Genomic DNA, 72,089 nt, shown 5'->3' with positions numbered 1-72,089 from the left:
TTTCCCTGTGATCGCAATATCATTAATAATATAATACGAGCATTTTGAGGTTTTAATTCGTACCAAAGAAAATTATATACAGATTTAGTAATATCTTCACTCTGAAAAGAAGGTATATAAGTATTAGTAAACTATTATGTTGTATATAGTAGTTTATTTTGCTTTATTTCTTATATTTCCATTTCTTACCTTAGAAGTAAGATATTCGCCAGTATAACATAATATAAATGCTTCACAATTAACAGCAATGTAATACGGAAAGCATTTCATTATTATCACAGTCGCTTGATCCAGATGTGAAGACTATTATCAATGAAAGTCATTTGTTTTATATACACTCAGTTCAATTCTCTATCAATGTTACAGTTAATCATAAGTCAAATTCACTTACGACCACCAAAATGAAACTTATGAAACAGATTACTAACATATTCGATACAAATTGACATAAAGATATGTAAGTGAAGATTTTCTCAATATTCTTTGAGAATTGTATGATTCGTTGATGTCTTCCAACGATGTCATCTATTATATATTTCTGCAATTTTTCTTTTTCGCAATTATGAGAAATTTCCGTCAATTTGTAACAAAGTAAGTCAATCTGACTACCAACGTGTAATATCTGAAACGTAAAAAAATCTTCAGCTGGTTATTGAAAAATACCGCATAAATATTAATAATATGACACCTGAAATATTTGAAGCATCTAATATTTTTAGTATAATAATGTTGTACACAGCTAAAATTCAGACGGAAATGTCACGCAAACATGATCAGCAGATAAAATATGAAAAAAATGGTGCTGACTTTAATGAACGTCATCAACATATAAACGCTTGTATGTAATAACTATTGACATTCAATACACAAGTTGACCTACGCAACTTGTAAAGAGCACTTTGTATGAAAAAATGTATTTTAGAATAATTGTACAGTTTGGAAAGTCATATTATGTGGTGCATCTACCTTTTTATACGTGAAGATGTTTCGGAAATTTTAAGGTCAACTTCATTATTTCAAATGATATGTTATATTTTTAATGCCAATGTATCGGAGGACGTTGAATTGTGATGTCACGTTTCGCGCTCCACCCGAATCGTAACGTGAGGCAGTAAAGGAACACGTCATAACTCACGAATAGCACGAACCACAACTTCAGGCAAATGGAATTCAAAACAGAAAACTCAAGAGAAATAAATGATACGACTCGTACAAATACTTATTGAAATCTGACTTAAGAATATCGAAATCAAAACATGGAACGATGAGACATCCGCTGACACGCGTCGACGGGAGGGCTTGCGCACGCCCTCCCCGCCACAATACGCCACATCAGCAGAAACAACTAACTGTCACGCGCCAAAGAATCAAACATCGGCATCAGCAAAAGGTAACATCAGGTCAAGGAAAGTACGACTCATTATTATCGGACATAAAAATTCTAAGAGGAATGCAATAGCAAAGTCTTCAGAAAGGAAAAGGTTCAAAACAGTTCCATGAAAACGACATCAGCGAAGAAAGGAAATCCTAACACTTCTTGGAAGGACATCAGCAAAAATGAAGATTGCAGCGTCTGCAGAAGTAATAACATGTCGAAACTCCGCATATTCATGGAATAACCCGTCACGCGACAATTATTCCATGATATCTTTTTGTATAAATAAGCGTAGCCAAGGAGTTGTCAAGGAGTTCAAGTTATGAGTTCAAGTTGTCGAGCAGTTAGCAGTTGAGTTCTTTTGAGTTGAGAGTTTTCAATTATCAGTCAGTCAGTTTAGTTCTTTGTATTCTTTGTGTTCTTTGTGTTCTTTGTATCAAGAAGTAAAACCTTGTTAATTGTTAATGAATTGTAGTCTCCAACCAATAATATTAATTCATTATAATATTCCAAGAGTGTGTTCGACTATACACATAAACAAGGTGAGGATCTAAATACTGTAATATTCTTATTCAATTTCGGATCTGCACCATATGTACTACTCGAATAAGATATCAATTCAACAATCAAGAAGACATTGAAAAAGACTTTAATCCTTCCTGTGCTAATACTTCTGCACACAGCGAGTAAACCGAAACGTGGAGTCTACTTACCAGTTGCATCGATACGCTAGTCAACGCTACTCATACGGTTATGAATTAGAATATCAAGGACACAACAGTTTGGAAATTGAAGATAGTGTCGTGCTTTAGAAAGGTGTGACAAGTTTTGAATCCATTCAGTTGTCGCGAAAGTAATTAGAGCACAACCATCTGGAATATTTGGAAAAGCGCCGCGCTTCAGAAAGGCTCGGTTATGGGGTTGATTAGAATAGTATCCGACCACCATTAGACGCCCGACAACAACAGCGAGAAATAATTTTCGATGAATTTGCCAATATATAGAATGTTCTACTTAATTTTAATCTTCAACTGATCAAGATAATGTAAGATAATGTATATAAACTGTATACATTACCATGTGGAACCTAGTGATAACTGCATAGTGTCTTAGTTGTTGAGTTATACGCAACAATATGTTTGGTAGTACATGTAAATAATACTAAGTAGTAATGTGGTCGAATTTACTTAGATAGGTACACGCTACGCTTAAAAAATCGAATAAAATAAACATTAAATCATGTTGGCATTATTAGTCGATTGATTTTCTTTAATTTATATTAAAAACGATTAGCATCAATGAGTTAATCTTGTATTGGGCTATGTACAAATGCGGTCAAATATGCCAAAGAGACGTATAACGCAAAGTAAGTTCGATTAAATTTTTCATGAATATCGTGGATACTAAGGCTGAGCGGCGATGACATATATAGCGAGAAGTTATTCAGAATGTTGATCTTGACAAGATAATTCAAGGTCATCAAAATCGCCGAGGTGTTCTCTGAAGTAAGTGATCATTCATTAATAAAGTATTAATTGTTTGCCGAGTATGCCACACTACAATTACTTTTACTATTAACGCTCCATTGACATTGGTGGTCTAACTTCTTTAAGTCAGTGAGGATTTTGTAGTATCCAATTGTGCATGTTTCTCAAATTAATATCCTCGTAATTACTAAATATTGCTTCCTCGATAAGTAACATTTATGTAAAAAAAAATCATTATTGTGTTATTGATCCAGAAAACACTAGACGGATTCGTTCCGTGCAGCTCCTAATGAGGAACTAGGTGATATATTTCATTGTGAAGGACTCGAAGTACGCGTCTTTTACTGATGCTCATGAAATCTGATATTTTCTGTTACCGTTGCTCGACCCGCGATAGTATTTTCATCAAATGTGACAGTCTTGGATACGTTACGTTGGTACCATTAAAACTTTTAGTATCTCGAAGCGATTGACAAAGTTCCTGGAATGTCCATCGAGATGGCTGATTTCGTTGAGGATACGTTTCAACATAGATGGCTCGAGCTGCTGTTGCATTTTCGCCGCACGGACCATAAACTAACAGCATGTCTTTTTTCGCTATTAATAAATTTCATTGTTGCTTTTATCTTACTGATATTTGTATATAGATATCGATGATAGCTTGAGTGCTAAATCACGGGTATAATAGGCGATTGCAATGTTGTAGGCAGTATTGGTGAACACGTAATTTTCACGTAAACATCGCTGCCTTACGAAAATCTTTGCTGATACTGAGTCACCACTTTGAGGTTACACGAAGCACAGATTCGTACAGCATCACAGCGTTTCTCCACGCCTTTGGATCGGTGAAGATTTGCAAAAATAAGAATTTTATTTTACATTTCTAACTTACTTTCGGATGTAGAATAACCTCCTCCTGATTGTTTACTCATATTAAATCAATAATTCATCAAATTTAAGTATACTTGACAAATTTTCATTTCGTCAAAAACGAAGCGTCAATCAAGAAACATTTATTGTATGTAGTATCGTGGACGAAAGGCCTAAGAAATATCGGGCGAACTACAGACAATGTCGCGAGAGCCGAGGCACTGTCGGCTCCATCAATGCATTACCGGGTCCTTCAGGTAAATAGGTAAATAGCCGAAAAGACCTTCGTGACCCTGGCTACGAGCGTCTGTAAAACACGTGTGCGGTGGGCCCAGCAATAGACAATAGAGCGCTACAACGGCCCAAGAGGCAGTCGAAAAGCAGAGTGCGAGTCGAGCGGAGACAGAGGTTGCGAGTGGCGTTGCCGAGAGAGTGTGGATTGCGCTGTTTTCTGTGCGTTTGGCGTGAATAGTTCAAGTTGAACAACAATCGTCTTTTTCTGTCTGATTAACATCTCTATTGTCCACTCTTTGTAAACACATTATATCACGATATTACATGTATATTTCCAATTTGTGTCTTTCACGTAGAATTATCTCCTTTTCGCTAGTACCACCAATTCAATTACATTCTGTATAATGGAGGATCTGAGTTACTTACGTGCGACAATAGATGCCATTATCCATTCATCCGATTGCAAAATATAAGCACATTACAAATAGAGTGAGTTCGGAAGTTAATAGTACTTTAACATTGTTTCCAAGAGAACGGTTGCGTTGAGACCCATGGTTGCCTTCAGATTTTTTATCCTCACGATGACTAGAGCACGACACAATAAAAGAATTTCGCCCTGAATTGAAGGCGAAAGTCAACGTGCAGCTACTTCCTTTGCAGTTCTTACCGATGCAGTTCTTACACCGACTCGTAGGTGTAGAATAAGGCTATGATGCTCGGGAGAAATCATTTTTGAGCGCCCGATACATTTTGTAGAAATGAAGCGAAATTACTGCTTAAATATTATTTTCACTATTATTTATTATTATACTATAATAAAATTATTCTTAACTATTATTTTTATTCAGAATTTAAATATTTTAAATATTATTTAAATATTTTAAATATTTTTTAAATATTTTAAATATTTTTTAAATCTACAAACCACCACGGCGTATAAAAAAAAATATAAGTTCGGCTTCTTATCGTTCCTAGATAAACACCTTTCGTTGTTCACCACCAAGTAAAAGAATAAGAAAATGTTAAAGGTTCAAGGAAATAAATTATATATAAAAAACACATTTAAACTGTAGCATGGACTGGTTCATCCAACGTTTTGCTTTGGTTATCGAAATACTCTTATCTTTTAAAAAGCAGTGGAGTATGGTTCTTTCTGCTCTGTACATCTTTCACCTAGGGAGATGTCGCATTTCAGAGACATTTAGGTCAACTTCTGAATGTTAGAAACTAATAAACATAACCTAGAACTATGCATTTTTTTTATTCCATGTATTTAGTTTCGTCTTAATTTGACTTGTAGAATTACTTATTAAATTTTCTACCAATCATTGCCGCGTACGTGTTGCATCAATAAAATTTAATACAGAGGAGGAGAAATGTACCGTTTATACAGATAGTGCTGGAAGTGAGAATACCTTCCAGAGTTAGTACAGTTCAGAAGTGGATATGTTGATGAGGTGGCCTACAGTCGTTGATGATGATCAAATCGTAACTGTTAGGGAAGTGATACATTTACACTGTACATGAGAGTGTGTGTGTAAGGGTTAGAGGGCGTTAAGCTCTTAGTGGAGACAAAATACTGTTGCCAGATGTTAGAAGAATCTAAGATAGTCGGTTGGCGACAAGCGTGCGTGCAAGACGTTCTTCAGAGAGTAATGTAGATGTATAACTGTTGTGTGGGAAATATAGTCAATTATTTGTATTCCCGAATCCTCGAATTTCCTTAACAGTAACACTAATTGAAAGAACTGTAGCGGCACATGAGCCAACGGAATATTTGAATCGGGAGAGACTCATATTATTGTGCCTTGGAATACCAACGTTGTTTGGGTTTGCAAAGTCTAAAGGTAAACGAACTCCGGACAAAATTTTATTGTCGTCATTTGTAATCGCCAACCGGAGTTACATATGAAATCTAACTTTGAACTTTTTATAATAACATCTGTCGATATAATAGTTGAATAGTTAACGAGTGCAAGAGTTGAATTGTTATCGATATATGAGTTTCGAGCGAGCGACGATTACGACCGGCATACACTATTTCTGTACTTGCACTTACATTGATTTTAATGTAATTGACTATTACAATTTTACCACTCGTTTCTTTATAAAACAAACCAACACGTTTAAAATAGCGTCCCAAATTGGTGACCCCAACGTAATATAAAAGTGAAAAGAGGTGAATGTGTTACATTCAAAATGGCGAGTGCCAATCAGGACGTAATCGCGACGGACGCAACGGACAACGTACGCTTGGTGAGCACACCGCTCTGGGTACCGCTGTTCTGGAGTCACGGGGTGATACTGTGGTTCCAGGTATTGAAATCACAGTTCGAGGCTGCCCGCATTACCAGCGACGAAGTTAAATTTCATATCACTGTTACGAGTCTTACTGAGCAGCAGTTCCAGCTGGTCCGGGACGTATTGCTCGACCAGCCGATGACGGGGCACTACGACCGATTAAAGTACAAGACTCGCCGACTTAGATGCAAGAGTGCGCAAGTTGTTGGAGTGCGAAGAAATGGGCGACAGTACTCCGTCGTAATTTTATCGGGACCTAAAGAAACTCGCCACCCTCTCAACACCAGATGACTTCGTCCTTACTACCGGTTCATATCCAGCACGTCTTGGCCACCACGAAAGAAAAGTTGAAAATTTAATTCAGATGGCCGATCTGATACATGAAATTCGCCCTGAGACGGGACGAATTGCCGCCGTCGAAGCAGAAACAACAGATGGCGAATGGCATAACAGCAACTCGGACCCGATACACAAGCTGCTATGTCGGTTAGTAGAGCGAATAGACGCGTGAAGCCTCGATAGCCGTCGCCGTCCACGATCACGCTTGAGACGCCGACGTTCACGTTCTCGAGAAAGGACACAACCGACCGGCCTATGTTATTACCATGCGATCTTTGGAGACCGAGCACGAAAGTGCCGAGCTCCTTGAAAGCATGGAAACGGGATCAGACATCCATAAACGCGGCGTGCGACAACAGCTCAGGATCAGGATTTGCGTGTACCCGCGCAATAAGTCACACGGACCTGTGAACAAAGACACGTGCAAACTGTTCGCGGCAAACGGGACACGCATCACGACTTACGGCACCATCCTAGTGACCCTCGGCATGTTGCTTCGACGAGCATTCAAATAGTTTCACGGTAGCGGACGTTAACACGCCTATCATTGGTGTGGCTTTCTGAGCCACTATGGGTTACTGATTGACCCTCGAAATCGACAGCTCATCGACAAGACCACCAACCTATCTTTGACAGGATACACGGTCACAACTGAAGCCGTGTCGATCAAGACAATCCTCGATGAATCGACGTATCACCGACTTCTCGCCGAATTTCCGGACCTAACCTGTCCACCCTTTTTTGGACGAGAAAAAACTCGACACGGTGTGGTAGACCACATCAAAACCACGCCCGGCCCCCTCGTCTTCAGCAAACCTCGACGCCTCGCACCCGACCGACTCAAGTGAAGATGGAGTTTGATGATGGAGCAAGGAGTGATACGGCTATCAAAGAGTTCATGGGCATCACCGCTGCGTGTCGTATCGAAGAAAGACGGCGGCCTACATCCTTGCGGCGACTACCGTGCGTTGAACGGTACTCACACGTCGCATATCAAAAACTTTGCGCAACATTTGCACGGTAAGCGTATCATTTCTAACATCGACCTCCTCCGCGCTTACCATCAAATGCCAATCGCGCTCGAAGACGTTAAAAGAAACTGCGATTACTACAGCCTTCGGACTTTTCGAGGCAGTGAATACGATGTTTGGACTTTGAAATGCCGCGCAAACGCGTCAACGATTCGTTGACGAAATCACGAGAGGCCTAGATTTCGTCTACGCGTACATCGACGATTTTCTAATAGATTCGGAAGACGACAAACAACATTGCGAACACTTGCGAACGCTATTTAACCGCCTAAACGACTACGGTGTCGTAATAAACCACGCGAAATGCAAATTCGGCGCGCACGAAATCATATTCCTGGAATATACGGTAAACGCCGACGGAATAAAGCCGCCAGCCGAGCGTGTGGAAGCGGCTGTAAACCGTACTCGCAAGACTACCGATAATGTCTAACGAGTATCGACCGTTTCTCGCGTAAGCCCGAAACAATGCCCATAGCCGATATGGAAGCATCAACCGTTGCTTCAGCCCTACATGGATAACTTCTTTGGCGTACCCTTGAAAATAGCATCCGACCAAGAACATCAATTCGAATCGAAACTATTCGAAGAATTATGCCTGTTGCTCAGCATCAAGCATTTGCGCACAACGGCCTATCATCCTGCGACCATTGGTATAGTAGACAGTTTACATCGGCAATTAAAAGAAACGTCAAATTCGATGACACGAGCAACTGAGTCGAAAATTTGACGATAATTTTATTGAGAATTCGAACAGCCATTAAGGAGGACCTGAATGCAAGGGCTACCGAAATGGCTTGCGGTACTGAAATACGGTTGCCAGCGGAATTATTTGTACCAACGGTTCAGCAAGCAAACTCGGAATACGCGAATCGGTTAAAAGAGCGAATACTAAAAAGCCCAAAACCGATCGCACGACATGGTACGAAAAAAAGTTTTTACTTTTCCGCGAACTCTCGTCTTCACCCTATGTGCTCTTGCGTAACGACGCCGTCCGAAGTCCCGCCCAACCACCTTACGACGGGCCATGCAAGGTGATACAACGCGGAGATAAGAATTTTATCAGAATTTTAATATAATTATAATTATAATTATAAGAATAAGAATTTTATCTTTATTTTATTAAAAACGTGACAGTCTCTATAGATCAAATAAAACCCGCCTTGTCGTACCCGACGACAACTAGCGACAAAACGCCGAAAGCCGCGACGTGTTAATGCCGCGCAAAATTCAAATCGAGCGAAACGATGGGCAGACAAGTACAAGTTACGAAAACGCGAGAAATATGTACGTATCGCACGCGCGCAGAAGAATTCGCTTTCCTGATCGGTTACAGGCAGGTTTCGAGTAAAGCTGTACAGCTTGTTTTGCTTGGAAAATCTACCTACGACAACCTTTGTAAACCAAACAAAACAAAAAAAAGAAAACGTTATCACTGGTAAGAGGGTTGTAGTGGCACATAAATCAAGGAAAGATTTGAATTGGGAGAGACTCGTATTATTGTGCCTTGGAATAGCAACGTTGTTTTGGTTTGCAAAGTCTAAAGGTAGACGAACTCCGGACGAAATATTATTACCGTTATTTGTAATCGTCAAGCGGAGTTATATATGAACTCTAACTTTGAATTTTTTATAATAACACCTGTCGATATAAATAGACGAACGTGCTCTCTAGAACAGTCAAATACTTGAATAGTTAGCGAGTAGAAGAGTTGAATTGTTACCAATATATGAATTTTGAACGAGTGACGATTACGACCGGCATACAGTATTTCTGTACTTGCACTCACATTGATTTTAATATAATTGACTATTACAATTTTATTACTCGTTTCTTTATAAAACAAACCAACACGTTTAAAATAGCACCTCAGGAGTTTAGGTCACACAAGACATGTTACATACGTTGTTGAATATATATATGTACAAAAAATCAATGTATCTAAATCTTCGTATTTGTTACGACCGTTCGCGGAGAGACGCGGTCGCGAGGAAAACGCGTCAGCGAGAGGCGTAAATTCTCGCTACGATTCGGTGAATCGACGCCGCGAAGTAGTCGTTCCCCTGTTTCGGTTAGGATAACAGAGGTGGTTGATATGAATATGACACAGTAGTAAGTTATATTTCACCGTTTCTTCCACAACTTATAACGAGGATAGTTACACTGGTGCGTATGTACGAGATGAGTGAGTGACTGAGTGATCTGCGGGTGTGTATACCCGCTCGAAGGATGTTGACCGTTCGAAGGATGCAAAAACAGTACTCTTGGAAGACGATGCTGTCTCGGAGGAGAGCTAAGGATGAGTGTGTCGAGCGCACGGGACCATCGGATTTGTTGGTGCCGATGTTATTTAGGAAAGTGAGGGAATAGGCTTCGTTTTAATTGGTTAAACGAAGGGTCTTAACCGCCCTCCAGAGAAAGTGGTTAGTGGGAGGAAAGTTGCAGCGTACGTGACAAAAACTGACTTTCCCTTGTTAAGCCGTGGTAGACAATAGTCTCTAGAAATTCCTCCGAACCAGATGTTTGTTTCGTTTGAAGGACCTTTTCTAGGAAATCTATGTGATTTATGGAAAGTCCTTGAAATCATGGAAGATACGCTGCGAGTATCCTAAGACATCTGGTTGCCATATTGCCCGCGGTGTGTGGCCTCGGCTAGGTAGAGTGTTACGCGACGTAACAGTATTGTATCTGAATGTCACCTAGAAAGACGCTATGAACTTTCGTTCCAGCACAATGATATGGTAATCATATATTATATTAATTGATATTTCAAATGTTACACATTTGAATTACGAAATTGAATAGAATAGCAATAATAGTATCTGCATCGTTTACCTCTTTGTTATAAATGCATTTGAGTAAGTATTAAACATTTTACAACGTCAATTTATGAAAACATAATAGGAAAGAATTACTTACTAATGCTGCAATTAGTGCTATCGACGTGGCTGCTCCATAAACTATGACTGATTCGAAAATAAACTGTATAGCTAGAATAACCTCATAACGTGGAGAGATTGTTGCTGTGAATGGAAATTCCATTCTGATTAAAAACTTCCTTTGTTTTGAGTCTGATGAAAGTTGCTCTTCGTCAAATAATGTTAAAGCAAGTCCTGCATATACGAAGAAAGTAATCGCGAAATAACCAATTAAAAAATTCGAAATGCGGAATGATAATACAGCCTTATCCGACATTATTCGTTTATTTCGAGCGGTAGAGTTATCAATATTCCAGTCTTCAAACATGGTCGTCAGGATTTCATAAAACGTTCTGTTACAAAATAATATTTTCTTTAAATCAAGTATAAGAAATATATATCGAAAATTGAATTTCGTTAAACGTTTTTCAATTATCAGTGCCACTGTAATTTTGACGTAACGATAGTTGTTTCATCTAAATAAATATACGGTTATATTGGATGCGTATTGGATCGACTAGCTCATCGTTCATATACAGTCCATCTATTGAAAGCCTCAACACTTCACTGACTGATAGCCGATTAATCGGTTCTTTGTCGTCGACGCTTACCGACCGATAGCCTATTAATCGGCTTTTTGTTGCCGACAATCTACTTATTATTTGAGCAGTAATTTGTTATTTAGTACTAAGGTTCCTTGCTCAGTTGTGTCAGTTGCATTGCTTTGTAAGCTCCTACAGTTTTATACCTATTTGAAAAACTTACCGTTCGCGATGAATGAAAAGAATGGTATTGGAGAGTCTAAACTGAAACAGAGACGGCGCCAGAGAGAATCTGCGTCTGAACTGCTGGTCGAAAGTGCGTATGCTGTTGAACCGCTAGCGGTCAGTAAAGTGTTAAAATAAATGGAAGTGGTTATATCGAACATCACCCAAACTCGTCGGTATACGTACGATGCATCGTCCAAATCACTTTGATTTTTTCGTCCAACTTCTTGCGACTAGGAATACGATTAATTCGTCGTCTGGACACTGCACGTCCTATGTCGTCTTTACACGCAAAGCATAAAATCGATTCGATCCTTTCGTCCAATTTTTTGCGACTGAAGATATATAACTCACATCTTTCAAGCGAACTTCTTCAAACTAATGAACTATTTGAAGTTGTTCACGATGTAAGAAAAATGGAAGATTAATGTACGAAGTGAAAGATTTGAATAATTCTAGAAATAGACGTTTGTATAGATATTTGTGTGTTGCACAAATAATTGATGCTCACAATTAGAAATTTTCATGATGAATGTGACAAACATGTGTACTCACGCATGCAAGTACGAATCTGAAATTTGCAGTATACAATAAAGTCTCCATAAAACTTGAAAATTTGGGACCGCTATGAAATATTTATATACACTTGCACACATACATGCACACACACACATTTTCAAATTATATTTTGCCGACACCGACGGACGTAGAAACAGACAGCAGAGAAAGAAGAGATAGAGTGATCGACAGTTGCGATAGTCATAATAGACTAAAAGCCTACATCTCAGGCGAAGCAACGCTAATGCAGCCAACAGACTTTTTATTTTTGGCTTTTGTAAATCAAAAATTCATTAACATATTAACGCAGTGTTTCTCGTTAAAATGAAATGGGATGTTATGCGGTTCAGGTTTATCTAGTAAGAAATAGTAAACATTTGTTAAATCCGTGTCATATTAGATCTGATCGTCCGCATACGCATCCAGTATAACCGTAACCTAATGAATAAATTTTGTTTATTTACTTATAAAAAGTAAATAGGTTATACAATATATTTATATCCTACCGCTTATGAAGCCAAATAATGGTAAATTTGAGGAAAAAGAGTGAATTTGATAAAGTAATGCTCAATCCATCTAATAATTCAATTAAACTCGATTTAATATGTGTAATACAATACCAATATTGAAATACTAGAAACGTTAACATTACTGTCGTCCAAATGATAATTTTTAATATTGGACAAGAAGAGTCTGGCCAAATACCGAACAAGCGAAGACTATATTCCAAAGGACGATTGATCATACTTTTCGAAGTCATCTTCATCAACTTTTGGTCTACATTAAAACAGAATGTAATACCAGTCTAATAATTACTATAGCTGTAATCGCACTGATTTATTAATATGCGATAATAAAGCCCGGAATTTGGCACTAAATATCATATCAATTAATATTATACGTAAAACTTGAAAAGTCAAAAAATTTCGTTATCTCGAAAACTCGTTGTAGGAGACCTCGTATTATTATTTATTTATTTAACATTTTTCTCAACTTAATTAAAATCTTTTCTAAAATCTTTTCGAGTAATACCACTGCAGTGACAATTCAAATAAAATGAATAGTGCACGTTGAAGTAATTTCTCTAACATAGTTGCAAGTTGCACAGGTTGAATGTCCACTATATACTAAACTTTTCTCAGTGTTCTTATCGATTAGCTGAAATTACCTAGCATTATTACACTAATAATCCTAAGGTATCAATAATAAAAGTGAAATGACTTATTTTCCATAACTGCAACTTTAAGAAAAGAAAGAAGTCCACTCATTTATAATTGAAGCGATAAGAGCATGTAATTTTGCTTGCGTTCGCATTATCACGAATTTTATAGCGATACTCCTAACTGCTGAAGGAAAGACTATAATAATATTCTGTACATACGATGACTCATACATGACGACTTCAAATGACCAGTAAATTAATAAGTGAATTGTTTGTTGCATGAAAAAATGTTTCAAAGGTTGCACAATTTCCAGAAAGACATACAGAGCTGTGATCGGTGCGTTGTTACTTTACCATCTTATCGAGCTTTTAAATGTAATGTCTAACATTTCTTTTCGGATTCATATAAAGCATTAAATTGTATGTGAAAATTACAGAAATAAATCAATTAAAGTGATATGCACTACTAGGCGATGCAGAATCTTCGGTGGCTTCCTGAAACGGAGATTTGACCGACGTCTTGTGATAGGTCGTACGCTGTTACGAACACGCGATTTTAAAAATAAGAGATCGTCACTGAAAATTTCCTGGCGAAGAATCTAACCAAAAGGAAATCACGAGAATCGAGAATCTAGTCGTTTACTCGACTCGGAATGATTTACGATAAAGAAAAGAATGGCGACGATGGATTTCGTGCGATGCAAAACACTACAAATCTTTATTCGATTTGAACCGAGGTAGGTGCCGCACAATAAATTAATATATAAGGAATGAAACAATTCTAAATAAATAATACAGTAATAAATAAAGAATGAGAAGTTCTTTGCGCGATATAATAAGCAATACGATACAGTAGTAGAGGACTTGTGTAGAGCATGTTTGATCGTGAGATTTATTAGACGAGATGTTGAAACCGTCGAGTGTATTTAAAAATAATTAAATAAATTAGTATACAGACAATATTCGCTGAGACGCTTGTACAGTGTATAAATCGCAAAATAAGATCGCTGATGAATGCACGATAGATACTCGTAAATGCTGATCGACATTGCTGAGGCGACACTGTTTTACCCGGAGTTTATTATTACATTACGTGTATCCTAACGATCTTGATACTCCGAGGCAAAACAACAACATGATTTGAATTGTCCTCTAACTCATATGCCGCTACATTAACAATACTTTGCTTATAAATTGTAAATTGTAATTATAAACATATAAATTGTGTAAAGTTTTACAAGTGTTAAATAATGGAATCCCAAAGAAGACTATTTTCGTTACAACAGCAATCGTTCCGTGCCATAGCGTGCTCAAACGCGTGGCGTTGTTGGCAAAAAGTACGGTTTCTCTCTTCTGCTCTCCCACTTACACGAACAGTAGCGCGTACGTAACGAGATATTTCCCCTTAAAATCACACCATTCCGAGAAAGCTTGGTAATGTTATTAAATTTAATCTTGCCCGCCGACTAACGTTTAGTTAACGTTAAATTTAGAAACCTTTACACGCAATTAAACATTAATTAAACATACTAAAATCTAGTACGAGTTTCTAACATCTTGGAATTCGAATACTTCGTACGTCATAATCGATCACTAGATCATTCTCTTTTATATAACACTTGCCGTGACCGTGGAGCATATCGACGGAGCACCATCATGCTGATAGGATATTTGTGAACGTATGACAAACGGTACATGTTTTAATAGATCTGTGAACAATTCTCTAGTGGAGTAGGGTTCAATGATTTGGTGATAACATTCAGACTCCACCAATACGATATTGATTGCCAATTTCACGAAGCTAATAAGGATTATCTATTTCTCAGCATTGCATATCTTCTAAAAGATTGTAGTATTTTAGACCGTATTTCGTATAATACTTTTTTACATAAAATATGATGCTTTACCTGAATTAGGAAAGAAATGTTAAACATTCCATTTAAAAACTGAAAAAAAATCACATCTCGATAAAAAAACAAAATAACAACAACTGATTACAGCACTGTAAATTCCCTCGAAAACCGTACAATTTTTGCTTGAAACAGTGTTTCGTATACCAAATAATTTACGAGTTAAGTGAAGTCGTCATATGGCGGGTTTCGCCGTATACAAGCTACATTAGATTTTAACTTTGCTTAACATTTGAAATACAAAATTAGGATTCACCGATGTGTGACACGAATTTTCGATCGGTAAAGCGGTATATTTTCTTCAGCAGAGTATGTCTGAGTATGTTGCGAGGTATGTTAAGGTATGTTTCAGTTACCTTCAGTACGTTTTATCACAAGAAAAGTTGGACGGCGATACTACGATAAAATTACGTAGTGACACTTTCTACAGAAGAAAAAGACAAGTGGCTGGGGTTTAAGAACCTTGTTTTCATGGAGTGCGCGCCGTTCGTTGTCTATACTGACTATTTACTAATAACTTACACCTAGCAAAATGTTATTCTAGAGGGACAAGAACTTACATTAGCACAGTATCAGTGACCGTTTAAAGTAGGTTCTTACGTCCGCTGCACGTGCAACCTGTCATTGTGCGCCTATTGCGTTTCCCGAGACGAGGTGGGAAGTAGTTCGCCAAAGAGTTGTACGAGCTAGATTCGAAGATAGGAAAGTTATTCGATAGGATGGTTCCGATAAATCGCTTTATCAGAGAGCAGTGGACAGGCTTCCATCTCGCTACCTGTTGCCATGTGTGCGAAAAGTTGAAACGATGTAAAGTTTCACAATCATTATCACGTTACAGACACGTGATGTGGATAGATCGGCGATAGGTGCTGATGTATAGATGATGAGACTGCTGCTGGTGTATAAGATATTGTCTTCGTCCGAGTTGGTTTCTTCTCAGTTAGGAGTCGTGGAGAAAAAATCGGCCTACGATTGCCGGGATTTGAACCTGTTCTTGAGCATTCTGTCTTTGTTGTCGCTAGGAGAGACGTCAACGGGAGTCGTAAATTCCCGTTACGATTATAACAATCGACACCACGACTTGATCGATCCCCTGATTTCCGGTGAGATAATAGGGGTGATTGAGTTTGTATAACACTGTGATTCACAGAATTATAAATTATATATTTCCAACACTTAGATTACACTGATGAGCATAGATAGATAGATAATCACTTATCGCACGAAGATAAGATAGATATGTACGTTAGAGCAGGGCTCTTGTGATTGGATTCAATGTATTAGTGGACGTAGCACTATAAGATATTTAGGAGAGGAAATGTAGGCTCGACAATACCGAGACCGACTCTCGCGTTATGTTTAGACTGCACGATGGGCATTAGCGGTAGACTTAGTAGTTGACTTTTCCAACGATGTAGAAGAAGTGAAGTTGAGTGACGATGCTGTGTCGGAGGAAAGCTAAGGATGGGTGTGTCTAGCGCACGGGACCATCGGATTTGTTGGTGACGATTTTAGTTAGGAGAGTGAGGGAATTGGCTTCGTTGTTAATTGGTTAAACGAAGGGTCTTAACCGCCCTCGAGAGAAAGTGGTTAGTGGGAGGAAAGTTGCAGCATACGTGAGAAAAACTAACTTTCCCTTGTCAAGCCGTGGTAGACAAGAGTCTTTAAAAATTCTTCGGAAACAGACGTTTGGTTGGTTTGAAGGACCTCTACTAGGAAATTCCTGAGATTTATGGAAGATACTTAAGGCTATTGAGGGTACGCCGTACGGAAGAGCGGACATCTGGTGTCCGTCTGGCCCGCGGTGTGTGATCTGGGCCAGGCAGAGGGTCGCCCGGCATAACACCCTCTTCGGCGTGACGGCACTCTCGATGGGTGCTGCCCTCTCACCCTTTCTCTCTCGGCGATGTACTCCTGTTTCACCCTCAGCATTGCTTCTACGATCGCCACGGGGGCCAAACTCTCGCCGATGGCGAGTCGTGGGACACGGCGCGGTTCTTCCCACGCGGGGCAGACCTCCAGCGTGTGTTGTGCCGAGTCTTCTCCTTTCCCGCAATGATGGCAAGTGCTAGTTACCTCCTACCGAATTCTTACCAGGAACTCCCCGAACGCCCCGTGCCCGGTGAGCACCTGCGTCATCCTGTACGTCAGTGGAAGCCTGCCACAATCACTCCAGGCCTCCCAGTTCGGTAGGACGATTCCAACGACCCGCTGAGGCCGCACCGCATCCTCGGCGGCGAATTGACTGCGCCACCGTTCCCAAGTCTCGAGTCTTGCCTCTCCCCGGACGTCGCGGACCGACTGGTCGGCAGAGTACAGGCCCTGCAGTTGATGTTACACCTGTCGGGGCGCTAGGTCCTTGAGCTCGAACGGAGGAGACGCCGCCAGGACAGTCGCCGACGCATATGATATCATCCGGTATCGCCTTAGAGTCCTGATGGCGGTCGTTCTATGAAGCTTCCTCAACAAGAGTAGACTGCGTCGACTTTTCATCAGATCCTCTGCCCACACTGGAGCCCCGTACAGGACCTGAGGGCGGATGACTCCTTCATACAATTGGCGCACTCTGACTTCTGCCCCACCGATATTCGGCAGCAGTCCACATAGGGCGTTGGCTGTCGTCGTCACTTTGGGAACCAGGAGCTTGAAGTGCGGCCCGAACGTCCATTGATTGTCGATGGTGAGGCCTAAGTATTTCATCTGCGGTCCTACCTCAACCTCCTCTCCGCTTATGACCAGACACGGGTTGGGCGGAGAAGTCCCTCTACGTCGGTAGTCATAAAACCGTATGGCGTCCGATTTTTCTGGGGACACCTTCAGGCCCAGCCTTCCTATCACGCAAGCGGCGTCAAGCTCTCCGTGACGCAGCGTCTCGTGCCACCCGCGTCCTCCGGCCACGACCAATGTGTCGCCTGCGTAACACACCAATCCTGAGTCTGGGCGCATGGGGCAACCAAGCACCGTGTCATATGCAATGATCCACAGAATCGGGCCTGAAACCGAACCCTGTGGAACCTCGCGTTCAACGGGGGTTCCCAGCACCATTCTCCATGCTTGTCGGTGTAGCCGACCCATTTGTCGTTCAGGTAGGCCCGTATGACACGAATGATGTAGGGAGGCATCTCGAAACATTCAAGGGCATCTAATATCCTGTCCCAGGGTATGGTGTTGAATGCATTGACTATGTCTAAAGAGACAGCCAGCGCTACCCCACCCTGGGAAACTATGGCCCGTGACATCTCTCCCTGGTTCACCGCATTCATCGTCGAGCGGCCTCGCCGGAAGCCGTACTGGCTTTCGTGCCAATCGGGCACTTGCCTTGACCTGTGCGCCTCCCGAGGGGCGGCAATGCCACTTTCGAAGAGCTTGCCCGCTTTATCCAGTAGACATACCGGGCGATCTGCGGACGGCGAGTCTGTCGGTCGTCCCTCCTTCCGAAGCAGGACCAGCCTCGCCATGCGCCATATCTGAGGATATACTCCCTCCCTCAGACAGCTTGTAAATAGGTGACGTAGTCTGGGAGCCATGATCGTCATCGTCTCCGTCCATATCCGCCCCGGGACTCCTTCCGATCCCGGGTCCACGTTGCGAGAGGCCATGTTATTCGTCGCATCCAGCATTTCGTCCTTCGCAACCCCTAGTTCCTCTTTCCACTCCACTGCCCAAGTCCGGGTAGTGCGCACCTGCCCCAGGTTGTCCTACTGTGGCGGGAAGAGTGTGCAAATGGCCTCTCCCAGCAATGCCGGATCCATATCTGCCGTCAGTGGTGCGGCCCTTGGACGCAGCCTCTTCAATATCATCCTGTACGGCCCTTCTCACGGGTCGGATTCGACTGACTGGACGAGGTCCATCCAGGCTGGGGTTTTAGCGCTCTTGATCTTCCGCTTAAGGTATGTAGCCACTCTCTGTATGTCTCGTAGCGGATTGAGATCTCTTCTTCGTCATGTAGCCGCAGACGACGGGCGCTCTGGAACCGCTTGCGGCCTCGAATGCACCTCGCCCGTAGCTCATTGCGATCTCTGGGGTCTACCAGTACACATTCCCGTTCTGTCGAGCCCCAGGCACGGAGCGCGGCATTGATTCATCAGATGCCGCTTTCATATCTTGGTGAAGGTTCTCCGCCTCCTCGTCCACGCTTGTCTCCTCTGTACGGACGTCCCAGTTCCAGGCCGCGGCAATGGCTGCTGCCTGGAGCATCTCGTTGTCTCTATCCTTGAGGCACCATATCCGGTGGCAGGTGGGAGCGTTCCATTCCCCTGATACCGCGGGCCTCTCTCGCGGGCATTGTCTCCGGGACGACCTCCACGAATATATATAGATGGTCTGAGAGAGTCTCAATCCCTTCAGCTACTCTCCAGTCTGAGACCCGCCTAAGGCATTGGGGGTATCACATGTGATATCGACGATGGAACACCCTCTCCACGCCACACATGTGCTGGTCGAGCCTCTGTTAAATAAGAGGAGTCCGAGGTCCGCAGCCCAGTCTGACAGCACCGGGCCAGGAGCATCTGTCCTTGTGTTCCCCTATTGCGTGGAGTGAGCATTAAAATCTCCCAGGACGAGGACCTGACTTCGATTCTTAATTTGTCTACCTTACTTTCTTCCATACTATGTACGAGAACGTGTTAAAATCTAACCTTAAGACCCTCTTCATGTTCTTCGTTTGTAATTTTTCTAAAACTACCGATTCCTTCCATTCCTATATACCTACTGCGTGATGCTTTTCACCAATTGCCGAAAACTGTCATTCTTCTTTCCAGGTTACTTTTAAACCTCCTCTCCCCTATTCCCCATGTCTGTTTCATGGCTATCACGCCCTTCTCTGCCATCTCACTCAAATGCTTTTTTGAGTTTCTGTTTCTTGCAGAATGTATTCTAAATACTATAAATCTTTTACTTTGACCTTTATTCTCACTCCATCACCCTAATTTCCTTTGCCTCTTTTCTTCTGGCTTTTTTTCTTGATTATTAATACTTCCGACTTTCTCGCGTTTAACATTAAATCTTTTTCTTTATCGAAAATCGCTACAAGGTTGGTAAAAAACGCACACAGCTTCTCCCCTCTTTCCTTAATTTCTCTGTTTATCACGTAATTCAGGGTAAAAATTATTGCGATGTGTGTCATTTTGTGTGCTACACTAGATTAGCCGCGTAGTAGTGACACACATATATGAGTATGAGTGTGTGGGGGAGGACGCGCGTGCGCAGCGTCTCGTAAAACAGAAGAATGCAACTGTTCCGTACTTATGGTGGAAGAAACGGTAGTTAAACAAAAGGAGTGCTGAGACGCGTGCAATGCGTATCTATGAATATCTTGTAAATCACATATTAAATGTCATATACTGCATATATACCTCATTCTCCATGTTATCTATTCCTATCACCATTCCTTTATTTTTTTAATTTCTTTATTTGGATTCTTACTTCCTATTCATTTATGGCATCTCCTTACTGCCAGTTCCCTCTCATTCTTGCATTCCTTTCTTTCTGCCTCCTTTGTTCTTCTCCCTCTAGTAGCACCATAAAATATTTTCTCCATCCCTGCAAGGTGTTTCTGTCTGTTATTTCCATCGTAACATTCTCTTTCGCTGTTGGTACTGACGTACGTCCATACTTTATTTGTGTTCTTTATTTCTTCTATTTCTTCTTCTATCCTTTTTTACTGCTTGTTCTTCATTTCTTCGCATATCTTATTCTCACCTCTTCTGATTGAAAGGCTCTGTCTGTTGTACCGGACTTGGTCGCTAACAAAATGACAGTTCTCTGAATGATAATCTCGGAGGCGCGAGAGTCCAAGATTCCTTATTTGCGTTCAGTAAGGTAAATCTGTGTAATGCTCTAACAAAGAGGAATTTCCTCTCTGGCGGTAGGATCTCTATCGTTTCATAGACGAGAAAAAAGTAGTTCGCTCTTTTCCGTAGGCGCAAAAAAGTGCCGAGAAATGTGGTTGTGACTCATACCTTAGCCTTCGACATTCATTCAGCCGCAACCAACCCGGTGTCACTGGGTTACAAAACAGTAAATGGATGGCCCTGTATCATGAACGTGTGTAGAGGACTTGTGTAAAGGATGTTGGTTGGTGAGGTTTATTGGCGAGATTGCTCGTTGTTGAAACCGTCGAATATATTTAAAAATAATAAATTAATATACAGGCTATATTCGCTGAGACCCTCGTAACTTAGACTCGTTAATTAGATCGCTGATAATTCGTTGATAACTGAGTGATAACTGATCGACAACTGACTGTAACTCTTTTCGGTTGCGTCCGTTTATTTATACTGGTCGGGGGAGAGTCAGAAAATTCGAATTCGTCTTCGTTCGACGGTTGCACGTAGCGGCGACATTGTTTTGTCCAGAGTTTATTTATTCTTACATTACGTGTATCCTAACGATCTTGATACTCCGAGGCAAAACAACAGCATGATTTGAATTGTCCTCTAACTCATGTGCCGCTACAAACGTCCTGCAGAGCTATCTTACTTGTGAAACGTTCGAACTACAACGCGAGTTACACCGGTGATCAATTAATTTAGTGATTTCTTGTGTCTCCTACGTGACACCAGAGTTGCAGCTGCTTGATCCTCTTGATGGCATGCTCTCTCGATAAATGCAGTCGGTGGGTAAGTACAAATCCAGAACAGTGCTTTCCCTCTTTCTTTGCTTCTATTTTCTTTTGTCACTACTTCTCCAAACCTACTGTAGTATCGTGGAAATTAAAATATAAATTTTATAATAAAGCTATTAATTGGACAGAAAACGATGTTTGTTTAACTGAAATTAAATGCGATACTCGTATCTATCTCAAATAACTTTACAGTCATTTGGCAACTCTCGTCACAACGAATCTAACACACTCTCTCTCTCTCTCTCTCTCATTAGCAACTCTAACAACTCTACAACACTGAAAACTCGATCAACTCTAACGACTCTACTCTTAGACGACCATACCTTTCTTTCTTTCCACTGCTCTTCACTTTGAATTTTCGTGCTAGTTCTTCTATATCTCTGCACCCCCATCAGTAAGTGATCTGATTCTATACTAGTTCCTTTCTGATACTCTTAATATAGTGTTTTGTCATTGGCCCTATTATTACGTAATCGGTTATTGAACTGTCTTTCTCGCTGATGGAATTGTAATCTACTTCATTTCCTTCCATATTCTCGTCTAGAATTTCTCATCCGTTTTCTTCCACTATTTCCAACAGCTTTATTCCTTCTGTGTCCTTTACTGTATCTTTTGATTTTGTCCTTTCCTCTTTGTCTTCTCCATCGCTTCAGAAGAAACCTACTTTTCAAAATTTCCTCGCTGGTAGTACTGATAAAAACAAGTAAACGGATTTTAATAAATATAGGTTCAAAAGACCATTAGTTTCAGAGTAACTTGCATAGTATTTAAAAGGAGTTATGTAATAATTAAAAGGATAGTATGTAAAAGATTTGTAATTGAATCTCACCGAATTACATCGTTACATTTTGTTGTAAAATAAAGTAAAAAGTAACTGAGATCGAGCGTGCTCTCGGTTATATGAACGTGTATTCTGTGAAGATCATTGATATATTTTGTTCTTACATAATTTTTCCAAAATTTTTGCTGTTTAAGACATACATATATACATGGTACAATATTAAGTTACAACTTTTACAAAATATTTAATTCTCAATAACAATAAAAATCGTATTGAAAAGACCACTTTTAATAAGAAAAGTAGTAAGTAATATAATTAATATCTATGAAAATAATTAGCTTCTATTTAAAATCCTTAGCCTTGCGAGTTTCCTTATATATTTAATGATCCCTAAATGAGTTGTATTCGATTCTCGCTGTATTTGAAACCATTGTATAGTTGTATTTAAGCATCCAATGCATCCATGTCGGTGGAAGTTTGTTCATTACTGTTGTTAGTACTAAATTCCGCTTCCTCTACTTCATTCCCTTCTTCTTCTTCCTCTTTTAATTCGTCAGTAGGTGTGTTATGTCCTGTAACTTTCCGTATAATTTCTTCATCGTTTAAAATTTGGTGACTTTGCTCATTTCTATCATTTTTAGTCCATTCTGCGAATGGAAGATTCTCTATTTCGTAATCTGCATAGGAAGAGATACATCGATAAAAATCAATTTGATGAATATCTGAAATTTCTTCCTTATCATTATTCCTTCCGATCACTTCTTCTATTTCCTCGGAATGAAGTTTCCTGCATGCTGTATGAAGATCTTCCATTATCAATAAATGCATGCATCGTTGACGCCGGCGCCGATAATCAGGGTTTTCTCTGGAAGGTGTCGCCCGAATGTACGGTGTGCTTTGTGCGCCGGCGCAGCACCAGATTACACTGTTCAACACGATCGCAATTTTTCAACTTTGTCCTCAATTTATAGCAAAATTACAAAAGCTACACGATTCCTGACGGGTTTAAAGAATTCCGCGGACTTAAAATAACACATTGATATCCAATAGTTTGGCAATATCAATTTGCATATATCTGTAACTGTCAAGTAAAGCTGACGGGACCAGCTTTGGTCCTAATTTCGGAGTACTCTTTTCCATTTTTCTCAAAAAGCAGAGGTCTGACACGAATTCTGACCATCAGACGCAATTCTGTGAACATTTTTCCATAAGAAACGTTCATAGCACAAATCAAAAAATTTTTCAATTCCGTACAGGAAAAAAGAATAGTCATGCGTGTTTGTCGGAGATCGACGGCGCATGCGCGAAGGAACATGCACGACGAAAATAGTGTTAGTGTATTTTCGACCAATCGCGGGGAGACGCAATTGCGAGGAAACACGTCAAGGGGAGTCGTAAATTTCCGTTACGATTATAATAATCGACACCGCGAGTTGATCGATCCCCTCATTTCCGTTGAAATAATAAGGGTGGTTGAGGTGGTATAACACTGCGATTCACAGGGTTATAAAATTTATATTTCCAACAACTTTGTAAAGAAGATAGTTATTTAAGGATAGAAACCCAGTGATGACATGTTGACTATTCTAACGATGAAGAATAAGTGAAGTTCGTTCTTATGTGATTACGGAGGAAAGCTCGGAGTGGGTGTGTCTTTTGATCTAAGGACGTGGATTCGTTGTTCACACTTTCCGTTAGAACAGTAAGGGTAACTATCCGCGATGCCCATTGGTTATAGCCAATATTAATAAGTGAAGATCGCAGGAGGAAGCCTCCTTTCGACGTGCAGGGGCGACCTTGTGCATGGGAAAAACCGACTTTTCCGTTAGACACCCATCCGCTTTCTCCGTAATTTGTAGGAACGTACAATAAACCTAAGGACTGTTTAAGGACCATCCATAAACCGATAAAATTTATAGGAATAAACTAATTTAAGTTTAAGTTTATGGTGGATCCTTGAGATTATTGAGGGTAAGGGCCGGCACACATCTGGCCTCTAGTGTCACAGTGGCCTGGTTTTTAATGTGAATTGAATTTACAATGCACAGGAGGTATACAAGGTAATAACTGATCCATATCCTTATATTTTTCATGTGTAATAGGTCTGGCATCGTTATACAAAGACGTCAGAGCGATTCTTTCAAATTCTGTATTCTCTATCGATGTTTTATATAAAATAGTATACGGTACACTTTTGCCGAACCTCATCCAACATATTTTCTGTCACTTTACCTTTTCCCCGTTAGTATTTTTTCTTACCCGTTTTCGAGTTGCATTTTGTAGATTTTTGTAGATTTTTTGTTGAAACGAAATTCTCTCGTTTCATTTCGTGTAAAATAAATTTGTTGCTTTGTTTACATTGTTTTATAATATCATAATAATTCTGTGGTTTGTATAAGAAATCCTTTTTTCGTAATGCCCCGCCACCCATGTTTATGGAAATTGGACTTGCACCACTTTCATAATCAGTCGTTAAACAATTTCTTTTATTGGCCAATTTTAAATTGAACAAAGCATTGGCATTTTTTAAGATATTAAATATTAGCTAGTTATAAATAAAGAGTTTAGACTAAATTAATTACAAATTATGTGATATCTCATTTTTTTACCAAAATGAATTTACACCTCTTTCAAAATAAACGCTTCATACTACTAAATTCAAGTAAAATATCCTACATCGTGATAAAATACATTTCCTTTATTTAATCATCACTTTATTTGTAGATATACTCGTTGATATAGATGCTGGGTCAAAATATATCTTCGAATACGGACATAAACATCGTTTCATAGACATTTAAGGGTCAAACAAATTTTATGTTCAATAGTTTTACAAAATTGTTGTTAGTAATTAATTAATTATAATCATTTCCTTCGCTTGTATACTATATGTCGGAGAAGCGTCAATGATGGGGTTGGGAGCGTTCGATGATTCTGAAACATAGCCATTGTTGCGGTATAGTAACAGCACGGTTTATTAACACAAGTATGGGTAACACAGGTTTGACGATCAAACACGGCGATTAAGCACTTGCGGCACTAGTGACAATGATCCCAGGTTCGATAACGAATTCGCGGTCAACGGGATGATAGATGAACGTTCTCACGAAATCTAAGTCTGAATAGTTGCTGATTGTAAAGACGTTACTCTTTAGTCGATGAGGTCGCCAGAAAGAATGCCTTTCCCGTTCCGATGATGCCACAGAGGAAAACTATCACGGGGTGTGTCTAAGGACGTGAGATCATCGGATTCGTCGAGAAAATCCTTCGTTCGGAAAGTAAGGGAAATTGGCGTCGCTGCTAATTGGTCAATCTCCATATCGGTGATTAGAAAAAGATGCTAGTTGCCCTCGAGAGAAAATTGCTAGTGGGAGACGTTCGTTGGCAAAATAGGTCTCCGCTATCTTCTCGTAGTTGGGACAAAGACTGTTTGTTTGAAGGACTTAAGATTTATAACGGGCCCTCAGGCTAACTGAACATGTACTGCGAAGACGCATCGACATCTGGCAATCATACATCTGGCATAGGATCTACGTGTGGCGAGCCACAGGACAGAAACCGTTGTTTACTGTCGCGTGCCGCTACAAATATTTCTTTTAAGGAGAGATATAGAATTACTCCGTATCTTCGTTCGACAAAGCGTTCATCCCTTGACCGCAGCTACGTTAGGCGACGGGCTGTCGCCTCGAGCCAAAGCTCACTATCACTAATCTCGAACAATTACAATCGAATTGAACAACTACAATCGTTTAATCACAGCTGTCGTAGACTCTAGATTACAATGCTGCGGGATTATCCAAAATTCCAGAGGCTTCGGTGTTCTCTCGTCTCCGACATATATATATGTATGTACAATATTTAACATATCAAGTCTCTAAATACAATAACTTCAGTAACAAAAAGTTTGGTATTGCAAAGATCACGCAAAAAACAAATTATGAAATTAAATACTGTAGAATATAATGCAATATAATATATATAAAAATGATAGTATAAAAATGTTGCATTCCTAAAGCCAAAAGTAAGATGAAGATGCAGAACAAAAAAATTGCGCTTTGTTTTTTACAACAGCGCGAAGTTTTCCAAGAAAAATTATCAATTATAGATTGTACCCATTTACTCATTAAAATCTATAACTACATAGCGGAAATATACCTCCTTTTGTTTCCATAAATAATTAATAAATAAGAGCACATATAAACAATGTTTATAACAAACTTTGTACATTATTTTAAAAACTTTTCCACTTATTATTTGATAATTCAGTGGCGAATATTCGGATTGAAAGTGTTAAGATCCTGAAACATGGAACATGAAAAATCAATAAAGAAACGAATAAAAATAGGATGAACAAAGGGTTGAATAAAACGAATACTCTCGAGAAATTCTATGCCAGTAGTGAGATTATTGCGACTGGAGCAACGGGTTTCGTGGGAATAGGTCTTCTGGAAAAACTGATGCGCGTGTGTCCGTGCATCGCTGCCATCTTTATACCAATTCGCCCCAAAACTAACGAGACGATAGAACAACGATTTAAGAAGCTCACAGATGATCCCGTTCGTAAATATTATTCTTGTTTCTTTCAATAATTAAGCCTGTCAGGGGCCAAATTGATTAACTTCCTTCTCTGTGATTCAGCTGGTATTTTCTTGTCTTTATTTAAGTCTTTCGCTAGCAGATAGAAATCTGTCGTTAGAGGAAGTAAACATAGTGTTTCACGTCGCGGCCACCGTCAAATTCGACGAGCCATTATACATGGCTGTTAACGTGAATACGACAATTCGTACCTTTACTGCTCGTGTCATCGAACTTTGGAACGAAATAAAGCATCGAATTAGCTTTGTCCACGTTAGTACAGCTTATAGTAATGCGGAACAATATGAAATTGGAGAGAAAGTTTATGCGGAAGCATAAATTATACGGAAACGTTGTTCCATGGTTTACGAATATTATATTTGTAATTATAGCGTGAAGAATATGTTCACTCATTATTGATTTTGCAGCACGAGTTTGAGACCTTCCAAGGTGATCGATATTCATGACAAATTCGACAAAACGTCAAGCAACTTAATGAAAAAAGGATTTTAAAACTTATCTAAAGACATACACATTCAGCAAGAATTTAGCAGATCAGGTTGTAGTCAGCAAGAGCAAAGATTTGCCACTTGCGATAGTATGGCCAAATATAATTGATGGCTCTCTGAAAGGACCATGTTTTGGTTGGTTGGAGAATATTTTTGCATTGAATGCTACTTTCATAGATCTTTTTCATTGATAATTCAATATTCCTTAATGATTGTTTGCATGCTATGTTACGCTATATCGTGATAATGAAGTTACTGTTGACAATTTCAGGCGTAACGCATTTTTCGGCTAATGTAATTCGATTGTTAGAGTATTCCAAAAGTTTCGGTTTATTTAAGTAACGTGGACAATGGAAATGCAAACAAATGTAGATTACAAAAGTCCACTTTTGCTCTCAATACGTTTACCTCAGCCTAACCCGTTACCTCAGCCAATTAATTCAATTAATTCAGTCACCTCTATTATCCTAAACGAAATATAGGATCGATCAGTTTCGTGGCAGCGATTGTATATCGTAACGAGAACGTTAAAGTGTTAGTATTTCAAACATAATATGACAGATTGTGAACGTTACGTCAGGATATGCGCTATGTATGCCGCTATTTGTGAGATTGCATTATTTCGCGCAGTTTATTGCCTGGAGACCTCTCAATTTCCGACAGACGTGGAAGTCTGTAGGGGGTCTCTTGCGCTCTCAATAGCAGTCGGAATATCATGGGCCCATGTGCGCCGTAGACTCTCATGCCAAGAAAGTACTTGCGTGCACTTGGACCCTAACCTCATCCCAGTTACATCTTCTGCACAGGGCCGGACGCTAGTATCTCTCTAAACTAGCTCGTATATCTTATTAGCCTCTTTGTATCCTCCCTTTCGTGCAATTCTCATGGCGGCATCTATATTGACAGATATTTAGATAGCTTCTTATAACATTAGTCTCTCCTTTGGGAATCTGTCGCTCGATCAGGCTGGAGTGGATATGATCGGACTGGTTTTTGTCAACGAGATGATCGTGGGTTGTCGAGATTGACTCATCATGGTAGTCGGTGCTGTTTATCTCTTGCGAACTTGCTGCTGGGATATCCATGAGGCAACGTCGAACGGTCACAGATGTGAAATCATAGTCATTAAAACGAAGTCTTCTTGACGACTCTGGGCTTCTGTCGGGCGAAATTGGTAGAATAAGGTCGGCGGAATAATCTAGGATTTGGTTGCGCCCAGTTGCTTTTATCTATTCAATGTGATGTTTGTAGACTTTGCCAAAATAGACGATCTTGTAGTGTAAACCTTCGAGTCGTGTAACGAATGTATCTAGGATCCACGTGTCTGTGCGCTCGTTACCGGAAGGAAAGTAAACCTGTTGTGTCGACTAGGATTTGCAGAATGTGAGATCGAATCAGTCCTGTCGCCTCTCGGCGATCCTCGTTTGTGTACTTTGAGGTCGCAATAGATCAAAACGTATACACAATTTTCGTTTTAAGAAAAGCTGCATTGGAGAAAGTTCGGTCTAGTGAGCACCTTCTCTATATTATCTCAGAAACTCTAATTTCTTGCAGAGTCCTTGACCGTTTGGACGTATCTCTCAGACTGTCCATTTGTTGCCAGATGATACCGGGTGATTAATTTGTGATACCTCACGCTTCTCATTTACGGAATTGTGCTGATTTCGACGGAAATGAACTGAGGCCCATTTCCTGAGACCACTGTCATCGAAGTACTATATGCGGAGGACAACTTATCCAGAATCGAAAATGTCATTGTGCTCAGTGTGGAACTAGTGGTTTTGATCTCGACCCCGCCTGCTGTAGGCGTTAATTTAGATCAAGAGCATGTTCGCTGTGAAAAACCTGCATAGTCTATATAAATGCGTTCTAAAGGATCTTGATGGTATTTTCTATGTCAGGGAACTTGGATGGAGCATGCGCGTGCTTTGTATATATTCAAGTGGTCACCACTTATAAGAAAACTCTACATCTGGTCTTTTTAGTTTTCTCAAGCACTGAAGCCATCGACAGCGCGTAGACAAAAGACTGAAATATAGAAAGTAAAATTCAATCTGTGTGGATCTATTAAATATCAATTCCAAACCTATATTTAATAACATATTCCAGCTTTATTGTATCCTCATTTTTACTTAATATCTTTTCAATCTTTCGTACATGCTTCTCACATTGCTATTATTGTATTGCAATTTTAGTTTTAAGCATACCGTAGATGTTTACTTCGCTCATTGTACCTATCAATATACTTTTCATTGTTTTTAATCTGGCGTTCCTTTTTCTCACACCTGGCCTATTTCTCCCAACTGAAGGTAAAAATTGACAGAATTTAACACTTGTAAGAGCACTAAAAAGTGGCCTCCCTTTTCTAGCGTGTGGGACTAACAAAAGTTTCCTATCCTTAAAAAAAATTTCCCATCCTTAAAAGGCCGCGGTTAAACGATACCGACATATCGCGGCTCACTTAATAATCCAAGATTACACTGGTATTGGAGTATCCCTCCCCTGCATCGGAAAAAATTTTCTGTTTTTTTTGTCCATTTCCATAATTTTTAATAAATTTTTTCAGTCCGTCGACTGTAATCGTATCCCACTCATTATTTCGCAGTCCGCCTCTGTCAAAGCCGGCACAGAGCAACAAGGAACCACGATGTGAATGCAATGAGTGATCTTAGCTGGAACGAGCCCAACAACTTCACCAAAGTTCTCCATATCGGATTGGCATGCCGACTGGTGCCCTGACACCGATTGGCAGCTACCGGTCTATGGAGGAACATTAGATCCATTGGTGTTTCCCGCGGAATGATACTACGCCTACGGAAACTGCATCTGCCTCTGTTCCTCAATCTTTCTTTCTTTCTTTTCCTTTTTGCGCGAAGAAGGGGAAATGCAAATTTCACATACCCAGTGGTCAGTACCACTGCGTTATTTGGAGCTCGGCAAGACGGTAGCGTCTCTACCCACTAAAAACCCCTCCCCTTCCTAATTTTATCCGGTGTGTGAAACAACCCCGGAACAGCCATAAGCAATACATCGAGCTTGCCCTAACTATATGCACCACGTTATTTAATTTTGGTATTTTTACCATCACTTTCGAAATTATATTTCAATAGCTGATTTTGTTGTTTAATAACATTAAATTATTTCTTACGGTTGTATTACATTCTTCCTTAAGTTAAAGTTTATATAAATTGTTTTGTTACATCTTGGTTTTTATGCTACAATTAACACTGTATTGTATTATTATATTATTTCTATTATATTATTATAGATTATGTTGTATTTATTATATTTAAATGAGGATATAACTAATTGTTAGTAATATAATGTTTATATATTTGACAAAAAATAAAAATTGTTCATTAACTTATTTTTTTATATTATTTTATTATATTTTCAATTTTATGCTATAATTAATACTGTATTGTATTATTATTTTATATTATTCTATGAGATTGTATTATTATATTTAAATTGAGGATACAACCGATTATTTATTATATAATCTTTGCAATTGTCCAAAAATAAAATTATTTCAATAACTTATTATTGTTATACGACTTTTATTATATTTCTTTTATTTTTGTGTTGTAATTAATACTGTATTGTGTTATTATACTATTATTATTCTATTATTAGATTGTATTCTATTTATTATAATTAAATTGAGGATATAACTAATTGTGTGTTATGTAATATATAAGGATTATTTCAATAATTATATATTTTATTATAATTTATCTTCTATGTTATAATTATTACTGTATTGCATTATATACTATTATTATTCTTTTATTTTGGTTATATTCTATTTATTATTTTTAAATTCTGTGTATAACTATTTATTTATTAATAATTAATGATATATATGAACTTTCGGATGTTCGCGGAGAGACGCGATCTCGAAGAAGCGCGCCAGTGGGAGTCGTAAATTCCGTTACGATTTGACTAATCGACGTATTTCTTGTGGAATAATAAGGGTGGTTGAGTTGAATATAACGCTGCTATTATCAGGTTATTATATATTTGAATGCTCCAACAACTTCAGTGTAATACAAGATTGAGGATTTGAAATGACAACTATGAACGACTATGACCTGAGACTCCTTTCGTGTTGACGACGATGATGATATCTTATGTTGATTGACTGTTTTCGACTTGTAGATTCTTCCTGTTCCTCGTACTGTCCTTTTACCCGAGTTAATGTAGACCGATAAGTTTTAACTGTTACTTGAATGTTACTGTGGAACAAGTCTAAAGCGCAAGTAGAAGAAGTTGAGTTGACCATCCTGATGTCGTAAAAGAAGTCTAGAGATGTAGACTCGATACAGATACGATATATCATATACTGACTGGTCACTCTTATGTTGTTACGTAATAAAGTTCGGTGGGGGTGTACCATTTGAACGAAGAACGCGGAATCGTTGTTTACACTTTTCGTCAGGAAAAGTGAGGGTAACAGGGACTTTTCTAAGTACCGGTCAACTAAGAGCTAGTCAACTTCCGGATGAGCACATTAACTTGAAAACACATGTTAACAATTAAGTAAAAAGTTAAGGTTTATGGTGGAGCCTGAGGTTTATTGAGGGTCTGTCTAAAGGTGCTTGGGCCTTGACGGACAGACAATGAAGGACGTCGCACAGACCATTTCACGCGGCATAACAATATATATTAATTTATTAAAAATAAATTATTATATGTTATTTAGTTGAGTATATTTGTTAACTCACTGTGTCCATCCACAAATAGCTATTCATATAATGTATTGTTCATTCTGTTGTTTGTTGGTTTTGTTGAGAAAAGTTAGGTTGATATGGTCGCTAGATACTACAAGCTAAGTTGGTACGACTTCTTACGACACTCTTCTGTCTTAAAAGTCGACCACGTGTTAACTGACCAAGTGTATCCTGTGAGTTAAGACGTGTTGTGCGAGGTGGATATATATATATATATAATCGAATCTGTGTGAATCGATTAATTATCAAACTCAAACCTACATCAATTAACAGGTTATGGGCCCAGTGCAGTAAACCGCGATAATAAGGAGTATTATTTTTTGAGTTTTGTGTTTTCTGAGATTATCCGAGAAGAGACCATGGTCGACCAGGTGAGAGTAGGTGATGTGGACATAGATATGAAGCCGATCCTGAGAAAGAGGAATTATGAATATTGGAAGACAATGCCGGAAGCCTCGTTAGTTTTCCTGGGCTGCTGGGATGCAGTAGAGTCACGATTTACGGCAGCAGAAAGGTTGAGACCAGAATGCATGAGAATGGATAACAAGGCACGTGCGTACACTTTCCGGCATGTTCGCCCCGAGTATCTCGGGGATATTAGGATCTTGAAAACAGCGAGGGAATGCTAGACAGCACTAGAAGACGTCCATGGGAGATCTACGTCGATGGACATCGTTTTATGCATGCGGGAACTGAGAACTATGGGTGAAGACCCCCAGCATGGATATCTCCACATACTATTGGAGGACCCACGACCTATGCGACAAGTTGTCCAGCGTAGGAATAAAAATTGAGGAACATATGATGGCATGTTTCCTTTTCCAAATTACGCAACATATCATAGGACAACAAGGATCGATAAGGATCTAACCGCGAGGGTCGTGAAGTCCGATGTTCTATTAGAAGAAAGAAGGATCGGTGTGGCCGCGGACTCGGCCGAGAAGAACAGCGCAATGGCGGCCTGGTAACAATGAAAGCCCAAGCCTCAACAAAGCAAAGATGGCGCGAGGCCAAATCACAGAGACCCAAAAGACCAGAAGTGCTATAAATGTGGAAAACGAGGTCACATGTCGTACCACTGCCAAGAGGGAAATGGAGATAAGGAGGAGCAAAACCAAAGAGAGAAAAGGAAACAAGAAGAAGACAACAAAAGGGAGGGAGAATCAGAAGACAAATCGAGGTCCAAGGGACTTATCTCTACGTTAGCTTTATCGTCTATCAACCACATGGAAAGGGGCAGGATCAGCTACCATGACTCGGGGGCCTCAAATCACATGATTCCGGACAGGCATCGGTTCGTGAACTTCGTGCCTGCAACTGGACAGATCAGGATTGTTAAGGGGCACCTGGAGGTCAAGGGAAAAGGAACGATCGTCGTGAGGATGACTAAGGCCTGTAGCGGGCGGACCCTATCCTTGTCGGACGCTCTGTGGGTGCCTGAATTAGATGTGAATCTAATCTCAATCAGACAATTGGCAATGAAGGGTGTTGCGACAGTGTGTACAAGGGACGAGGCCATCAGAACACATGATGATGAGGACGTTATATTCAATTCAAGGGTAGGAGACAATGTGGTAGAGACAATACCATCTGAAACGCATGTAGCAAACGTTTTCGTGGAGAACGATCAGGAGAGGCCTGGGAAAGATGACGAAGACATTGAGGTCATTAAAGCGAAGGTATACAAAAGTATCGTATCATGGCATGAGAGATTAGGTCACCTGCATGGAAATGCGATGAGGAAAATCCCTGTAAGTAGCGTGAAGGAGGACTCGAGGAAACATGAGGAGCTATGTGGAGTCTGCGTGAAAGGAAAAATGACCAAAGTACCATTTCCGAGGACAGCTCACCACATGTGTCAGCGCCCTTTAGAGATTGTTCACAGCGACGTTAGTGGCAGAACTCAATGCAAGTCGCTAGGCGTGGGTAATTATTTTGTGACTTTCATTGACGATTTCTCTCGTTTCATGTACGTTAGGATCATCAGTAGGAAGAGCGAAGTACTTAAGTGTTTCAAAGAATACCAGATGGAAGTGGAGGCTTTACACCAGTCCAAAATAAGTGCCCTCCAAACTGATAACGGAGGTGAGTACACAGGATAAAATTTTGAAAATTACCTAAAAGAGAAAGGCATCTTAGGACAGGAAGACAGTCCTTAGGAACTCTGAGCAAAGTGCGGTTTCCGAACGAGCAAATAGAACCCTGGTCGAGATGTCTAGATGTTTACTCATCCAATCAGGGCTCCCTGACTATCTGTGAACACGGCATATCACATAAGAAACCTATGCCCATCCGCTGCTATCGAAGACAAGATCCCACTGGAATTATGGAAAGGTGAGGAATGTGACATCCAAGAGGAGATCAACAGACTGAGAGTATTTGGATGCAGAGTCTGGTACCTGAGAAGTCCACGTGGGGGAAAATTCGATAGCAGGGCAGATGAGGGGATATTTGTAGGTTACGACAGACAGGTCAAAGGCTATAGGATCTACCTGTCAAAGATCAAGAAAGTAATAATATCTTGTCATGTCAGGTTCGAGGAGAATACGTTTCCCTACAAGAGTGTTAAGATGGAGACAATATAAAAAGGAGGTCCTCAGAATGGATATGGGACGTGGAAGAATTTGAACTTGGAAGGGGAGTTGACCAGATTGACGTCGAAACACAAAGTGATGGCGAAAACGATGAAGGCGAGACTGACTACTTCATGGACAATTTAACAAGTGAGAATAATCCGGGGGAGGCTGTGAGTGTACCGACTGTGCCCAGGAGGTCGGCAAGATTACATAAACCAAAGGCATGTGATAGTTGCGCTCATACTGCGACCGCAAAACTCAAAGCATGTGTGTACCTGTGAATGTGTATGAAGCCCTGAGGGGGCCACATGCTCAAAAGTGGACTGATGCAATAATGAAGGAGTTAGACAATCTAAGAAGTAAAGATGTGTGGGACATTGTGCAAAGACCTTTGAACAGAAATGTTATAGACTGTAAGAAGCTGCTTGTCATAAAGAGAGACCCTGATAGATCTAAGGCTAGGCTTGTAGCTCGGGGATTTTGGCAGAGACCTGGAGTAGATTACTCAGAAACTTTCAGTCGAATAGTAAAACGCAGAACTAAGAATTTTGCTTGCTCTGTGTGCGGAGAATGAGTGGGTTTACGAACGGATCGATGTGGAGTGTGCATATCTCAGCAGTAATTTCAGGTTAGGATATATATATGGAGCAACCAAAATTTTTTAGAGTTCCAGGAAAAGACAGGACTCAATTTGTGTGCAAACTCAAAAAGAGCCTGCATGGACTGAAGCAAGCTGAGAGAATGTGGTTTAGGTACATAAATAGCATCTTGAAAGGTATGAGTCTGAACCCATGTATGAGTGATCCGTGTGTGTATGTGAATGAGTCCAAAGATCTGATTGTAGCTGTGTATGTGGATGACATTCTTGTGTTTGGGACCAAGGATTGGATTGAAGTGTTCAAAACTAGAATTAAGGACAAATTAGACGTTAGGATGCTAGATACAAATACTCAATTTTTATCCATCCACCTGAGTAAGCCAAACAGTACCACTGTCGTACTTGATTAATGCGTACAGATAGGTCAAATGCTGGATCTGTTTGACATTGCTCATGAGGTTGGAGTGTCAACACCCCTTCGATAATAGGTTTTACGAACAAGCTGTGGGGTATATAATGTATGTCGCAACTGTGAGTCGTCCTGATGTCGCGTGTGCAATAGGGAAATTAAGCCAAAGATGCGCAAATCCCACTGTATCCGATTCGAAAGCAGTGAGGCGGATTTTTAAGTACCTTCCAAAAACCAAGGACTTGAAACTAGTGTAACAAAAGACAGGACAATCTTTGAAGGTGTTTTGTGATTCAGATTTTGCGGGCTGTACGATAGATAGGAAATCTAGGAGCGGGTATGTCTTCATACTCGCAGGTGGTGCAATATCTTGGTTGTCTAAGAAACAACCAATTATAGCTCATACGACGTGCGAAACGGAGTTCGTGGCGATGCAGGAAACAGCAAGGGAAATTGTGTGGATTTCCTTATTGTTAAGGGAGTTGGGTCACTTGTCACATTGCCCTCGCACTTGCAAGATTTTTGTGATAATATCGGGGCTATTTCATGGTCAAAGGATGAAGTAGTTGCTGAAAGTTCTAAGCATGTCCAAGTACGTTATTTTTATGTTAAGAACTACGTGTCGAAGGGAATATTAGATTATACATATATACCTAGTCCTGAGAATGTCGCTAACATTCTTACCAAAGGCTTAAATAGAGTTAAGTCTCAGTATTTCACCAAAGCTATGGGGCTTGTAGAAACTACAATCAATGGGGTTGAGAAAAGTTAGGTTGGTATGATCGCTAGTTACTACAAGCTAAGTTGGTACGACTTCTAACGACGCTCTTTTATCTTAGAAGTCGACCACGTGTTAATTGACTAAGTTTATCCTGTGTATTAGGATGTGTTGTACGAGGCGGAGAAATATAGAAAGAAAAATCGAATCTGTATAAATCGATTAATTATCAACTCCAAACCTACATCAATTAACAGCTTTATTAACTTGAGAATTCAATTTATAGTAATTCTAATTATCCTTGTATATACAGTGTGGTTGGTAACTGGTGGTACAAGCGGAATGAGGGCGATTCTACGCGTTTGAGGCTTTCGTTTTCGAAAAAATAGACTTTGAATTTTCGCTCAGTACGCGTGCACTTTATTGCGTCTCGTTATAACGGATCTCACTATAGATCGTTGTCTCGATGGAAAAATAAAAAAAAAATTTTTTTTAATTTTTTTTTCTATATTTTCGACTTTTTTCGCGTAGTATCACCCCCTTTCCGATTGTACCACCAGTTACCAACCACCCTGTATATTTAAGTGTAAGTGTCTATATCGTTATTCGCTGCAATTAATACTTGATTATAGTAAAAGTGACTGCATTGCTAGCATCATATACATGTCTAGAATTGCGATATTTTTATCAGGTGTTAAATACTTAATAAAGATGAATCGCGGAAATAAATATTAATTGTGACGAGTAGTATTTTGTATTAACGTGTCATATACGTCTAAACTTGCGGCACATTGTTCGATAGCTAAGATAATAATTCAACGTTTTCTAGTTTAACTTACTAATTTATATCATTAAAATGAGTATATTTAGAATTCGTTATTATTAAATATTAAAAAGATTAAATATTAAAATGAATAAAATAACTAATAAAATGTAATTAAAGTATCTAAGTTGCTGGTAACATGTAACATATGTCTAAATTATGACGTTTGTTCTAATGTAAAAGTACCTATATATGAAAACAATCCGGAAAAGAGTAATTGCTAATTAAATAATTTCTAGTGGTGTAAATATATATCTAAGCTAGTGGCATTTGTTTAGATGTTAACTGGTAGGTAAAGCACCACGAATTAATAATTAATAAATAAATAGTTACTGGTAACAATATTACAATGATTGATTAAAAACTAGTCATATTGGTATTACGCCATATTCAATGCTCTCAATATAACTAGCGGCTTTCTATAATACCACGTGCTAGTTCCATATCTAGTTTTTAACTCGATATAATATTTACAATTAAACTTTCATACATCAATTAAGTGATTACTTGATTTCTAAGTAGTCATCGCTGATTGCTTGTGAGTGCAATGTCGATAAACAGTGTTTAGTTTACTACCATTCCATTGTGTGTGGGTTATGGAATATATCAATCTGTATTACTTTTCCATCCATTAAGTAATTATAAATGTATATACAAATACTAGATAAATAAATAACATAGCAAAATAGTATTTTAAATTGTGTATATAACTAATTATTTATTAAATTATGTTATTTTTCTTATATGTTATTTAGTTGAGTATATGTGTCAGCTCACTGTGTTTATCCACAAATAGCTAATCATATAATGTATTGTACATATAATTCAAATTATAAATAAATAAATTAATTAATAACTGATATATAAAACTAAATAAATAATTACAGTAGTTAATTAAATAGGTGGATAAAACAGAATAGATAAAAGTAGATAACAGATAATTAATTTCTTTAATTGTTGCTTAAAATAATTTTTATGGACTATACCCTGTATGTAAGCCTTATAGAAAGTTCATATTCTGTTTCATTTGGTTGCCTAGCCTTTATTATGGAACCACAAAATACATGGAAGTGATTCCATATATCAATGTCTGCTGTAACTAAGATAATTATATTCTTGGCGCTTAAGCCCTTTTCAAGGGCTGCACGTTGGGAGGTAAGTATTTGCATTGTACAATGATTAATAAGTTTTTTATTCTTTATAAAGATGACTGCACCGTCTATCAATTTTCTTGTCTAATTATCTTTCTTATATAGGGTCCATTCCGTCCTCCAATCCACTATTGCTGTTTCTTCCAATTATTCTATCTCCTACTTGAGTAACATTTGCACCCTACTGGTTATGCTTCCTACCGTCTTTATTGTGTGCCTTTTTTCACCTCATACATCTTTCCTTACAGCTGTGCTTTAATGTATATTGACATGTTGCCAGTATAAGCTATTGATGTCCATATTAAGGTCAATCTTTGTGCTTGTTTTAATATTTTTTTATTTTTAGTCATTTTTAGAACCTCAGCCCATATAGGAGAGGTTTATGGTACCACCGATTCCCAGACATTGTAGTACAATTTTCTAACGAGGTTAGTGGGGCCATTTACGTTGACAAGGAATCCTGTCAGCACTCCGACTAATGCATCAGCTCTATCGCATACTGTTTCCAGGTACATAGTGTACTTTCTGGTGTTGTCAATTGCTACTTCCAAGTACTTAATAGTCTATTTGTAGTAATTGACGTATTTATAATATTTACATTATCTTAGATATTCGCATACCAGTCAATAGAATAATCTCTGCTTTTTCTTTCGTAATTTGCAATCCAGCGTTATTACGCCAAGTCATAATTTTACTTATGATCATATTTAGTTTATTTTCTATGGTTTCTTCTTTATTGAAGTCCATTAAAATTGCCAAATTGTCTGCAAAGGCTACAGTTCAAAAAATTTTTAGAGTAGCAAATTTATTAAGAAGTCCATTGTACACTAAGTTCCATAATAACTGTCCTGCTATAGAACCTTGTGAGACTCCTGCGTGGACATTACTTTCAAATTCTTTATTTATGCTTTTAATTATAATCTCTCCATCCTTCAGGTGATCAAATAATAATGTCAACAAGTTTCCTGGAAGTTTTCTTTGCCTGGCTTTGTTAATTAATGTATCCCATCGAAGGATGTGCAAAGCATTTTTAATGTTGACAGCCATCAGGATACATACTAAATTTTTCTTTCTTCAGAAATTTGCAAATTTGCTAACTTGTGTGATGGCATCGACCATGCTCCTACATCTGCGGAAACCATATTGGTTTTTGTGATATAGATCCTGCTTCAATTATTTCTCAATGGAGAATTTAAAAGTATTTTCCCCTACCTTGCTCATTGCAGGTAGGATACTTATGGGGCAATAGAAAGTAAGAAGGAGGGGATCCTTTCCTGATTTTGCTGCCAATACTACTCTGGTAATTTTCCATTTTTTATGTATTTTATCTATTTTATGTATAGTATTAATCATGCTTAGTATGCTGTGAGCTTCGCGCTCAAATAATAATTTAATTGTTGTTTCAGGAACCCCATCTACGCCAACGACCTTTGTAGAATTTAATTGTTTGATGGCATTCGCTAATTCCTCCATTTGGACGGTGACATATACATCGTCGCTTGTTACTTCCTCGTATTTGCCATCCCGTCTCTCTTCTTTGGCAGTTATGTTTATTTTTGTGGTGAAAAGTGTATTTATAATGCTATTGATTTTATTTGAGTTCAAGTTAACTATTGGTTTCTTGTTTTTTAATTTATTTATAATGCTTCTATAGGGTTTACCCCATGGATTCCATTTTAAGGTTGCAACGAATTCCTTCCATGCTCTCTGCTTTTTTGAATTAATATTTTCAGTTTCTTTTTTCTGCTTACATATCTTAGTAAGATCCTCCACATTGCTGACTAAGTTTAGTACAGGTTTTTTGGGCAACCTCTCCAATTTATTCACTATTTTTCAAAATGAGGCTATATCCTTGTTCTACAATTAGTTTTCGTTCTTCTTAACCCTTAATGGGAAGACTTTTTTTCCCTTTGCACTCAAGAGGCGAATTTCAGTCACCACAGCATTCCGTGCTGCAATTCCAGTGGCGAGCGAGAGGCGATAGTCCCTGTTTATGCTAGATTTTGACATCTCCAATTGATGAGAGTGCAATATTGGTTCGTAAATTAGTTCCTTGGCTCTTTGTGTACTTTGTTAGGAAGTGTAAAGTGTTAGACTTTAAAATGCAGATAAAATATTTAATCTCATATCCCTCCGAAACTATGGTTCAATTATGGTATGGAAACAACGTCTCCAACGTTAGTTCGGATTCGACGATCGTGGCAAAAGTATTATAGTTTAGAAACCCTAAAAAAGTGGTTTTCGGAAGTGAAATTAGCTCAAATGAAGATGAACTTGATTTTGAACTGTTAAAAATGAGATTAATTATATCAAGAATACATCTTGGTGAATGGTTTATAAGTTATCATACAAAAAAATACAGAAATTAATATTATAAAATTATATTTTCGGCCGAAAAAGTCCTCGAGTGCAAAGGGTTAATAAACCTATCTGGATCAAAGGCCTCTGTCGAAAATTTATAATGACCCCAATTTCTGTTGATTGTCGTATTTTAAAATTCATATAATGCATAAAGGTGACCTGAAATATTAAAAATTTGTCGGATGTTTATCCTTTTATAAAGCCTAGCTAACCCTAGCTAAGGTTCTACCTCTTTTGTCGGTTTTATCTCCGCCCCACGCTGCTGTTTTTTTCATTATAATCGGCAGCAACAATTATTTTTCTTTGTTTTTGACATATCTTTTTAATTAAACTTTCTAGTTTATTAACATATTTGTAATAGTTATCTTTATTGATGTTGGGGAACAATATCTACTCACACAGTCAAATTCTCCTATTCTTATTCCCACCACACCATGTTCTTGAATTATGGTATCTTCACACGGTTATGTGCCATTAAATAACATAACCTATATGGATGCGTCTCCTTTTGTGTCCTTGTATCAGTACGTCTGTTGTTTATTTGGTTCAGAGTTGATAACAATACTGCTCTGACTTCACAAGCGTATTGGTACATTAAATCCTGCGCCAACTTGCAGCGATTTAAATTGATCTGCAAGATCTCTATCTTTTTGGTCTAATATTCCCCTCCTTCATCGCTCTTCTGTATATAGGGTACGCCAATGACCCAGTGACATGCCTTTTGTTTGTTGATCCTTGTACACTGTACATGGTGCAGTACGATTCGTTATTACAATATGCCTTATTGTTGTCCCTACCTCCACATTTCCTGCAGAGCTCCTTTCCTGGGCTGACTTATCTGCACCGGTTTGAAGTGTGTCCAATTTTATGGCACCTAAAACATCTACTGATTTTCGGCAAAATTTTTATATTTGTTATTGTTAACCCCGTTCTGATTTTTAGAGTGTTATAATCAGCAGGTACAGTTGATGTGGGGATAACAACTATGGTCTGTTCCCCATAGAGTTCTCCGTAGTGTCTTGGCGTTCAGTTCGCGTTACTTATGTCTAAATTTCGACAAATATCGCTACTGAGCTCTTCTTTGCTCGTCAGTGGATCAATGTTTTTTACTTCCAGTAACACCATAGTCTATAGTGGTGTTGGTTGTACCCGGTTTTCTGTAACCGTTTTCATTTTCTCAGATATTTCACTCGCTGGTGCTTTAGCCTGTTGTTTCCCTGAGAGCTTCCTTAGCTCCTATAAGCTTTCTATAGGCTTCGGGCCATTCTCTTTCTCTTTCGACCTCAACGAGTATTGCCTCCGGTCTATTGTGGATTCTTCGCTGACTTCTTGCTTCTCTAATGTCCCTTTTGGGTTGATATTGATATTCTATTTGCACTTTCTATTCGTTAATCTCGCTACTGTTGTCTTCCTTCTGGGTGTCATCTTTTTCGGTGCTCATTTTGATACGTCCGCGTATGCCAAATCTTCTTTTCTTGCTCTTTTCATTAAATTCCTCCTCTTTGTCTTCCGCTGCAAAGGTCTGTTTTCTTTTACTGAGTTGGTAGTGTTTTTTCCTTTGTATATCAGTCTTGTGGCGACACTCAACAACAAATACCACCACTCGACAGTAACTAGTACCGGACGACGGCAGCGCAGTGGTTACCGCCTTAGCTTACGAACGTTCGGCACCCGGGTTCGAATCCTGGCGACCGGAGTCCGATTTTTTTCCGTGCATCTAAGTTAGAAGAAAAATAGCAGTACCCCAGCAACGACATCTACAGCCAGCAGCTATAAGTATCACGGACAACACAATACGCCTCAGTCTGTATTTAGTAGCTACTATATTCTGTTTTAGGGTGCGACGTTTGACTTACCACCAGCTCTCTATGAATAACCGTTTCCTTGACCGATGTGTCCCCTCTTACCCCTCTTTTTTACCCACTTATATGTCTGTTATTTTTAGTGATTGGTTATTTTCGGATCTTTTTTGGATAATAAGTGGAACCTCGTATTTATTTTGTTTGTGTTTAAGATCACTTCGATTAGTGTATTAATGAACACATCCACCTCCACTTGTTTGATGAAGTATTCTATTTCTCTTTTTGATTGCGAGGATCTCCTTTCTTCCTCGTCATTCCTTTTCGTAACATCTTTTATATTTTTCTGCCTCCTCATAGCCGATATGATTAACCCTTTCCCGTACTTTAGCGAGTCAGCCTCGCGATGAAGATTTTGGCCCAAACGTAAATATCGCGAGTCTGGCTCGCGACCAGATACTTGGGCCAAACGTAAACATAACAAGTCGAGCTCGCGGACTGTTTTTTTGCCCGTTACGATCGTGACTGAATGTTAGTTCTTGTTTATGAGCATCAGTCTGGTCTGTTTAGCGCGCGTCTACCGCTTGGGTCCGAGTTTCGTCGAACTAAATGGTACGGGAAGGGGTTAATGGTTCCTTAATTCTTTTTGTTTTTACCGCCATTGGGGTGCTATGATCGACTATGTTCGGAATATTCCAAAGGTATGTCGATATCTAATTCACTTTCATCAGCATATTTGTTCTAGTTAACTGGACTTCTCGCCAGGCTTTTTTTGGAATAAAGGGATCGTTAGCTTCCTTTGTTCCTTTTCTTAACAAGGGTAAAATCTTATCCTCCGATACTGTCCGAAATGATCTCCCGTCTATAAATCGTTTTGTTCCCCCTGTAGACGTGTCCCTAGTGTAGGATGCTTTAATTAAAGAAAAGTTGTATTCAGCGGTGAAAAAGAATTCATGCTGAATTGCAGCATATCCAAGAAGTCCTTGGACAAAACCTTATACTGTAATATGTTCTACATCGACATATATTGGAAATATTCTTAATAAATCTGAAGATATAGATATTAGCTATCCGTATCTTAAATTTTTTGTAGGATCACACCTCCTAAGTGAATTAGTCAAAAAAGAAAACTCATCGATTAGGCATCATTTGCTTTTTCATTATCAAGCTACGTATTTGATCAAACTACACTTTGAAGGTTGCAAATAATGTTTACGAAACTGCAAAATGGCTTAATATTATTGGTTTCACGGATTAATATTTCAGTGTTGCGGGAATATAGCGTGTAACAATTCTAGACAGCGCCTTAACTGAGATCGAACTCGATAGAAAAAATTATGAAATCCTCATACGAATTCATATACGAATGGTATACTTGGTACGCACATTTCTTTGTCAACCGAGCTTAAGGAGTCGAAGACAAAAACCATTTAAGAAAAGTGGAACTCTTTATATAGAATTTAGGCATAAACAAATCTATGGTAAAATATAAATGGTCATATAATATACGAACTGCATTACCATGATTAATATTAACATTAGAATGTCATCCCAAGCGATGGAATTTAGACCATTGCGCACGATTTTTCGGAGTAAGCGCCACGTCTGAGATCATATCTGTAGGTTATATAATTGCTAGGCGAAGAGTAAGATGTTAAATCCATGCAAAACTTTACAACCTTTAAAAACCACAGTAAAGTAAAAGAAGATAAGGCAGCTCTTCTAGTCTTATTATCCCTAGCTCAAAATAAATCAAGGCAAAACTTACAATGATTGATTTTTTTTAAATAAACGACAAAAATTTAGGTTGAGAACTAAGTATTCTAAGAATGTTGCTATATTCGAGTTTGCCTCGGGGTCAATTGATGGAATTTGGCCGTTACACGTGGCATGAAGCAAATTAAAATCATCTAGTATGTACAGTATTATACATACGATCGGGATACAAGTCAACGATTTCAATAACGCCATATGAGATATCGGAATATACAAATAGAGAAGATGTGGGTGGAAAACAAACTGCCGCGAAAGAAGCACATGTTGATCTACAAAGAATCCTAACAAGGATATTAATGTGTGTACTTAAGGAACGAAATGAGCTTTTAACAGCAATTAAAACACCACCATCTCTTGAGAAGTTGTTAGTGAGAAAAGATCTTTGGCAGTGTTATAGCCCTGCCGTGTGAAAAGGGAATGGGCGTTCCGTCCCGGGACTACCGGTGGACTCGTCAGTAAGGCTATGCCCGGTAGTCCCTACCTTAGACGTAGACCTAGTCTCGCTAGGCGCGGTATTTGTATCGTGCGCTCGTATATTCGACCGCTAGCGAGATAGACAGACTCGTCGTCGTAGTAGCCGTCTGGTGTTGGCGGTTGGTACCCGCGGAGCGCCCGGGAGATGTTGCGCCGCGTTGATGCCTCGACCTGTCGGCGTCCTGTTGGTACCGATCCGTCACAGATCTACCACAACGAAATACAGCAAGCAAGTACATACTTGCAGCGAAATACATACTCGCAGCAAGAGTAGCTAAGCTTCGAGGTTAATACATCAGAATGAAACCATGTTTTCATGAGAGCAATCACATCGTACGCACGTGGGGAACAAGCAGTTCCACATTACAGCTACTATAACTTTCTATAAAAACCATTACATTTTGGTTATGCACTAATGGATGGAGATGGTGTATTTTGACTTACCAGTAACCGGAAGAATCCTGTGAGGGATCCGAATATATTGGATTGATTTTGACACATCGTTAGTAACCTGCAATTTGGTTTCCATGGTGTCTAGAAACGCACGCTGTTTAATCGTTTGGTGTTGCGAAGCTCTGACTGAACCCTAGTAATTTGATCTGTTTTTCAAAATTAATAAAAGAGTCTCTGACAATTTAAGTGTGACACAAATTGACCTAAGCTTGTCACCAGAAATACTTCTATCAAACCGCTTGATAATAAAGCCAGTGTTGCAAGATTGGAGCTGAATTTTATGTAGACTACCTTTAATAATGGACGTCTCCGTGAAAAAGTATGAGATCTCTTATTTCTTGTCATAACTTGCTCAATAATATTTCCATCAAGATTACTTGTAGTCGATTCAAAATCGCTCATCCTATTCTTATATAAAACCACTCACTTTATCAAGCTGCAGCCTTGTACATCAGATGTAGGTAACACCGGAGCAATAATGGTTACTTGCATGTTACAATCCAGAAGTTTTTCCGACTGTTATAGGTGCAAATAACGGAATAAACAAGACACTTCCGGATATGATGATATCTAACAGAATAGACAAGAGATAGGGTTGCCAACTGGATTGGAATACACCTTGAAGGTGTATTTCTTAGTAGATGTCTGTTTAGTAGATGTTAGAGAAAAACAATCGCTGGATAGGACACACTAGTAATAAATGGTAAACAAACTGTATATTCATCAGCAGACAGAGACATGATAATAGCAGAGTCGAAACGAGCACAGAAACAATCAGATAAAGTAATACAACTTTTCAAACAGGAAATTTAGGTTATTTATGACAAAACTGAGTAGAGACGCCATAATTGCACACTTGAAAAAGAAATCGATTTGGACATAAATCTGCACAGCAGAAGCTGAAAATATACGAAATTTTGCTATATGAATTCATGCAGTGTATAATATATCAGTGTATAACATGCTGAGACGCCAAGTGATAATAATGCAAATAAAAAGTAAATAATTTTTTAGAATTAATAATTTAATACTACGAGCATCTAAAACTTATTTCTTCTCGGAATGTTTTGCAATAACTTCATTCACTAATTTCTCGAGATCTTCAAATATGACCTCACTACACTCAGAATTGCCAATAGACAACAATAGATTTTATCTGTCTGCTTAAAAACCTATCATGGAAAGAAACACAAACTAATCGATTTCTCTGAGCGGTATAATTTAAGAAAGATTCTATTTCACGTTAAAACATAAGCTACAAAACAAAACTAAAATTACTACGATTTTAAATAGAAAAAAGGTAAAAGAATTAATGAAAGAAGATATAAAAAAGGGTATACGCAAGAGTGGGTTCTTAAGCTAGAGGATGATTTTCTCTGTCCAGTCTACCACGCTTAAGCAGACTCTAACTCAAACCATTCCACAGATCGTTACAACTCGCATCTTAGGATCGCACGTCGAAGAATAACGTAGCTTTACGCTCCCGTAAAAGGCCGGAGTGGGCCTAGCTAAAATTATTTACGTTACATTATTGTTGTACATAACGAATTAGGTTGTGGAGCTCGATGCGTGAATTATCATAATTCGTTAGTTGAGAAGCCGTGAGAGCCGTGAGATGTTTATTCCTTTTCTACCTTTCTTTCCTTTCCTTCAAGCATATTTCTTCACTCTTGCACTTTATCTATTAATTTTATAATTTATAATGCTATTATTTATAAATTGGTGTGTACATAGTGATAATCAAACTTTCGACACAAACTTATATTTTTCACGTTAACTATGGAAATTGTATGATAATGTTGAACAGAAATAATAAGTTTATAGTACAATGTAACTATCGATGAGGTAATATTCAATATCGAGATATATACATATGTGATATACATATCAGAAGATGAAGTTTTCGTGATTAAAAGTTTTGTAATTTTGACCGCAAAAATCGACGCTTCGTTCTGGTCGCGTGTCTCCTTCGTATCGCAGGATGTTTAACGTAAATGCTGATTTGAGTTCAGACCAGAAACTCCTCATACAAAATGAAATGTGTTATTAACAGAAAGAAAGGATATACCTAATATTAACATTAATGTTCACTTTTGAGAAATACATCAAGAAATACTCATGGTAAGGTTTCCCCACAATGTCGTGCTTTACAATAGTATTTTATAAAAGAAATTTTGTTTTAACAATTGTTATTAAACAGGTTTTGGAGTTTGATATTTAATTGATTCACACACATTCAATTTTTATGTTCTGTATTTCACCACCATGTACAGCCGTATGAACACGTCGGATGCACTTAGATAATTAACACGTGGTCGACACCTAAAACAAAGGAGCGTCATTAGAAGTCGTACCAACTTAGCATGTAAGAACTAGTAATCATACCAACCTAACATTCCCTCAACAACAACGGCTTTCCTTATGAACAATTCCAACCCAGTTACATACGTACAAATTATTACAGATTATATAAAATCTCATATGAACTGACTGAGCGCGCTTCCTTGCGATCACGAGGACGGTCGAACAAGGCCATTTAAACGCATCTTTAAGACCAACGATCATGCATAGGAATTTAAATAATCCGAACTGCGTGTTTATTGCCGTCTTCGGCACATCCTGCTTTATGACTAGAATTTTATTGATCACCTTGATTAGATCAAGAGTTGAAGAGATCTTACCGTGAAGCACCTTACAGATGTGATACTGGATAAGATTGAGTATTGAAACACCCATAGTTTCTATAGGGGCACCAGTTTACGATGCTAGTTAGAATCGCGCGTAGTGCTTTACCGGACGTGAATAGAAGACGGTTGAATAAATTATTCTTTAACACTTTACTTAGTCTTTATTGTTTGTCCGGAGGCTATTAAAGCATCAGTAAGAGAACACCAAGATCAATTAAGAGAAATAAGGCAAGGATTAACCGAAAACGTGCAAAATTATAACATTAGATTTCGACGTGCCTTTAGCAAACTTCAATACAACATTAGCAATGGATATAAAGACGAACTAACTCGACGAGCGATGAACAATCGACTATACGTGGACTCTGTGACTGACTATGTAAGAGGCCTTCGTTCAGAAATAGGACAAGAGGTATTGGCTAATCCCCCCCCCCCCAAACATCATCGACGCAGAAACAAAAACAATGGACGTGGAAAGACACTTCCGCGAAGACAACGCTCGCAGACAGATGACGCGATAAACAACCGCTCCGCCATCTTATCGTAACCAGACGTCTCAACCAGTAGGTAACCGCTTCACGATTACGAACACAAACATAATCAATTCACACAAAACATTCAATCAAGAATGAATAATTTTACAAAGCTTGAGAACCGACCATTAAACGAAAGGACACAAACGAAATGTTTCAAATGCAATCGATTGGGACATCTTGCCAATCAATGCCAGAATTTTCGAATACCGCCTCGAACAAAGGCCCCTCCAGGAATAAACCATATTCAAAAACAATCAGAATTAACAATGCTATCGCAGGAAGATTACCCACAATACGACTACAATTACCAGGACGACCAGGATTGCGATTTCTCGTTGACAGGAATCAACTTGCTTAAACGAGGATGCTACCCAGGAAGAACAATAATACCAGACACAAAGAAATTCTCCATGGGACATTCCAAATACGAAACCAATTCCAAAATTATACTAAATTTATTCAACAAAGAGATAGAATTTTCCTTAGTAGATGATAATTTCCTTATTATAGAAGACGGCATATTAGGCTTACCCGGTTTAAATCAATATCGATTCGAACTCTCCAATAAAACATTGAAATTAGATAATAAACGCCCTTCTGCTGCAGCAAGAACCAATCCTCGTACCAGGAGAAACCGTTCAAGAAATTGTATACGTTGAAGGAAAGCCAACGCCAGTACGCTTCATTAATGATGGTAAGTCCTCAGTTCAAATTTCTTACATTATTGAAAATACAAACCCTGTAGATCAAATCAAAAAATACAAATCTTTGATTCGACTATCGCACATAGAAAAGCCTCTTAGGGAACTTATGGAAAAGATTCTTCTCTATTACATGGACTTATTTAATTTAGACAGCGAAACATTATCATGTACATCTCTTGCCAAACATTCCGTTACGTTAAAAGAAAATAAGATCATCAACGTAAAATTCTACCGTCCTCCCGAACATTATAAAACCGAAATAAATAAACAGATGACTGAAATGTTAAACAAAAGGATTATAGAACCCTCTAACTCTCCCTATAACTCTCCTGTCTAGGTCGTTCCAAAGAAAATCGATACATCAGGGAAACAAAAGTGGCGAATAGTAATTAATTGTAGAAAGTTAAACGAACTAACAGAGCAAGACGCATATCCACCACCTGACATTGGCGATATACGCTCACAACTAGGAAACGTAAAATATTTCTCCGCTTTAGACTTATCCTCAGGATTCCCCCAAATACCCATGGACGAGAATTCAAAGAAATACACACCACAAAAACATTGTCAAATTGTTATCTATAAAATCAAAGGCTTTAGCTTTATCTCGTTAAAACTTAGTAATCGCTACATAGCCATACCCGAAAAACCAACGCAAATTAATGTTATATGTGGAAAGGAACATCAAGCCATAACTATAGAAAACAACTCATTATTATATTACACTATTATAACTCTGAAACTTGCGATTGATTATATGGTCACGAACACATGCGAATAGGAGAAGAAAAAACCAATATAACTTACAAAACAAATCTCAAAACTATAGTTTTACCCTTAAATGACAGTCTAAAAGAAATCCTAACAAAAATTGAAAACGCTCCAGAAATCATTAATAATGTACAATCTCTTACAATGTACTTGTAATGTACAATAAACTCTCTTGATTATGAACATAGAATTAGAAGTTTTAAGAAATGGGAACTAAGTGCCTTACAAATTATTAGTTATATTGCTTTAGCATTACTAAGAATATATATGTCGGGTTTACATTAGAATTAGGGTTTGGGGCGTGAAACGAATCTTCGTTTGGATAACACGAGTCGTTATGCAATAGAGAAGACATTGACTAGTGCAAATACGATTCTCATAGAACTGGACAATTAACCGTGGTAATTAGATACTCGAGAAACTAATGACAATGATCCTAGGTTCAATAACGAATCCGCGGTCAACGGGATGATAGATGAACGTGCTCACAAAATCTAAGTCGGAGCGTAATATTCACTGGTCGTAAGGCGTTACTCTTTTCGTCGATGAGATCGCAAGAAGGAATGAATTTCCGTCCTGATGATGCCACAGAGGAAAACTATGATGGGATGTGTCTAAGGACACGAGATCATCGGATTTGTCGGGGATAGCCTACGTCCGAAAAGTAAGGGAAATTGATGTTGCTGCTAATTGGTCAATCTCCATATCGGTAGTTAGAAAAAGATGCTAGCCGCCCTCGAGGGAAAGTTGCTAGTGGGAGACGCCGCTCGTTGAAAAATAGGTCTCCCCTATTTTCCCGTAATTGGGGCAAAGACTGTCTGTTTGAAGGACTATAGGTAACTAGATCTTAGTGTTTATAACGGCCCTCGGGCTAGCTGATCACGTACTGTGGAGACGCGTCGGCATCTGGTAACCATCATACCCGAAGAATAGGATCTGCGTGTGGCGAGTCACGGGACAGAAACCGTTGGAATGTTTACTGTCGCGTGCCGCTACAAATATTTCTTTTAAGGAGAGCTATAGAATTACTCCATACCTTTGTTAGACGGAAGGTTCGTCCCGTTGACCGCGGCTACGTTCGGTGACTGATTGTAGCCTTGAGCCCAAGCTCATTGTCACAAACAAATACAATTGGGTAGAATGACGGCAAATTGTTTAATTACAACTGTAGATTTTAGTTACAATTTTTATGGATTTTCTCGAAGTTTCAGAGGGGAGGCGCCGGTGTCCTCTTATCTCCGACATATATATTCTATTTGCATACCTATGCAACAAGGATGGAGGGTATATATATCATATATATATATATATATCAGTAATGTCTGTGCACACTTCTATCTTCAATTATGTGATTATAAAGCAGCATTTACGATTATTTTCTAAGGTGTGTTTATAATAATATCCGTAGGTTATCCCTCAAAGATGTGGATGCACCGTTAGATGCAAGATTTGTTCTCATTTTTTTTTATTGATATATATATGTCGGAGATGAAAGGAGAACCGGAGCCTTCCCTTTGCAATTTTGAGGAAGCCTTCTAGTGCTTTAGCCTAGATTTTATCATAATTGTAATTAAGCAATTGTCATTTGTAATTGTCTGATATTTGTGAAAGCGAAAGTGGGTTCGAGGTGACAACTGGTCGCCGAACGTAGCCACAGTCACGGGATAAACGTTTTGCCTGATGAAGGTGTGGATCGGTTGTATTGTTCTCCCTAGAAATCACATAGAATTGTACTTTAGAGATGTCGATATAATGGGACACACGTTGTATTCCGTTGAATCAATCTCCAGACAGAAACTGCCTAGTAACGGCGTTTGGATCTTTCTCGATGTTTCCAAAGAGTATACAACAAACTTTTGACAGAAATTGCCTAGCAAAACGATTGGAACCTTCTCGATGTCTCCAGCGAGCATATAACAAACAAATGCAGTCGTATAGCGAAAAAGATTTTCATCAGATATTCATTCATTATGTCGGAGAAGGAAAGACAGCGGAATTTCCCGTCCGGAATGTTGGGACAAACCCCAATACACTAGTCCAGATTTTTACTATAACCGCCTTTAAGTAATAAAAATAAGAAATAGTCTTAATGTTCCAATTTGACTTTATGACGATGGGTTTGGGCTCGAAGTGACATGGCAGGTCACCGGACGTAGCCACGGTCACGGGAGGGACATGCACCTGACAGAGGTATGAAATGATTATATGGCTCTCCTTCAAACAAAGATCAACCCAAGAAGCGGGGACAGGAGTATATAAGGGCAGCCTCTTTTGGATTGACGGAGTCAGTTAGTGAGTCGTTGGACGATTGAGTTATCGGGAAGTTACCTGAATCGAGTAGCACGTGGATACGAGTCCTCCCGTGGGCCGTGGATTCGTTGTCGAACCTGAATTCGCTGTCGCCATCATCCCGACTATCCTATTACCATTACTCGTAGCCTCCGGTAGTGTCCACATTCGTACTGATAGAGATTGGCTACATTCGCGACGGTAAAGTAAGTAAAGGTTCGTCGAACGCCCAAGTGCCAACCTGCCTCCGACATATATATATAGAATGAGCAAATACTGTTTACTAGTATCTTCTACACGTTTCAACAATATATTCTGGACGTTTTGTTTACGACGAAGTAACGAATGCGAGTGATTTGTTGATATAAACGAAGTCTTGTTATACTATGTCGCTATCTACTGTTGGGCCACAGTTGTCGTCCGTGACCACCAATAAGATAAACGCTCTATTGGGGAAGAATGTTGTCTTACATAATCAATTTATTATTATTTTGCGATTATATGCTTTGAATAATAAAAATACTCCCGTGGCGTCCTGAGCAAAACATGTGATTTCAGCGTGGCAGTCAAAGTGTTAAAGCGTAAGAACAGTTAAAAAGAATGTATGTGTGTAACTAAAATATTGTTGCATTGGGACGATTCGGTATACGATATGGTTTTTCTACGTTGCTCATTTACAGCATTTACACAATTTTAATATTGTAGTGTAATTAATAACTATACGCTTTTATGTACAACGACAAAATACGCACTCCTTGAAGGTTAAGACCCTCATTTTGAACATTCGCGGTCATTAACGAAACGACCGTCCAATCGAACAATCCATTTATCTCGATTCCAGTGGCATTTTCAGATTGATTGAAGTTGCACACAGCTATTTCATACCACTACAACAATATAAATAAAATAGAAATTGTTTCATATTGTTTCGTATAGCGACTAATATTTCAGAACTGGCGTTGTAGCGGCACACGAGTCAATTCAAATCCTGTTGTTGTTTTACCTCGGAGTTTCAAGACCGTTAGGTTACAAGTAATGTAAGAACGAATAAACTCCGGGCAAAACAATGTCGCCGCTACATACAACCGTCAAACGTAGACGAATTCAAATTTTCCGGTTTTCCCCCGACCAGTATAGATAAACGGATGCGACCGCGAGCGACGGAATTATCGGACAGTATCGAAGAGCATCAACGTGTGTAAACGAGTACCAAAGTGATCTACAGAGTTTCTCCGAGAATTTATCGAGTATTTATTCCGCAACTTACATTTGTACCAACGACTCACAATTCGTCTGTAAATTATTTATTTATTTATTTGTTACGTCGCGTAACACTACCTAGCCGAGGCCACACACCGCTGGCAATATGGCAACCAGATGTCTTCGGATACTCCCAGCGTATCTTCCATGATTTCAAGGACCTTCCATAAATCACATAGATTTCCTAGGAAAGGTCCTCCAAACGAAACAAACATCTGGTCCGGAGGAATTTCTAGAGACTATTGTCTACCACGGCTTGACAAGGGAAAGTCAGTTTTTGTCACGTACGCTGCAACTTTCCTCCCACTAACCACTTTCTCTCGAGGGCGGTTAAGGCCCTTCGTTTAACCAATTAAAAACGAAGCCTATTCCCTCACTCTCCTAAATAACATCGGCACCAACGAATCCGATGGTCCCGTGCGCTAGACACACTCATCCTTAGCTCTCCTCCGAGACAGCATCGTCTCCCAAGAGTACTGTTTTTGCATCCTTCGAACGGTCAACATCCTTCGAGCGGGTATACACACCCGCAGATCACTCAGTCACTCACTCATCTCGTACATACGCACCAGTGTAACTATCCTCGCTCTAAGTTGTGGAATAAACGGTGAAATATAACTTACTACTGTGTCATATTCAAATCAACCACCTCTGTTATCCTAAACGAAACAGGGGAACGACTACTTCGCGGCGTCGATTCACCGAATCGTAGCGAGAAGTTACGCCTCTCGCTGACGCGTTTTCCTCGCGACCGCGTCTCTCCGCGAACGGTCGTAACATTATTTATTCAAAAGTATATTTGACGGACTGCGACAGCAATATTTCGCTCTCGTTATTTCGCTCAACCTAATAACGACTAATCCTCCACAGCGTAAAACGATTTTTAGCGTAATTAATAAGGTGATAATTTATTTCTGTCTATTTATTGTTTGTTTCAATTCTTATTTCCTATTAAGAAATAAAAGACTGTATAGGCAGTCCAGCTTCGAATGCGAGTAAGGAATAAACCAACTGTATTCTGCCGCCGATATTATACTGCGAACGACGACAAAGGATCATATTTCTATAACTTAATAGCGTGTCACAATGAATATTATTTCGCAATGAAAGTAGACTTATGACTGAAAACAAATCCGCAGAATAATGTTTTCTGCGACGGAAACACGAGTTGAGTCCAGGTTCCTGCTTCGCAATCATCTTGATATTGGTACAATGATTATACAACAATAAAACTGGTGAACAATAAATTTTTTACAATAATAATAGTTAACAATGGACATATTGGAAAAATTTTGCAAACGAGATCAATCGGCGGGCTACCCCTAAAAGATGCGAAAGGTTTAATTCTGATAGCTCAATATAATCGTAATAGATAGACGTGCATAAAATATTTAGTAATTTATTAAATTTATTAAAGTTTAGAATGACTAAATCGAAAAAATTATTCTAACGGGACCAACACGAGAAGATACTCTACAAGATGCAAAAACAATCATGGCGTAGTACGAGAGTAATGCGACGACATCGAATTTCAAACAGGCCGAGTGATACGTACGACGTTGTTACGTCGCACGGCTGCCACTACGGTTGTATGTACAAGTCCTGAAAGTGCGTGGTAGATGTCACGTCGATTCGGGGTAATTTCACGTTCCGCACGTAAGGTGAGAGATTCGCACTTCAATTATGATCGTTATTACAAATTTTATTAGAAACTGACAGAGTAACGATACAGAATGTTTTAACAGAACAGAATAGAATGTCGAGTACTGACTTAGGAGGTATTTTTATATCAAGGGTTTGGTTCCTGTGGAGGTTATCGCTGGATGCCGGACACATAGGGATTCCGTTACTGCTTAGTTACTGTTTCGATGGCTAAGGTATGTGAGATATAATTATCCTTTCGCTGCATTCTCACGGTCACCGCTACATAGGCAATGTCCCGATTCTACAACGACTTGTTTCTAAAACCGAAAGGAGCGGCGTCGCTGCAGAGTAGTCAAAACAATAGGAAACAAGGCTATAATTTTGTATTTCCTAACGCGAAATTTAACCATAAATACAATTGTTTATGAATAAATAAAGTATACTTATAAAGTGGTACTTATAAATTATTATAACAATTATAATAAATACTGTTGATTGCTTCCACCACGTGCTAGTTGATTGAAATTGTTTTGACTGCTTGATATCAGTGTTTTGTATGATAGATAATATAAGAAACTTCGTGTTATTCAATCTGGAACTACCCTCACTACAGGAATTCCCAGAACTGTTTTACGATCATAGTTGAAATTTCGAAATGTAAACATTGCATCAGTACGCGAGGCGAGGACAATAACAGATACGACCTATTGGTTGTCCGAAAAGTTTCTTTCGTTTCATGAGAAAGTAATAGACGCACAACGTTTTCTGTTTCATATTATTTTGCCGAATTACGTACGATCCATTTTGTTCTGTTAAGATAAACACCGCGAAATTTCACAGACTTGGTTTCACGTTTGTATGAAAGATACTTTTCGGACAATCTAATGTATCTGCTTTTAGAACTATTTGGACACTAGCATAATTTTCATTTATATGTTCTATATTTGAAATAAATACGGATAAAACAAAAAAATGTTTTGTAGTATATATAATAAATCTCAGAAAACAAAAGACTTTCGACTTAAAACAAATCGTTGCTTAATTATCAAAAGAAACGTTTTAGAAAGTGAAAAACGACATTTTTTTTTTAACAAAAATTGAATATTTTTTCTGATACCCTTTTTGTTCAATAACATATTTCAAGTATTTTAATATGTTGAAGATTATTTCTTGTTAGTAATCGATGTTGTACTTTATCCCTCTATTTGACAAATTTATCATTTTTCTTTAGTGTTTATTGTTGGTTTTTACTAATTCTACAGCGCAATTCATTTCGTAGGGGTGGTATACTGCTCATCTTAGTTTGATAATTTAAATTTCTATAATTTCTATTCAATTCTCTTCATTTCAACTACAAATTCGACAAGACAATAAATCAACTTATTTTTCTTATTTTAGCTATTTACATACAATATTGTAAAAGTGTATAACATAAAATATTACAATATGATCTATAGATATTAGAATAAAAAGATCTGTTGGTTTTTCATTTGTCAAAAATAACAAATTTGTTAATTATGTTGCCTTTATTATTGTTGCCTGAGCAATAACTAATTTGAGATAAATTAATTTTTAAAAATATTCGGATATATCACCCATTTATGTTATGAAACAAAGATAATGAGACTTTGAGACACAGAAATATCATCTTTATTAATAAATAGCGATAAACAGTAAAGAAAAATGATATTCCTCTAATAGAGGAATAGGATACAGCGTCGGTTATTAACAGAAGATAATCTTCGACAAATTAAATTTTTATAAAAAGAACGCTAGTAATTTCTTAATATTAATTTATAAAGTGTCCGATTATTTGACACATAAAAGTTCACTTTGTTTCAATATTTCTTTTAATACCTAAACAACAATCTGTTCCAAGCCCAAAGTGACTTTCCTACGCCTATATAATATGCTTCAATATACAAAACATTTGTGTTTTTTTATCTGTATTTATTTTAAATATAAAACATAGAAGTCAAACTTATGCAATAGTGTCCGAATATTTTCGAAACCAATTGTATATCGGAGTAGGAGTAATGCAACAAATATCACATTCTTTTTGTCATAACACTTAAATGACTATCGGCCCACGCTTCAGAAAAAGTGCATGTAACTCATAACCTTCCTCTCCACAACATCCCCGAAATTCGTTAAGATCGAAGTTGAGGCTCCCTTTTGCGCAAAATCACTTTATAAGTATAAGATCTGATTCTTTCGAATTGAAAAGTATTAATTCTAATCTGTATAATTTTAAGATTTTGATATTGTCCTTATTAAAGACTTTTACCAGCGGTTCTTTCTGCGTAATAGTTTCGTTTCTCGGATCTTGTCTACCGCACGACAAAGGCACCGTTAGATCGGGAGGATAGGAGCTTTACCCGACACACGTTTCCTATTTTGAAGTTCCTCTTTCCTGGAACTGCTGTCCCTCTCCAACAATGACATTTTAGTGGTGGGATAATCCACTGCTCTAGGAGATGCTTGCATATCAGCGTCCATATCCTTTTCTAACACATACTTGCGGATGGTGATGGGAACTTAAGAACCAAATTGTTATTTTTCAATACTTTCTTATTTAATTCTTTCGTTGTCTTAAGAGTTTCGTTGTATTAATTTAATTGTTGCCTGAAGAGAGTTGGTGGTCTTACTTAAATTTTTTATTTCAATAGATAGACCTTCCAAATTCTGTTTACAGTTTTTAATCTCTTCATCTTTTTCTTCAAGGATCTTTTTGAATATTCTTGTCGAATTCCGTGTTTTCTTTGTTAATGTGATGCCCTTTTATGATACTGGCCGAGCACTCCACTGTTAAGTTATGTTTGTTGCCACGAAAATGATATCAAGGACTCTATCCAGACTAGATTCTGCAGACCGTATGATAATCTCTTCCAAGAATCCTTATATTACAGGATCTATATTTTTCTCCTCAGAATTTAGTGGCTCGGCGCTATTATAACAAGGGAGAGCAACATCCGATTTTTTCTAATAAAGAGTTTATTATGTAATATCGACTACACCATATTAATCAATTGAACTAGCATTTACGAAAGAAATAAAGTAGTTGATACAACGAAACTGCGTACAAATGGAAAGTAATACGACCGGGCGACTGACTCATATACAACGCAGCAAAACCGGAACACGTACGTTCCTCACGACGACTTTTGAGGAACTTCATAATTGTATCGTACAAAGAAACCAATATGAAAATGTATATAGAAGTTATAAGATATTTACTTTTTAAACATATACCTAGTGAAAAATTAATATTCGGTATAAGTACGTATCTGAAATATACAGGGTGGTTGGTAACTGGTAGTACAAACGGAAAGGGGCTGATTCTACGCGAAGAAAGAAGTCGAAAATATAGAATAAAAATGTTTTAAAACAATTTTTTTTTTATTTTTCCATCGAGACAACGATCTACAGTGAGATCCGTTATAACGAGACATGATAAAGTGCACGCGTACCGAGCGAAAATTCAAAGTCGATTTTCTCGAAAACAAAGCCTCAAACTAAAAATTTTTATTCTATATTTTCGACTTCTTTTTTCGTGTAGAATCACCCCCTTCTCGCTTGTACCACCAGTTACCAACCATCCTGTATAAATGTTAAATAAAGACTTAGTGTATATTAAGGTTCACTAATATAAAGGATAATTAACCCTCAACGCTTCAAGTGTGCCTCTCAAGCACCACCAATGTGCGGCGTTGCAAATATTGTAGTCAAAATTATATTACTTCTGAGACGAATAAAGATTGTTTCGAATGACTTTAATATTATTATTTACACGTCATTGTAGCATTTCAAATCTGACACTTAAAAACTTGCAAGTCGAAGTATGATGAGAGTATGTTGGAGTTGCCGGTCGATATTCACAATTAAAAGTTGCAGCGTTAAACACAAATTAGCGAGAAACACAAATAGCAGCGCCGGCGTGAACGTGTTAAACATTTTGTAGCCTCTGTGTATGTTTTCAGATTTGTTTCAAGTTTTACCAATTTAATAATGATAGTCGAGTTTCATTACCGTACTAATAAAATTTGAAACTGCTTCGTGTAATATATGTGGCGGCACTCGACAACAAATACCGCCACTCGACAATAACTAATACCGGACAACGGTAGCGCAGTGGTTAGCGCCTTAGTTATGAACGTACGGGACCCGGGTTCTCGAATCCCAGCGCCGTAGTCCGATTTTTCTTCCACGCATCTAAATTAGAAGAAAAATAGCAGTACCCCAGCAGCGACATCTATAGCCCCAGCAGCTACAATTATACACCTCACATACATAATATATTCGTAATAGTTTCTACAGGTGATCGAATACTTCTGTAAGCAACCGTATCTTCTTTTTTTTTTTTTTAATCGGCGGTATGTTTTACCCTAATATTCTTAAAATACAACGTTTCTTCTTACAGTAGGTCGAACGTATTCGTCCTTACACCCAGTCAATTGCACCAAAATTGCGGTAACATCTTTAACGAAATCTCCTTTTTGAAGAAGAACAGTTTTCGGTGCCTTTGTGATCAATCATGGTTCTAACACATCTTTAAACAGACTAACTTGTTTTATTTACCGTTCTCTGAAGATACCTACTGCTATTGAACATCGACCTCATCATCTGCGACTATAGCACGAATAAAATCACGATCAAACGCCTAAAAATAATTTTCTTCCTTTCACTCTTATCCTATCTCTTAATTTTGTATTTTCTCTATTTCGTTACAGTGTTTCGTCTCTTATTTTTTACAAATTTTGTTCGTTAATTGGATAGAAAGAAAGTTTTGTAGCGATTGAAAGTTTTGAAAAATATTGTTCTTTGCAAATGGATGATTACTAATTTATGGAGAATTTAAAAATGCAAAAATTTATAAAATTGTAATATTTATTAGGTGCAACAAATCTCTATTTAGGTTTAACTGTTTCAAATCATTTGGTAAAGATGTAAAGTGCGGCATTAAATAGATTAATTAGTGGTAAATTTGAAATAGAACGTGAACATGAGGTAGTGCTATCTAGCATTTTTTCATTTTTCGGGATATTTTGAAATGATTAAAATTTTCCACATTTTAAGTTTTTATGTAAAATTACATTTACCAGCTTTTACGAAACAACGACAAGATATAAATTAAGTGAAAAGAGAGAGAGAGATATATAGATGGCACATAGAACATGATAAAATCAATTTCGAAGTAGTAAATAGAACATTTAAACTAAGAAGGGACCTATAATACCTAAAAGAAACAAGTTCGAAGATTCACGTATACCTACAAGTATGCGATTTGTAGCCAGATGTTTCTCACAAGCATTCAACGCCGTAGTAACCGCCCCTGAAACTCGTATCGGTCTAGCACGCAACTGAAAGATATTTATCAGATAGTTTGAAAAGGTTATTCAGGAGCACGCGAAATCCAGGCTGCAAATAGGATCATGAACTCACAGATGGGTAGACTGATCATCCAAATTATGGGACGCCGTAACGTTTCTCCAATTCTCTTCAACCATTTATTCTCATCCAACGAAACGCTACAATTATATTTATTATATTATATTATATTTATAATTATAAATGAGGTGATATTGGGTGTTGTGCGTTAAATAATCAATTTAGGGTGTTTAGGTCGACAGTATATTTATTAACAAGTATCTTATTTTGATCGCGTCGCATATCGGTCTCGGTTCCGCTAGTCAATCTCGCTGCCGGTTACGACTCGACTTTTATCGCTTCCTGGTTCAAACTCGACTGTTGATCGCATTCGATTCTTTTCTTTTTGTCTCCCCTCAATATCCCCGGTATCCACGCGTTTATTAGGCGTCTGCGACCGTTGCCGCACGCCTTCTTCTCGAACATTCGGCGGACAGATGTTGGGATATTGATGGCTCATTGGGTACTTCGCTTTGGCAATATACATTATTGCCGAATACCGCCACATAAATATATTATATTGTAATATTTATATTATATTATATTATGTATATAATTATATTATACAACGAAAGTTATCGTGCCTTCGTGGTTTTCGTGTGGCTCTAGTGGAACAGAGAAGAACTGTTGACCTCTAGTCGTTGACTAACTAATCCTTGATCTACTTTTCTTATGAAATACATTAATCAAGATGACTCTTAAATCCGGCCAGCTGGCCCGATTTGATGATCAGGCGGATGATGAATTGTGCGTCAATTTTGTTTATGTTCACAAATTAGTCACGGAGTAATCCGATAAATGACTATATGTCTTCAATAGGACCACACACTCGAACCCAATTGACTTTTGTTGGCTCGATTCAAGCCCGTAATTTCGAGTACACACACATCCCTATAGATCACACCACTACCGCCGAATATGTTACTGTAACGTCCAAGAAGACTCCTATCAATACAAAATAAAGAGGTTCTCTTCCGTCCACAAAGGTAAGAGCAAAACTCACGGTCGCTGCGAATTGAACCGAATGCGGTTCTGCCTTCAGATCGCGGCAGCCGCCTTTCAAAGGATAATGGGCACATAGAATTACCAGGATTTCGAGGAACCATAGTGTTCGTACGTATAAACTACTTCATCGTATGCGCCGGTTCTCTAGAGAAATATGCCCAAAAGTCGAAAATCCTTAGCACTATTGCGAAGAACTATCTTAACTCTACGACTGGATAAACGTTGGTTTTCTCGTAAGGAAATTGCTTTTCTAGGTCATATCGTCATGAAGGAGTGAAAAGGAATACCATCACGATCGAAATCGTGAAACGATTTACAATCCCTAAAACTAAATAGAAAATAATAATAATAGTCATGTGGCGACACGAACTATGGAACTTTCCAACGGCTCCGTGATACAAAGCGCTACGCTACGCCATCAAAACGCAACACGACGTACTCAATCTGTCATCGATATCTTCAGCTCCTTCCGCCGAATTTCTCGGAAGGGCATACACGCGCCAGCCACGGCGGCACTTATAATGAACGCACGCCAGTGGGGATATCGATGGGCAACGAAGAAAAGAATCAGTTCGGTCGGAAAAATAGGCACATTCGACCACGAGCCGCGAGACGCGAAAGACGAAAGAAAACGGGTACGCTATTATCGAGAAATCGACCGAACGACGCTATTATTTATCGGCGTTAAGTATCAACCGATGTTCACTGAAATTGTCATTTGTTGTTATCTGGTTTAATAAACGTTATTGGTTAAATATAACCTAGTGTACTTCAGTACCTATTATCCCATTCCACCTCAGTCAAATAGCTTTTAGGCTTCTTAGGAAGTTTACACGCGGTATGGCAAATATCTAAAGACTGTTGAAAAATTCGCATCATCTGAAACGAGGTGGCCTAATCCACGTTAAGATATTTGTTCGTAAACTTCTCTCAACTCTTCGTAATCACAACTGACGCCTTTAATATCGTCGTGGGAGCGATATTGAGTCAGGAACCCATCGGAAAAGACCTCTCCATGTCTCTCCTCGAGGACTTTGAGCGAAGCGTAAACTCACTACTCTACCATTAACCTCTTAGATGCGATGCGCCAATATAGTTGCTTTCGCGGATGTTTTCTTATAGTACGACGCGTCACTATAGTGGCTCACTCTACTGACTCATTCTCATCGTTTCAACTAAATGATCTATTTCATTTGTCTTGCTGCACACTTTTTTGCTCTCACAATGTTTTATAACAGTGTTAACAACATACAGGCATTTTCGTCAAAATAAATATACCATTATTAGATGCTCTTTTTAACATGCCGATCTGTATCCTCATAATTTTTTAGAATCTTCAACCTTAAAATGTCGCTACGAAATAGAAAACGAAGATCAATTTGAAAAACACTATCGCGCTGTGAGTGTGAAAATTGTGACGTGGATCTATGTATCGTACCGTGCTTTAAAATATATCACACTCAATTCTATTATTAATTATTAAAGTAAATTTTTAAAGTTAAAGTATATGCATCATATCTTTAAGAGAAATTATTACTTAATTATCAAAAACTCCGTTGCAATGTGCTTGCGAGAGAATAGCATTATTCGTCACACATTGCAGTGCTGTATCATCTACGCGTAATTCGCGTTAAACTTTGCCGTACAGTGAAACAGCTCAGCACATAATTCAACCGTACTTTGGAGGTTAAGCAGAGATTATTAGTTGTTCTATTTGCCGTTGAACACCTCCAACCTAATTTCTATGGCTGCCAGTTCAATCTCGTAATCGATCATCGTCTGTGGATTTTTTTGTATAATGTGAAGGATCCTACCTCCAAAATTTTAAGGTGGAAGATAAGATTACGACTACAACATTGTATAGAACTCCGGTAAAGTCAATTCATTATCGCGGAAACCGATGGACTCGCAATCCAAGCATCGATACTATAGTTTCTCGTCCAAGGAGTTCTGGCGCGGCTCCGGAAGTTCCCAGTGAAGTCCTGCTTATAAATCCCCAACTGGATGCGTATACTGACCGACGAAGTTAGAAAACGAAAATAAAAAATTAGTAACCGCTGTTTTAATAGCATGCAGAACATTAGCTGAAAACAGGATCGAAGATAAATTCGAAAAACCTCCAACGGGAATCAGACGTCTTGTTTATTCGATCATTCGCGGAGAAACGTGACCGCGAGAAAGCACGTCAATGGGAGTCGCAAATTCCCGTTACGATTAGACAATCGACGCCACGAAATGATCGATTCCCTTATTTTTTTTAGAATAATAGGGTGTGGTTCAATTGAGTTTACACTGATTTAACATATATAAATTAATGTTTATTCCAACAACTTTGTAAGGAAGATAGTTACACTGATGTGTATATATAAGTTAAGTAAGTGACTGATTTAAGGGTAGAAACCCGGTAATAATATGTTGACAATTCTAACGATGAAGAATAAGTAAAGTAAGACGATGCTGTGTCGGAGGAAAGCTAGTGATGGGTGTGTTTAACGCAAGGGACCATCGGATTTGTTGATGACAATTTTGGTTAGGAAAGTAAGGGCAGTAGACAATGCTTCTGATTGGATAAAAGAAGGTTGGTGGAATAGGAAGCGCCCCCGAGAGAGAGTTGCTAGTAGGAAATATCATACTTTTTTTTTTTATTTAATTCTTTATATTCACAATTTGTCCAGTTTGGACATTTGGTACAATTTTTTAGCTGTTTGATTATCATGTGTGTGGGTACTCCCAGTGGGATACCATCTTCGTGTTTGTTAGGTTGTGTCCATTGTGATGTCTGCTGGATGTTTCCTTTTCAGTCTTCTATCCATGTTTGAGGTGTTGATCGTTTCCACAGCTAGCCGGTTTGGGTGTGTTCCTATTATTTCTTGATGTTTTCCTGCGTATCTGCCAATTTCTAACGTACCATGGGGCGTTTACTATGGTTCTAAGAATTTTAGCTTGTACTGTCTCTATTTTGTTTATATGGCTCATTGCTGCTGTCCCCCATAGTCTCTGAAGCACTGTTTTACACGCCCATTTAGCTCGTCTGCTCGGGCAGAACTGAGGAAATATCATACGTGAGAAAAACTAACTTTCCGGTGTAAACGATAAGCATTAGAAACGATTTAGTAAAGAGATGTTTGTTCGGTCTGAAGGTCCTTAGCTAGAAAATTCCTGAAAATTACGATAGGTCCTTAAGACTATTGAGGGTACGCAGGAGGGATGTGCAAACATCTGGTTGCCATCTTACCCGCGGATCAGTTCGCTGTGGAGTGCCGAAGCGCGCAGACGTGACTCTAGTGCCCAGCGTAGTTCGAAAACAACACGTGTCGCCCAACCGTCGAAAGAGAACACAGCTAAGTGCCCCTTACCCCCTAGGGAGAAGAAAATCCCACGCACCTAACCCCAACACGAATACTAGCCTCACAGCCTCACGACTAGTTGTTCATTCCGAATTAACTAGCTCGATGATGGCCCAGCAACCGCGACCAGGCTCTCCGGAGCAGACTCGCAGCTACCCCGAGCTACCCCCCCCCCCCGTGGCAGAAGTGTAGCAGAACTCTCCGCACTAACGACGCTAACACTACAAAGAAGAGGAAAATAGAACCAGCAACGCAAATAAACACACACAACAGGTTCGCCGTATTGGAATCCTCAAACGACGCCATGGAAATCGTAGAACCGCCACCAAACCAACACTTACAGAGAATCCCCCCTCCCCCACCAATTTTTGTGGACGACGTCATTGACATACAGACAATGACCAAGTCCCTAGAGAGAGATACCAGCAAGGAGGAATATAACCTTAAGATAAGCAACAACAAGGTGAAAATACTACCGACGAACCCAGAAGCTTACAGAAAACTCACCAAGACACTCAGGACCCTGAACGCCAACATCCACACCTACCAACTTAAACAGGAAAGGCCTTTCCGGGTGGTCCTACGAAACATACACCACTCAGCAGACATAGACGAACTAAAATACGAACTCTCAAAACTCGGCCACGAAGTCGTCAACGTAAGTAATATAAGGCATAGAGTCTCGAAAGACCCGTTATCCTTATTCTTCCTAGACATTAAACAAAAACCGAACAATAAGGAAATATATAACATCAGTCGCCTAATGAACGCGATAGTAAAGATCGAACCACCGCTCGTGAAAAAAGAAATAGTGCAGTGCAAAAGGTGCCAAAGGTACGGTCATACGCAGAAATACTGCAACCATACTTTCCGCTGCGTTAAATGCGCAGGCTCTCACTCCACTGACCAGTGCGCCAAATCACCGGAAACCCCAGCGAAATGCATCCACTGCCAAGGGGACCACCCTGCCAACTACAAAGGCTGCCCAGCATATAAAACACTATACACGAACAGGTACCCTAAGCCCAGAGCAAAAGAGGTATCCAACCAAACACCCAGCCCGCCGAAATTCACGACTACCCCAACCCCCTCAACCAACCAAACGCACAGTCCTACCAAATTCATCTCCACCTCAACCTCCTTTGCCCAAGCAGTACAAGGCATCCAAAATAACCCGAACAGCCAAAGGAACCTTCCCCAAAACAGTGACCCCAACCCACCAAACACAGACAACTCCTCAAGGCTTGAAAAGCTAATAGAGAAACAATCGGAGCAAATAAATCACTTGCTATCGCTACTAACACTCATCGTGGAAAAATTAGCACGCCCCGACTCAAAATAAAACCAAGGCGCATAGCACTCTGGAACGCCAACGGTCTAGCGCAACACAAACTTGAACTAGAACTCTTCTTAAAACACCAGCAAATCGACGTAATGCTCGTGTCGGAAACCCACTTCACCGACAAGAGCTACCTGAAAATAAATGGTTACAAATTCTACCATACCCAACACCCCAGCGGAAAGGCCCACGGTGGCACCGGAATAATAATCAAAGCAAGTATTAAGCACTACGAACTTCCATCATTCCAGAAAGACTACCTCCAAGCAACAAACGTAGCAATAGAAGACTGTCATGGCTCAATCACCACCTCAGCAGTATACTGCCCTTCCAGACACTCCATCGCCAAAGAAGACTTTGATAACTTCCTGGACACCCTGGGCAACAGATTCATAGTTGGAGGAGACTATAATGCCAAGCACATCCAATGGTGCAGCAGACTGGTTACAGCAAGAGGCAAAAACCTCTTAAACAGCATAACAAACAACAACCTCAACTACCTCACCACATACGAACCCACATACTGGCCCACTGACACCAACAAAATACCCGACCTTCTCGACTTCTTCATAACTAAAAATATCCCATCAAGACACGTCCAGATCAACTCCTCGGCTGATCTCTCCTCTGATCATTCCCCCGTGATAGCAACAGTCAGTTCAACAATCATCGAGAATACACCTAATGGCTCCATTCACAACCAACACACCAACTGGCAGCTCTTCAGAGAAGTCTTTACACACTCAACCTCAGCCTTCACCCCACTAAAAACAAAGGAAGATATCGAAGCAGCCACGGAATACTTAAACACGAGCATAATAAACGCAATCCGCCTCTCCACACCGACAAAGCCATCTAACAGCAAACAAGAATATCCCCATTACATACTAAAAAAAATAGCAGAAAAACGAAGACTAAGAAGAGTATGGCAGACCCATAGAACACCGGAGGACAAACGCAAACTTAACAACGCAACTAGAAAGCTATCCAGAACCCTAAGAAACTATAAAAACGACTGTTTCCATAAATACCTCGCCAGCTTATCCCCCACAGCCGACGCCAACTACTCACTATGGAAGGCCTCCAGGAAACTCACACGCCCCCCACAAATAATCCCACCTATCCGCCGTCCGCAAGGTGGATGGGCGCGAAGCCCCATAGAAAAAGCCGACCTGTTTGCAAAACACTTGTCAAAAGTATTCAAACCCCATTCCCCCCAAACCGCCGCGGACGTTACTGAATACCTGCACACCCCCTTCCAAATGTCCCCTCCTATCGAACCCTTCTCCTCTGCTGAGACTATAGAAACAATCAGTCGCCTAAACCCCAAGAAAGCAGCAGGACACGACCTAATAGGCAATAGAGCAATCAAGGAACTTCCCACAAAAGGGATAGCACTCATCACATCGATTTTTAATGCTATCCTTCGCCTGGAACACTATCCTAAGGCTTGGAAAATCTCATTGATTACCCTCATCCCTAAACCCGGTAAACCGATATACGAAACCTGCTCCTATCGCCCAATCAGTCTTTTACCTACCCTGTCCAAACTATTCGAGAAGATGCTCACGAACCGACTCCTTCCAATCCTAGAGAACTTGAAAACACTCCCAGATCACCAATTCGGCTTCCGAAAACATCATTCTGCAGTAGAGCAAATCCACCGCCTAACTCATACGATCAGCCAAACACTCGAAAAGAAAAAATATTGCTCAGCGGTCTTCCTAGACATCCAACAGGCATTCGATAAAGTATGGCATGAAGGGCTACTATACAAACTTAAAAAGATCCTACCCCACCCCTACTACTCCATCCTAAAATCTTACCTAACCAATAGGCAATTCATGGTTAAATACCTAGACGCCACTTCCGCAACATTCCCAATAGAAGCCGGCATACCCCAAGGTAGTGTCCTCGGACCCCTACTGTACTCCATCTACACTGCCGACCTACCTATATCAAATGATATAACAATAGCGACATTTGCAGACGACACAGCGCTATTAGCTTCCCACGCTGACCCGGTAATAGCCTCATCCACTCTCCAGCGAAGTCTCGACTCCATGGAAAAGTGGTTTCACAAATGGGGCTTCAAAGTCAACGAAAAGAAATCCTCACATGTAACCTTCACGCTCCGAAAACAAACCTGCCCCCAGGTCACCATCAACAATGCAACAGTTCCTAGCAGGGACACAGTCCGATACCTGGGCATGACCCTGGACAGGAGACTAACGTGGAAGACACACATCTCAGATAAAAGGAAGCAACTAAAGGACAAACTAAAAAAACTCTATTGGCTCACGGGCCGACGCTCCAAACTAAATATACAGAATAAAATTACCCTCTACAAGACCGTAATAAAACCTGTCTGGACCTACGGAATCCAACTATGGGGAACAGCAAGTAACTCCAACATTGAAATACTCCAACGCTTTCAATCGAAAACGCTAAGATCCGTAATTGACGCACCTTGGTATGTAACCAATGAAACAATACACCGCGACCTCAAGATACCCACCGTCAAAGAGGAAATAGCAAAATATAGCAACAGATACAGCAAAAGAATCAACAAACACCGAAACCCCCTAATCACTGGACTACTCGATACGACGGACCAGACTCGCAGGCTGAAGAGGCACTACCCGCTAGACCTAAACGTCAGATTCATTTAATTATCCAAATTAAGCATATGCACTTACTTATAATACTTATAAATTATACCTATCTATAATAAGTATTAACTTATTGTAAATAAACAGCCATGTCACTGCGCCACGCCAGAAAAATTACTGAAAATTCTCAACGCGAGAATTGATTGTAATTTCAACAAATAAATAAAAAAAAAAAAAAAATCTTACTCGCGGTGTGTGGCCTGGTCTAGGTAAAGTGTCGTCAGACGTAACACGCCTATTCCCTCAACGAGCTTGCTTTTACGAAGGGAAGGACCACTCTTCCAAGCAACTGCTTGCAATCCAACTGGATGCGACAGTGAGAAGAGCGTGGATCGTGCGGTGATAGTGTCTCGTGTGCTGCGTGGACCGGGGTGAAATTTGTGCAATATGTTGAAAACGCACCTGCAAATATACATATTACGTTTAAATAAATTTTGAAAGTATGTCAGCATATAACATTTTTCCGGTTTTAAATTTAAATAATACTGCAAAATATACTGTCAGTTCATTAAAGAGATGTCGGCAAGTTTCTATGGCAGCACAGCTGTATGTATTATACGATGCATGCACGTTTATCAATTCGAAATACATAGGTAAATATTACGTGAAAACAGGATAAATGTCTCCGCACACTAATACAGTTACATTTTTCATTAACTTCAGTAAATTCATCAATAATTATGTAAATGTTCGTTTCTCACCATTTAAGTCTTTAGGCATATTATTTTCGCACAATATCAAATTTGACGGTTTTCATATAACAAGCGACTTGTGCAACATCATGTAAGCGGAATTCTATCTGTTGCAACAATTGTTAGGGAATTTCGTTAGAATTGACCGATAAGTGTAATTGAAAGAACTTTCTCTTGTTGGTGTCGGTTATTCAAAAACTCCAAAATAGTTGTGCACTGTTCACTGAGAATCGTATACGTTGCAAATTTTTTTATTACTACTTTTAATATCGATCGAATACAATGAGACAAAGTATACGTGACCAGTGACCAGTTTATAAACATACTTGTTGCCTTTACTACATTACGACCATTGCCGATAACAAAATTTAATGGTTTCCTAAATTTAACTAATGCTTCTTTAATGCTGTGTGAGATTTTCGTATACGATATAAATTAAGCATACGCTGACATATATCAAAGACTTTTGTCGCGTAATGGACTGTCGGAGATAAATAACCATTTACAGCGCCAGAATACCACCCATCGACTGCAAATGCTAATATAGAATCTGTCCTTTCCTTAACATAAGAAGCACAACAGTAAATAAACGAGTACAAGTAATAAGATTTTGGTACTAAATATAACGAAATTTATTACCTCCTGTATAATCTGATGCCTGCATGTATTTTATCATGGATTTGCTTTTTTATATCAGCATAGATAATGTAGTATCACGTCTCTGGAGAATGTGGACTGACACGTTATTTTGTAGCTTAGATCCACGATATTTAAATAATGACTTAAAGTTAACGTTTCCAACCACGCTATAGGGTTGTAGATATAAAACTCGAGTGGAGTAAAGGGAGCTTTAGTTCGAGAAATCTGAAAACTGAAGACTAGTATTGAAAACTAAATACTATAGTACTAACATAAAAAACGACCAGTGAGTTAGAAGCTGTTCAAACGTAACAATTTTTCACCGAACGAATGGAGTTTTAAAACTGGAAAAAATTATTTATTACTTAGAATTCTTTAAAGAAATACACACATACGTCATGATACATATACTTAATTCGATTCGTTTACTGTTCTGCCGAGACTTCGCACGTGTAGCACGCGTTATTCCTTATTTCTTACAATAAAATATTTTTTGCATAATAGTAAGTTTTTAATATGTTATTTCATGAAAAATGACGTGATGTGGTTGTCTGTAATACGTAGTTTCTGTGTTTGATTCAGTTATCTTGTCTTCATTTCGTAATGAGTTTTGATTATTTATTTATTTGTCCACATTATTTGGATTTCGATTGGTATTTTATATGATCGTTACTTTCGATATTTTAGCTTATTAGTGATTTACGTTTTCTTTGTAAATACGGGCGTAAATAATAAATTTTAATTTGTTGAGCGTAGTTTTCAAGGTTTTGTTCAATGCTTGATTTAATTATAAAGGTGTATAGTTTTGAGGTTATCTTGTCTTCGTTTCTTTATTCGCAGTGGCATATTACGAGTTTTGATTATTTATTATCTGTTCTCATCGTTTGGATTTCGATCTGTTTTTTATAAGATAGGTTACATTTTCTTTTATGAATACGGCATTAATTCAGAGTAAATTTTAATTTGTTGTGCGTGGTTTGGCGATTTAGTTTGGTGTTTGATGGTTTTACATTTTGAGGTTCTCTCGTCTTCGTTTTTTCATTCATAATGGCATATGTTAGATTAATAATTGTTCGATTTTATAATCCCTATATTTTATATTGTGCTTTGTGCCAGGCACGTTTATTAAATTATTAGTTGCGAGTTAATTATACTGTAATTTTGTATATTTATTTCTTAATATAATGTAATTTCATTAATGTCACATATTTTATTTCTTTATGTTTGTTGAATTGTCAATTATTTGCTTCAATATTGTAAACTTCATATATATGTAATATCAAAAAAGGGGGGCATATTCTTGGTCCATCATATATTTAAGTTCGAGTTTCTCGGGATACTATAACGCAGTGCCGCAGACAGATTGTCATATAGGACCGGCGAAATGCATACAATGTAGCGACCAGCGTATAGTTTCAGAAACGTCGATTCGCCTTCGGTGCGTTTTTTTCACATACACAAGGAAGGTGCATACGCGATCATAGGCGTGAACGGTGGCGTGACCCGAGCGTAGTGGGGGGTCGTCTCCGAGAGAAGACAAAAAGATCGAAGGGCGGGCAGTTCCATTTTGAGGAGTCGGAGAGTACAAATCAAGGAGTGAGAGTGTTGCCAGTGTAACGTCACATCAGAGACCAGGCCGCTGTCACGACCGGCTCACTTTAAAATCGGATATAAAGATGTGGCGGCACTCGGTGACAATGTATATCGCCGAAGTGCCTAATGAGCCATCAATATCCCAACGGTCCTTTCGCCGAATATTCGAGGAGA

General features: G+C 38.8%; 1 protein-coding gene, 1 long non-coding RNA gene and 1 pseudogene across 2 annotated transcripts in view; all 3 read right to left on the bottom strand.

Annotated features, from left to right (window-relative positions):
* The window catches only part of LOC117240739 (odorant receptor 85b-like), a 3,906-nt gene extending 112 nt beyond the window's left edge, over positions 1 to 3,794 (bottom strand). The window contains exons 1-5 of the mRNA XM_033506780.1: positions 3,755 to 3,794; positions 3,296 to 3,459; positions 392 to 622; positions 190 to 303; positions 1 to 101 (exon numbers count right to left, since the gene is read on the bottom strand). The exon at positions 1 to 101 is cut by the window's left edge and continues 112 nt beyond it. Coding sequence (XP_033362671.1) covers positions 1 to 101; positions 190 to 303; positions 392 to 622; positions 3,296 to 3,459; positions 3,755 to 3,794 — 650 coding nt within the window. The remainder of the gene's footprint in view (positions 102 to 189; positions 304 to 391; positions 623 to 3,295; positions 3,460 to 3,754) is intronic.
* A 14,287-nt stretch (positions 3,795 to 18,081) lies between these two features.
* Positions 18,082 to 19,146, bottom strand: LOC117240738 (annotated as a pseudogene).
* A 28,399-nt stretch (positions 19,147 to 47,545) lies between these two features.
* On the bottom strand, positions 47,546 to 48,360 carry LOC117240731. The gene is made up of 2 exons (XR_004494779.1): positions 47,700 to 48,360; positions 47,546 to 47,632 (listed from the first exon to the last, which is right to left on the bottom strand). It is a non-coding gene; the product is annotated as an uncharacterized LOC117240731 (long non-coding RNA).
* Between the last annotated feature and the right edge of the window lie 23,729 nt (positions 48,361 to 72,089).

This window comes from Bombus vosnesenskii, unplaced genomic scaffold, assembly GCF_011952255.1.
Source record: "Bombus vosnesenskii isolate JDL3184/JDL3185 unplaced genomic scaffold, Bvos_JDL3184-5_v1.1 scf7180000014854, whole genome shotgun sequence".
Classification (NCBI taxonomy): Eukaryota; Metazoa; Arthropoda; class Insecta; order Hymenoptera; family Apidae; genus Bombus; species Bombus vosnesenskii.
Note: the sequence above shows the minus strand (reverse complement) of the source record. Positions and strands in the feature narration are given on the sequence as shown.